Below are 72,089 nucleotides of genomic sequence, written 5' to 3' on the forward strand. Positions count from 1 at the left end.
TCCTAAGTGTGGGGGGTTATTTATTTATTTTATCAGAAAAGTCCTTGATTTCTGTCTTATTCTTATGTGATCTTCTCATATCACTATTAGAATGAATTTTGATTAATTTATGATTTTTATTGATATGTCTTGAATTAAAACATAGGTATTTATGCATTGATTGTTTAAACTTTAAGACATTAGGGAATCAAGCATGATAAGTTGATTTTTGAAGAATTAAAAACTTTTAGGTTGTTTCCCTAAGATTAGGTATTATCTTGAGTTGAACTTCACAAGTTTAAACATCAAAAAGCCATAATTTTTGTGAGATCTTGAGCTTTTAGAGCATATTTTATTCCTTTCATGCTCACTTTCATTATGAGTGCATTAGTTTTGATTTGTTATTCTAGAATTTTCTTGGTTATGCATGTCAAGACCATACCATTTGATTTGATATGTCAAAGTGATAAAGGCACTAAGGTTTAACCCACTCACTCCACAAAAGCCTACCTTCATAATTAACCCTTAGTGAACCCCTTTGAGCCTAACAAACCATTAATTGATTTACCCTCAATATTAACCCATAACCCATTATTGTTGAAATCCCCTAATTTGATCCCTATTTTTGTCGAGATTTGATTTGAACTAATTGCTTAGCTATGTTTTGTTCTTTTATGTATTTGACTTGTTCTTAAAAAGAAAATTACTTCAATACATATTAATAGTAATTCGTCGTTTTTGAGCTCGAGTGTTAATTCCATATTCTGAGAAGAAGCTCACTTGTAGTCAACTGATGACTAGTTATTTTTCTAGCTAGGTAATTTTTCAATTCAATCTCGATTCTAACATCTTCTTTTAGCTTGTGACCACACCCTTAACCAAAGCCACGTTACAACCCTCTAAAAGACCTTTTTTGATTGATGTATCAGCTCAATATATAGTGGTGGAGATTTGATTTTCAAGCAAGCCTATGGTAATAACTTTTCATATTGACTAATGAGTGCTTTTATTGATGTCCTTAAACACCTTGAGTGATTTGAGTGAATCTTTAGTGAGGATGTTAAACTCTATGATATTTTGATCAAAGGTAATCACTTAGATAAGGGGAGACACCTATGTTTTCGTAATAAAATGCTCAACTTGGAATGTTTGAAACTTTGATGTACTTTTAGTTGAATTTTCAATGTATAAGTACTTATGGATTATTTTGAGATATTATTGATAGGGATTATAAATTAACAAGAATTTATTTTGATTATGAGTTGAGGATTTTTGCTTGAGGACAAGCAAATGCTTAAGTGTGGGGGTATTTGATAAACCGTAATTTATACATATTTTTATCCCATTTTTAGCCTATTTATGAATATTTTCTCCTTAGATTTGGTAAATTCAATGCTCCTAATCCTTTAATTTCATGTTTTATACTTAGGAGAGCATATAAGAGTAAAAAGAGCGAGAAATAGGTCGAAAATGGAGAAAATAGACCCGCATGGGAAATCAACACGGCCTGGACTTTCTCACACGGGCATGTCACATGGCCGTGTCCCTTTGGCAGGATTGATGCACGACTTACACGAGTATACTACATGCTTGTGCCTGTTCAACAGCCTTGACCACAGGCTGGAGTAATCGCACACGGGCGTGTCCCTACCGAGCCCAAGTATAACCCTATTCGGAAAAGGCCAATTTTGAGGGCTCTGAGGCATTCTAAAACCTATTTAAACACCTGAGGAGGCACTTAGAAGGGGGACATAGAGTAGGAAGTAAGGAATTACTCAAGGAAAGCTGATTGATCCATCTCAGAAGCCGGATTCATCATCAAGACTGAAGATCTCCCTTCAAGTTCCTTCAGGAGTTTTGGGTTTTCTTATGTTTTGTTATCTTTATGCTTTTGAGATATTTTCTTTCATAAGTATGAACTAAACCCCCTAAATACTTAAAGGGAATGAAACCTAAGACGGATCTTGTTATTATTATCTGAATTGTATGATAAATATTTGACTTGTTCTTAATTATGTGTTCTTAATTCTTGTTTTGATATTTCAGGATATTGATTCAAGTTAAGCTCTTATTCAGAGGAGGAATAGACCTTGTCTAAGAGTAAATTTGTCATAATTAAGCAGAGTTGATTGCACGCCTAAAGATAGGGTGATAAGATTTTGCCAGATTAGGGTGAAACCTAATAAGGGAATCCATAGATCGAGTTAATGCAATTCTAGGGTGTTAATTAGAAAGAGATTTCAATTATTCAACCTAGGGTTACACGTTATTAGTCTCGAGAGAGATAATAATATAACTTAGGGATTTCTACGGATCAAGTTAAATGAATAAATCGTCTAATTCAGCGTCAAATAACAAGTGAAGTCTAGGTGGATTTTTCCTTAGGTATTGTCTTAATCAATCAAATTTTCCCAAAATTATTTTCCCAAATTTTCTTTTTGTGCATTCTTAGTTAATAATTAGTTTAGATAACCAAACCTTTTAATTTTTAGGCTAAATAATAAAAAGGAAGTAAATACTAGTACTCTTAGTTCCTTTGGGTTTGACAATTCGGTCTTGCTGAACTATACTACTGTTCGATAGGTACACTTGCCTTAATGCTGATAATAAGTTAGTTTCAAGAACGATTCTTTCGTAAATCTTTAAAACCTGTCACGAATATCACGTACCAAGTTTGAACCCTATTGCCTCAAGGTGATCAACTTAGCCATTGTATCCCAAAACATGCTAGATCCAAAACACTCATTTAGACTATGAGCATAACATGTCCAGTCTAACATGCGGAGACCCCCGTGTTTCTGTGAATATAAGTTATACTAATGCAGTGCTTGGCCCTCCAAATACAACATCATTATGCTCACATTATCTGTTTTAGGAATACCTTCAGCCAAAAAGTACTGATCCAACTTTGACCACCATCCACGATAATTTAACCCATGGAATCGAGGACACTCGAGCTTGTAGAAACGTTCCTAAACCCATCTAGATCTAAGTATGTGAGGATTGGGTAGTGGAAGAGAAATCTCCATGGAGTCTCTAGGGGGGAACCTAGTAGAGGTAGACCCAACACTTCCTTCCTTTTAAAGGTTGGTCCTGGCTCCAAAGCTGTAGGGTGCCCCAAAAACTACTCTAGCATAGATTGAAGTTCCAAATGCAGATCTTCCTTAAACCTTTGCAACTTGGCATCCCATTTGGTTTCTAGTTGAGCCAACTGTTGAAATATGTATATATTTTAAATTTATTTAGGTAGATAAATCTTATTTGGATAGATAAGTTTTATTCATATTCTAGAAATATTTTATTTTATCTTTTAGTAGTTTACTAGAATAAGGGAACTATTTCTTTTTATGTTTTAGTAGTTTATTAGAATAAGGGAACTATTTTCTTTTTATGTTTTAGTAGTTTATTAGAATAAGGAACTATTTTCCCAATTAGGATTAGGACTTTTTTCTCTATTTAAGTTCAATTCTTTAGTTAATAAGAGAAGTACAATTTTATTCAAAGCTCTCTTGAAATCTTTCATGGCATCTGAGCTAGGTTAAAATCTCTAGTAACATCATGGTTAGAAACGACCTTCTTTGGAGATAAGAGATCCAAGAATCAAACAGAGGAAAAAAGTTCTACAGTTGAAACAACTACCGAGAGTACAATGACTCAAGGGATGAGGCGTCTCACCTTTCTTTTCAACCGACATCTCACAAGTTGAATGGCAAGAATTATCCGGAATGGTCGCAATCAGTAAAATTAGCAATTGATGGGCGCGGCAAGCTAGGTTATTTAAATGGAGAAGTTTAGCAACCAAAGGTGGGTGATCCAAAGATGAGCAAGTAGAGGTCAGAAAATTCTATGGTAATTGCGTGGCTTATTAATTCCATGGAAGCTTTCATAGGTAAACCTTTTCTTTTTCTCCTAACTGCTAAAGATGTTTGGGACTCTGTGAAAGACACCTATTCAGATTTAGAAAACGCTTCACAGATTTTTGAGTTAAAAATAAAACTGTGGAAAGCTAGGCAAGGGGAAAAAGAAGTTACTCTTTATTATAATGAGATGATGTCTCTTTGGCAAGAACTGGATCAGTGTTATAATGATGAATGGAAGTGTCACGGAGATGGTGTAAAAGCTATGAAAAAAGAAGAGAATGAAAGAGTTTATTTGTTTCTGGCTGGTTTAAATAAAGAATTTGATGAAGTGAGATCTCGGATCCTAGGGAAAAAATCGCTTCCAAAACTTCGTGAGATTTCTTCTGAGGTTAGAAGAGAGGAGACAAGGAGAAAAGTAATGTTAAAGCCAGGGTTTGAAGCTAATGATGATAATTATTGTAATATCCTAAATTAGGGCTTAATCGAAATAGTGGTTTCGTGACCACAAATCCAAGATAGAAATAATTATTTTACAATGATTTTGATGTTTATGATATGATTGCATGATTGTGTGAAAATTTCGTGATAAAATTCTATGCCTAAAGTGCTTAAATTGAAAGTAGGGACTAAATCGAATAAGTTGCAAAACTTGCATTCTAGAAGTTTTTAGTATGAAATTGTTTTGGAATATTAATGAGGAGGTCTTAAATAGCAATTTGACCAATTTTAAGTTCATGGACAAAATTAGGACATGGAAGGAATTTTGGAAAGTTTAGTAGTAAGGGTATTTTGGTCATTTAGTTATTAAAATGAATTAAAACAAAATTAAAAGCCAATTTTGTCCATCTTCTTCATTAGGCCGAAATTTCAAGGGTTCTCCATAGTTAAGGTTTGTTTCAAGCTTCCAAGCTCCATAGTAAGTGATTCCAAGCCCGCTTTTAATGTTCTTTACGTTTTTGGAATCCGTTAGCTCGATTAAGCTTATGTTAGCAATAATTCAACCTAGGGTTTATATTTGGAAAAATACCCATAGGTGAAATTTGTGTATTTTGATGTTTTATGATAGAATATGGGGTTTTAAATTATGTTAGACAACTTGTGCTACTCGGTTTTGAGTGAAAACGAGTAAAAGGGCTTAATCGGTAAAAATACCTAATAGTCACAAGTATATGTTAGAGTAAGAATTTGATGTTTCCATAGAAGGGAAAAATGATCAGCATGTTATAAAACATAAGAATAAGGAATAAATTTTAATTCCCGAGCCTAGGGGCAAAAGTATAATTATGCAAAAGTTTAGGGGCAAAAGTGTAATTTTTCCAAAGTTCGTATTAAATGCTGGTTTGATGAATGTATGTATTAAATAAGATTAATTTGCCATTATAGATCAAGAGAAACGAGATTCAAGTAGCGATCGAGGAAAAGAAAAGATTGTGGACTAAATTGCAAAATCCGTACATACAACACGTAGTCCGAGAGCTGACTAAACTTGCTCTGATACCACTAAATGTAACGCCCCCACGCTCGAAACCATCATCGGAGTCGAGCTTGAGGGGTTACCAAACATAATTTATCAAATTAAGAACTTCAAATCATTTGTTTCTACATTCACAGCTTTCTAGCTACCCGCATCACAGTTACAAGAAAAATCATATCTCGAGTTATGAAACTTGAAATCAAGATCCGTAAATTTTCCCTAAATCTAGACTCATATATATATATAATAATTTTTTTCTAGAATTTTTGGTTGGGCCAATTAGTACAGTTTATTAGTTAAAGTCTCCCCTGTTTCAGGGTTTGACTGCTCTGACATCTGTGTATTACGAATCAGATATATCTCTATACAGAATTTCAATGACCATGAGATTTGTTTATCTTAAAAATAGACTCAATAAGGAATCTTTACATATAAATAATGACTTCTAATTATTTTTTTACAATTTATTATGAATTTTTAAAGTCAGAACAGAGGATCCAGAAAGCACTCTGGCCCTGTTTCACAAGGTTTCAAATATCTCATAAAGTATAATTTATATGCCTGTTTTTTTTTATCCATATGAAAATAGACTCATTAAGCTTCAATTTCATAACTTACTCATCATTTATTTATATTTATACTATTTTTAGTGATTTTTGAAATTCATGTCATTGCTGCAGCAATATTCTGTTTTAAGGCAAGTTTCATCTTTCCATGAATTTTTATGAACTAGATAACCTGTTAAACTTCCATGATATCAACCATGATCTAAATTAGCCATCACCATGACTTATCAATATCAAACATTTTCTCAACCAAACATGGCTATATCATAAAATTATTTACACAAAATAGGTATATTGCTATACATGCCATACTTAAGTAGTTGTACAAGCCATTTACCAAGATAAAAGTCCTTTGGATAGTGTGATCGAACTTTCGACCTGTCCCGATTCCTGAGCTGGCTTGTTCAAAACTACAGTGAATGAAAAGGAAGGAGTAAGCATAAATGCTTAGTAAGTTCATATGTAAATAACAAGTAACATAACAATACAAATATACCAAACAACTTTAGCATGGTACCACCAAAACATATATCACATCTTTAAACATCATTCATCATCTTACCACCTTATCGTTGTTGTATCTATTTTCAACCCGAGGGTTAAGATCATACCTGTCCAAAGTGTCCATTTCACAACACTTACCCAAAACGTCACTTATATCTTAAGTGCTCTTCCATTAAACTAGAAATTTCACCCGTTGAACACATCGGAATATAACTCGGATACATGGATAATTTGCACATAAGTGCCACATATGTAATCAAGAAATCATGTAACCCGCCCCTAAGTGAACTCGAACTCAACTCAATGAGCTCAGGCGTTCGCATCCATAAATGAACTCGGACTCAACTCAATGAGTTCGGATGCCTAGTTACATCTCACGAACTCGGACTCAACTCAACGAGTTCGGACATTTGCATCCATAAGTGAACTCGGACTCAACTCAACGAGTTCGGATGCTCAACCATCCTAGTGACATGTCACTTGTATCCTAATCTATTCCTAAGGTTCAAACGGGATTTTCCTCGAACACATATCCTTGCCATCTTCCGTAAAATACCAAAACCAATACTCGGTAGTACTTTATATTTAACAATTAATACACATAATTTGCATTTTATTCGAAAATAACCACAAAGCATATATTTCATAATAAAAATCAGCATATCATATAATTAACATCAATAACTTAAAAATAACAATTATGCTACATTATTTACACATGAACTTACCTTGGTACCAAAATATAAAGATTTTGCAATTTAGTCTACAATCTTTTCTTTTCCTCGATCGCTACTTGAATCTCGTTTCTCTTGATCTATAATGGCAAATTAATCTTATTTAATACATACATTCATCAAAACAGCATTTAATACGAACTTTGGAAAAATTACACTTTTGCCCCTAAACTTTTGCATAATTATACTTTTGCCCCTAGGCTCGGGAATTAAACTTTATTCCTTATTCTTATGTTTTATAACATGCTGATCAATTTTCCCTTCTATGGCAACATCACATTCTTACTCTAACATATACTTGTGACTATTAGGTATTTTTGCCGATTAAGCCCTTTTACTCGTTTTCACTCAAAACCGAGTAGCACAAGTTGTCTAACATAATTTAAAACCCAATATTCTATCATAAAACATCAAAATACACAAATTTCACCTATGGGTATTTTTCCAAATATAAACCCTAGGTTGAATTATTGCTAACATAAGCTTAATCAAGCTACCGGGATTCCAAAAACGTAAAGAACATTAAAAACGGGGCTTGGAATCACTTACTATGGAGCTTGGAAGCTTGAAACAAACCCTAACTATGGAGAACCCTTGAAATTTCGGCCTAATGAAGAAGATGGACAAAAAATTGGCTTTTAATTTTGTTTTTAATTCATTTTAATAACTAAATGACCAAAATACCCTTACAACTAAACTTTCCAAAAATTCCTTCCATGTCCTAATTTTGTCCATGAACTTAAAATTGGTCAAATTGCTATTTAAGACCTCCTCGTTAATATTCCAAAACAATTTCATACTAAAAACTTCTAGAATGCAAGTTTTGCAACTTATTCGATTTAGTCCCTACTTTCAATTTAAGCACTTTAGGCATAGAATTTCATCACGAAATTTTCACACAATCATGCAATCATATCATAAACATCAAAATCATTGTAAAATAATTATTTCTATCTCGGATTTGTGGTCACGAAACCACTATTCCGATTAAGCCCTAATTTAGGATATTACAACTCTCCCCTTTTAAGGATTTTCGTCCTCGAAAATCTTACCCAGATAACAGTGTGGGTATTGGTTTCTCATAGTTTCTTCAGGTTCCCATGTAGTCTCTTCTACCCCATGCTTTTGCCACAACACTTTCACAAGTGCAACACTTTTATTTCTTAGTTGTTTGACTTCTCGAGCTAAAATCTTAATAGGTTCTTCTTCATAAGTCATATCCGGTCGTAGTTCAACTTCTGTTGGTGAAATTATATGTGAAGGATCCGAACGAAACCGATGTAACATAGATACATGAAACACATCATGAATCTTCTCTAATTCAGGTGGTAGTGCTAGCCGATATGCTACCGATCCAACTTTTTCAATTATTTCATACGGTCCAATAAAACGCGGACTTAACTTGCCCTTTTGTCCAAATCTAAGGACTTTCTTCCATGGAGACACTTTCAAAAATACCTTATCACCAACTTGAAACTCCATTTCTTTTCGTTTCAAATCCGCATAAGATTTCATCTATCTCAAGCGACTTTCAAACAATCTCGAATCACTTTCACCTTTTCTTGGTTTCTTTTATTAAATCAACTCCATAAATCTAATTTTCCTTGAGTTCATCCAATACAATGGCGTCCGACATTTACGACCATATAATGCTTCATAAGGTGCCATCTTCAAACTCGTCGATAACTATTATTATAAGCAAATTCTACCAATGGTAAGTACCTTTCCCAACTATCTTGAAATTCCAATACGCAACATCCGAGCATGTCTTCAAGAATCAATTACTCTCTAATTGTCCATCGGTTTGTGGATGAAAGCGATCTTGAAATTTAACTTTGTACCTAATGCCTCTTGCAACTTTTGCCAAAGCGTGAGGTAAACCTCGGATCTCTATCCCAAATGATTGACAAAGGTATCCCATGAAGTCTAACAATCTCGGATATACAATTCACCAACTTATTAAGAGAATAATCAGACGCATAGGAATAAAATGAGCCGATTTAGTCGGATCATCAACTATTGCCCAGATGGCATTTTTCTTCCCTAGAGTTAACGGCAACCCCGATATAAAATCCATAGTAATCCGATCCCATTTCCATTCAGAACCATAATAGGTGGAGTAATCCCGAAGGTACTTGGTGTTCACTTTCACTTGTTGGCAAACTAAGCACTTTGATACAAACTCGAAATATCTCTTTTCATTCCACTCCACCAAGACATTTTCTTCAAGTCATTATACATCTTCGATCGCCGGATGAACTGCTAAACAACCATTATGTGCTTCATGTAAAATCTTTCGAATCAACTCATCATTTTTCTATTTACACAATCCGATTTTAAACATCAAACAACTATCGAACCGATTTCAAATCGATCCCGTGTGACTTCTCACTTTGTTTTCTTTTGGCTAGCAAATCTTGATCATTTTTTGAGCTTCGAAATCTCTTGTAAAAACATCGGTCTTGCTCTTAACTCGCTAGAATCGAACCGTCATCCGAAATTTTCAACCGAGTGTTCATAACTCTCAAAACAAACAACAACTTTCTGCTTAAAGCATCGGCACCCACATTCGCTTTTCCTGGATGATAATCGATAACAAATTCGTAATCTTTCAATAACTCCAACCATCTTCGCTGTCTCAAATTCAAGTCTTTTTGTGACATCAAGTATTTAAGACTTTTGTGATCGGTATATACTCGGCACTTTTCACCATACAAATAATGTCGCCAAATCTTCAAAGCAAATACCACTGCAGACCAATTCCAAATCGTGAGTAGGATAATTCTTCTCATGAGGTTTTAAGCTGTCTCAAGCATAAGCCACCACTTTTCCTTCTTGCATGAGTACACACCCCAAACCATTTAGAGAAGCATCACTATACACCACAAATTCTTTACCGATTCGGGTTGTATCAACACCGGTGCTTGATTAATAACTTTTCAATTCTTCAAACTCGTTGACATTCTTTCGTCCATTCAAATTTAACATCCTTTCAAGTAGTCTAGTCATAGGAGCGACAATTATAGAAAATCCATTTACTGAACCGCCGATAATACCCGCTAGCCCCAAGAAACTTCTAACTTCAATTACGTTTTCGGTGGTTTCCAATCAACAATGGCTGAAATTTTACTAGGATCAACCCGTATACCATCACCGAAACAATATGACCCAAAAATCCAACTTCCTGAGCCAAAATTCATTTTATTAAACTTAGCATACAAATGCTTATCTCTCAAAGTTTGCAAAACTATCCTCAAATGCTCAAGATGCTCGTCTCATCTTTTGAATAAATTAAAATATCATCTATAAACACCACAACAAATCTGTCCAAGTATGGTGAAATATGCGATTCATTAAATCCATAAACACAAGATGAGCATTTGTCAACCCGAATGGCATAACTAAAATTCATAATGACCGTACCTTGTTCTAAAAGCGCTTTTAGGCACATCGACTCTTTTACTAGAATCGATAATACCCAAATCTCAAGTCAATCTTTGAAAACCATGTCGCTCCTTTTAGCTGATCAAACAAATCATCAATTCTCGGCAATGGATACTTGTTTTTGATTGTCACCTTGTTTAACTGCCGATAATCAACACATAATCTCATGGAACCATCCTTCTTTTTCACAAATAACACAGGAGCACCCCAAGGTGAAAAACTTGGTCTCACAAAGCCTTTATCAGACAACTCTTGCAACTGCGACTTTAATTCTTTCAACTCTGTTGGTGCCATTCTATATGGAGCAATCGAGATCGGAGCTGTTCTCGGTATCAAATCTATACCAAATTTTACTTCCCTGACTGGAGGCAAGCCCGACAATTCTTTTGGAAATACATCCGCAAATTCACACACAACCGGCACTGATTCAACTTTCTTTTCAACTTATTTTGTATTAATTACATACGCCAAATAAGCTTCATAACCCTTTCTCAAATATCTCTGAGCCGACATCGAAGAAATCATACTAAATATTGCCTCTGATTTGTCTGGTTCAACCTGCAAGATTTCACCACTTTCACATTTTAATTCTATAACCTTTTCTTTGCAATTTACTATAGCATCATGCAATGTCAACCAATCCATACCCAAAATAACATCAAAATCATTATAAAATAATTATTTCTATCTCGGATTTGTGGTCACGAAACCACTATTCCGATTAAGCCCTAATTTAGGATATTACAATTCTGCTCTTGTAACTATTAAAAATAATGATGATAGTGAAAAAAAGAAAAACCTTAGTGCGATCAACGCAAAAATCTTGGCACACTCGTGAAACGTGTTGGAAGCTCCATGGAAACCGACAAATGGAAGGAAAAAGAATGGCAATGGTCGTGGTTCACAATCGGGGATAGCGAGCTTTCCAAACAACTAATGGAAATTATGAGGGCCAAAGTTCTCTGGAAGGGTCTCCATTCACTAAGGAACAATTAGAGCATCTATACAAGTTTTTTCAATCACCACAATTTCGGATGAATTCTTCTATTCCTAACTCATCCAATAATCCTTCTTCCTCTTTTGCCCAATCAGTAATCGATTTTTCTTTTTTCAGTGTCAAGCCTTGTAAAACAAACATATGGATTGTTGATTCTGGAGCTAATGATCACATGACTAGCAGTCATTTTCTTTTTTCAACTTACTCACCTTGCGCAGGAAACAAAAAGATCAAAGTAGCAGATGAGTCCTTCTCGGCAATAGCCGGAAAAACCGTTAAAATTTCATCTTCCTTGGTTTTACATGATGTTTTACATGTGCCAAATCTAGCTTGTAATCTCATATCGGTTCAAGAATTATCCCATCCTCAAATTGTCATGTTATATTTGACTCCTCTATGTGTAAGTTTCAGGACATGGTCTCGGGAAGATGATTGGCAATGCTAAAGAATTTGGTGGAATTTACTTTCTTGAAGACGACCATCTAAGTCAACCAACAACTACTTTATGATTAAATTCATTTCGATTTTGATAAGGTTATGATTTGGCATTATAGGCTTGGACATCCTAATTTTTATTATTTAAGATATTTGTTACATAATCTATTTAAAAATAAAAGTCCTTCTTCATATCATTGTGAATTTTGTGAATTGGCTAAACATCATCGGTCATTCTTTCCACCTCAAAAATATAAAGCCTCCAAACCTTTTTCGTTAATTCATAGTGATGTTTGGGGACCTTCAAGAGTGTCGACTTTTTCAAGAAAACGTTGGTTTGTCACATTTATTGATGATCATACTCGACTTTGTTGGGTGTTTTTATTAAAAGATAAGTCCGAAGTTAAAAATGTGTTTCAGTCTTTTTATGCTATGGTGAAAACACAATTTGGTGTGAAAATAGAAGTATTTCGAACTGACAATGGTGGGGAATTTTTTAGCGACTAATTAGGTATTTTCTTAACCAAACATGGAATAGTCCACCAAAGTTCTTGTACAAATACACCACAACAAAATGGGATTGCAGAAAGAAAAAACTGACATCTTTTGGAAGTAACTAGAGCCTTGATGTTCACTAGTCAAGTACCACGTTATCTTTGGGACGAAGCCTTGTTAACAGCTACATATCTTATTAATAGAATGCCCAGTAAAATTCTAAATTATAGAACTCCTTTTAGTTTCTTTAAAGATAACTTTCCTAACTTTAAAATGATTACAGATTTATCCCTCCGAGTTTTTGGGTGTAGTGTTTTTGTTCATCTTCACAACCAAGGTAAACTAGATCCTAGAGCAAAAAAATGTGTCTTTGTTGGTTATGCTTCTAATAAAAAGGGTTACAAATGTTATGATCCAATTGATAGGAAGATTATAGTTACCATGGATGTCACATTTGTTGAAACAAAATCTTATTTTCATTCTAATCTTCAGGGAGGGAATTATACTAAAGAAGATTCTATAATTGATCAAGAAGAGACTAGGAATATACAACATAGGGATTCTAATAATGGGGAAGGCGAATTTATAATTAACACAAAAATTAATGATGTTAATGTTAATGAAAAGGAGGATGAAGGTGTAAAGTCGATCATGAAAATAAAGAACAAACAAAGGAGTTAATTGTTTACTCAAGAAGAAATCGAAATCAAGAAAGTGGAATCCACCAGATTCATCACCAAGAATCGACCAAGATCCTGTCAAAAGCCCAGGTAAAGCTCATAATCCAGCCAATGAATTTTCTAATTTAGATATTCCAATTGCCAAAAGAAAATGTGTTAAAAATATTGTCAAATATCCCATGTCTAACTTTGTATCCTATAAAGCCTTATCTTCGACATTCTCAACCTTTGTTTCGTGTCTCGATACTGTCCAAATACCAAAAAATGTGAAAGATGCTTTACTGTGTTCCCGAGTGGAAGGAGGCTATTTTAGAGGAGATCGTGCTCTTGAAAACACAGTACATGGGAAACAATGGAATTACTGTAGGGAAAAAATAGTGGGCTGTAAATGGGTGTTCACAACCAAATTCAAACCAGATGGATCTTTAGATAGATACAAAGCCCGGTTGGTAGCAAAAGGGTACACTCAAACATACGGGATAGATTATCTTGAAACATTTACTCCAAGTGGCCAAATTAAATTCGTCAGAGTTCTTTTATCAATTCTTTGTTAATCTTGATTGGTCTTTACAAAGAACTAGATGTGAAGAATGCTTTCCTAAATGGAAAACTTGAAGAAGAAGTTTACATGGATCCTCTTCCGTGTTTTGAAGAAAATTTGGAACTCGAGTATGTAAACTCAAGAAATCTTTATACTGATCCAAGCAGTCTCCTCGAGCTTGGTTTGAACGATTCACTCAAGTTGTTAAAAACAAGGTTACTCACAAGGGCAAGTGATCATACAATGTTCTATCGACATTCACAAAAAGGTAGAATAGCTGTTATTATAGTTTATGTTGATGATATCATTCTTACAGGAGATGATGTGGATGAAATAAAACGTCTCAAGGAGCATCTAGCATTGGAGTTTGAGATCAAAGACTTGGGTCCTTTGAAATACTTTCTTGGAATAGAAGTTGCTCGATCAAAGAAGGGTCTTATGGTCTCTCAGAAAAAATATGTGATTGATCTTTTAAAAGAGGCTGGGATGAGTGGTTGCAGCCCAGCTGACACACCAATTGATCTAAATGTAAAATTTGAAAATAAAGAAGGTCGATTAGTTGATAAAGGCGTACCAAAGATTAGTTGGTAAGTTAATTTACTTATCACATACAAGGCCGGACATAGCTTTTGCAAGAAGCTTAGTGAGTCAATTTATGCACTCCCAATGGAGGAACATGAAGAAGCGGTGTTTCAATTCTAAGATACTTGAAGAGTTCAAGGAAAGGGCTTATTCTTTAAGAAATCCGAACAAAGAGGAATTGAAGCTTATCTGAGATGCAGATTAATGGCTCAATAATGCATGTGAGATCTACATCGGGATACTGTACATTTTTGGGAAACCTTGTGACTTGGCGAAGCAAAAACAAACTGTTGTAGCAAGAAATAGTGCAGAGGTGAGTTTAGATCAATGGCTCAAGGAATTTGTGAAATGGTTTGGTTAAAAAGAATTATGGAAGAGCCGAGAAACCAATAACTTCACCAATGAAGTTGTCTTGTGATAGCAAAGTCGCCATTAGTATTGCTCACAACCCATCCAACATGATGAACTAAACATGTTGAGATTGATAGATACTTTATCAAGGAAAAGATTGAAGAAGGCCAAGTGTGCATGCCGCTTGTTCCTTCAAAACAATGATTGTTGACATACTCACCAAAGGACTCTCTAAGACAAGCTTTGATTTTCTTGTAAGCAAGTTGGGCATGATTGATATATATGCACCAACTTGAAGGAGGGTGTTTAAATATGTATATATTTTAAATTTATTTAGGTAGATAAATCTTATTTGGATAGATAAGTTTTATTCATATTCTAGAAATATTTTTATTTTATCTTTTAGTAGTTTACTAGAATAAGTGAACTATTTCCTTTTATGTTTTAGTAGTTTATTAGAATAAGGGAACTATTTTCCCAATTAGGATTAGAACTTTTTTTTCTCTATTTAAGTTCAATTCTTTAGTTAATACAATTTTATTCAAAGTTCTCTTGAAATCTTTCACCAACTCCCCTTGCGTTTTGACCATCTCTTGTTGCAGCACTATCATGTCCTTCTGTCCACAAGTGGTAACATTGTCCCCCGTCATAGGAAAGACCACGCTCTGATACCTTTGATAACACCGAAACCAAAAATACAAAAGAAAAGAAGAGAAATAGCAGAAAAATAAAGAGAAGAAGAGATGCAAAATAGAGGAAATGCAACAATTATTGTATTTTCTTTATAATCAGGTCACCTCCTTACATACGGATATATAAGAAATAAATAACAGAAAGAAACAACAAATTGTATGATAAGTTTTCCCATGCATAAACCGCATCGTTTTATTAAACCCATTATGCACCGTTTAACTAATGTCCTTCAGCCCAATCAATTTCTTCAGCCTACTTGTCATTGGAAATGGTCCATAACAGGCACCATCACCAGAGATCTATTGCTAAATCCAAACAATATCAGTTATCACATTGTCGAAAAACATGTCAATAAAAGCTCCTTTTCTCGACACCCAACATTCGAACATCAAATGATCAAAGCTCAAATTCTTGGAATCTGAAAAGAAACGATGAACTTGAAATAGTTTAAAAATAAACCGCATAAAAATACAGAAACATATGGCAATGTACTTTGTTCCTCGATATAATCTCCATCAGAGGTTTCAAAACGGTATGGTTTTGGAATACTGAAGTCGTTAATGTTGGATGGGTTGAGGTGACGAACTTGAAATCAACGTTGACTTCGAAAGCTTTTTTGATGAAACCGACCAAAGAGTCTAATGAGGTGGTATAGATTTTGGTGGTTTTGCCATTGAAGGAGCTAAAAGCGGGGTATTTTTATATATTTTAAATTTATTATATATATTTAAAGTATTTATGTATTTTAATTTTATATATTTGTTAGAATATTTTTGAATTAGAATTAAATTGAGATTATTTGTAAATTTGAGGATTATTTTTTAAAATTATAACTAAATCGATAAAATAGGTAAATGTTGAAGCATAAATTTATTATTAAACTATATCGGTTAGTTGGGTGATCAAATTAAAAAAATTGATAGTTGGGTGATAAAAGGAAAAAGACAATAATTAGGTGATCAAATTAAAAAATTGATAGTTGAATGATTAAAAAGGAAAGGAGCAATAGTTGGGTGACTTGTATTGAAATTTACCCTGTTATTTATTTTTCTTTTCATTTTCGTCAATGATTTTCCCTCTCTAGGGTTTAAATAAAAAAAAGGTTTTCTTCCTCAATCCTCGCCTAAATTAAATAAATTAAATGTCTCTACTCTTAGAACCCTAATTTTTGTTTCCGAAGGAAAACAACAATGTCATCGTTCTTTGCAACTCCACAACCCCAACAATCTCCGCCATTGTTTCAGCCCCAACAACTACAACCTTTCCAGCAAAGCTACAGCCCTTTTTATCAATCCCAGCAGCAGCAGCAGCAGCAGCAGCAGCAACAACAACAACAACAGCAACCACAATTGCAGTTTCCACAACAGCAGCAGCAGCAGCAACAACAACAGCAGCAGCAACAACCCCTTTTTCTTTTTACTAATGACAAGACTCCTGCTAGTTACAGCACCAAATGGGCTGATCTCCATCCTGATTCTCAAAAATTTCTGCTTCAAATTGAGTATGTTCTCAATTCTTTCTTGATGGGTTTTGTTTTACATTCTCAAAAAATACAACTTTTTGGCTGCTATTGAAATTGGTTGATAAAAACTTATTTTTGCATACATTATGATATTTTAATAGTGTTTACCTGGAAAAGTGCGGGGCTTAAGTTCCTCTTCCTGATTTGGTTTATAGATTGAGCTTGGATATTGACATTATTATTGTTATATGGCACTCTGAGTAGTGAGTAGTGAGTAGTGAGTATTGTGATTATCATCTTGGAATGTAGGGAAAGGATATTGGAGTATAGGGATGAAAGCCAAAGGTTAGACCAGTGTACTCGCCTTTATGATTCTTCGGTGTCCAATGAAGGCTTCGAGCTTGATGCCAGCCACATTGTTCAGGTTCAATTTTTGCTTTCTTTTACATACGGACTTGTGCACTTGTGCTTCCTTCAATTTCTGCTTTTTTCTTTCTGTCAAACTTTTCCTGCTTCTTAGACATTGCATTGATAGAGCAGATGAGCCATAATTGTGTAGTTCACTTTCGTTGTCCTTGTTCACGGCACTTGTATCTTATTTTGGTGAATAATCTGGAATGCTTTGTTATTTAACATGAATATATTATATTACGCCCTTATTGTAATCTAAGTAATGAAAAATATTAAGAAACTAAAACTAGTTGCTCTTGTTGTGAATATTTGGACTAGCTCAAACTGTATTCTACTTTCACTTTAGATGTATTGTTGTCTCTTTTGTGGTTAGAAGGGCTTATGTTACGTTGATGCAAATAAGTTACTCAATGTGTTGGACCGCGGTCGTATCTGGTCCATTGTTTCAAACTGTGAGTGGTTCATGAAGTTATTTCCAAACCAATTGATCTGAGAACAACTGGAATTTAGTTAGAGTTAAGTAATTACCTCCATTCCAGTTTTCTTAGCTGTCATCTCTTAGGTTACAATTTTGAATCATTTGGTAGATTTTCTGTGAACTATGAAGCATTTTATGTCTCAATGGTATATATAATCAGCCTTCAGTTTTGGAACATATTCCTTGTCTGTTGCCTGTTCTGCTGCTTAGCATTGGTTGATAAAATGGCATGGTTGCTCCAACAGGAACTTGGAGGAATCAGTACTGCCATGGAGAGGCAGAAAGCTTTGCTGCAGGAATTGATGAGTACTGTGAAAGATATGTTAAGGAACACAGAGGTTGCTGTTCGTTCTTTCATGATGCTTCGGCCACGGTTTGTTCATTCAAACACAGGAGGTGCTTCAAATGCCACTGCACCATCCCAGGTTCCAGGGGCAACAACAACACCAGGTTCTGGGGTTCAACCAACTGCTGCATCCATGGTACCAGTTTTTGATTTTTACCATGGGCTTCCAAAGAAGCCTTCTCCCTTTCTACAGTATACAGTTGCTAGATTTGAGAAGTATTTGGGTGAGTGCCGCCAATGGATTGAAGAGTTGGAACAACTTCTCCTTTTGAATTCTGATAGAAACTCTATCAATCACGCATCCTCTTTATTGCAATCTCTTCCAAAAGTCATGTCCAATGTGCATGACTTTTTTGTTCATGTGGCTGCCAAGGTAAAGAAGCTACCTGTACTTTTATCATTCTGTGTTATGTTTTGTCTGGTTGACAGTACACAAGTTGTCATATGCTAAGGAGCAGATAAATATCTAGTTGTTTGAACATTTATTAATTTTAATGGAGTTGATGTCAGGATATTTTTGTTTTTCTATATAGTCTATGCATTATGTTATAACATGCATCCAAGATATGATCTTAAACTTTACTTTGGCTTGTACTTTAACACCTGTCCATCCCCGCCCCAAACAAAACACTGAAGAAAGAGGATTTGACTTGTCATGTGATGTTGTATTGTGCAGGTGGAAAGCATTCATCAATATATTGAATCAATGAAAACAGCTTATCTTGCTGATCACCGTCACAGAGGAGATGTTAATGATCCTTTTCTTGAGGCTGATAGGAGAGAAACTGCCAAACAAGAAGCTGCTGCTAAGAGGGTACATCCAACCTTGCATTTACCTGCAAATTCACAACCGCCAACTCAAGTTGCTGGCTTGTTTGCCAGCTCAGCAGCTCCTGCTGCAGCCTCTGCCCCACAGACTTCTGCAGCAACATCAGCAGCTTCCTCGGGAGGTGGATTGTCTCTTTTTAGTACACCGTCCTCTACTCCTGCTTCTTCCATGTCATCTTCTCTGTTTGCAACTCCAACTACAGGTGCTTCCATCCAAACATCCCTTTTCAGTTCTTCATCAGGATCTCTCCTAGGATCTGCATCCACTCCCTCTCTTTTTGCTAGTACCGTACCAGCTTTCGGCTCTACTGCATCTGCTGGAGGTTCACTTTTTTCAACACCATTTGCATCTGGTACCTTCTTATGCTATTATGTTCTCTGCAATTGCTTCTTTCTATTTTCACGAAATATCATTTTGAGATCATGCTTGGTATTTTGCTTGAGTAGCTACTGTTTTTTTACATAGGTTGATAGATTTGATCTAATTATTTTGTGGTCTGACTGAGTTCATTTTCAATCCCAGGTGCTCCAACAGGATCTGGTGCTAGCTTTGGGGCTGCATCTGTGAGTATAATGTTACCTTGACTTTCCTTTTATTTCTTTTCCTTTTTCATTATTGATCATAAAGTATAGGCATAGGTTCGAAGAAGACTAATTCCGAGTCTGCATCAGTCGGCATTGTCACATGGATTGATTATATTTCTCTTACTTGACCTCGTTGATGTATGTTCATGCAGAAATCATCAAGGCCGAAATCTCGGACTGCCCGGCGTTAGTCATCATATCTTGAATATGGAAATCCTGAAGCTACTTTCTGTTCACTGCAATGATCATTTGAACATGAAGGGGCCACATATTTCGTTTTGACAGTATCTATACCCAGTATATTCCTTTAAGTGCAATGTCATTAGCTCTTGAGTTGATCTTGTACGCATGTTGTTGATATCCAGGAAAACAAGATGTTAGCTTTGTCGAATATCCTGATCTTATTTTCAGTCATTCCAGCATTGATTTGTTTGCTACAAGATCCTTATTACTGTAATATTGTAGAACACACATTGTAGGATTTTTTTTCTATTTTTTGAGAAGTAATATTTGAAACTATTATTCGTGTGAAGATATAAAACATCATGGGCAAAATCACATTTAGTTCTGAATTTCTGTTGTCAAACTAGAAACATGAAAGGAAATCGTATGTTACTGATCTTTTCATGTTCCCTTGCAACCTATGGAGTTCAGCTTCTGCATCGTAAACCCGGGGATGCAATTGATCTCCAGACGTGAACATGTGAATAATGTTCTTATCTTCAATCCAGCTTAGCCCAGGATCCTTTTCCAACATCAAGCCTCTCATCTTTCTCCTCATTTCTGCAACATCTTGCCATCTCTCTGTTGCAGCATAAAGATTTGAAAGCAAGATATGGGTTCCACTATCTCTTGAATCAACCGTTAAAACCTGATTCGCTGCATGAACTCCTTTTTCCAGGTTTCTAAAAGTGACACAAGAGCTTAGCAATGTTCTCCAGAGTTCCAAATTATCTTCACTATATGGTGATTCTATAATTATCTTCTCTGCCTTGTCTAATAATCCGGCTCGACAAAGCAAACTCACCATGCAAGAATAATGCTTGGGTCCTGCAGTGCAACCACTTTCCTTCATAAAACCCCATAATAACTTTCCTCTCTCAACCAAGCCACTGTGGCTACAAGCAGATAGTAGAGACAAAAATGTTACTTGATCTGGTCTTAGTTCATGTTTTAGAATCTTGTCGAATAGCTTCAGGGCATTTTCTGCCATTCCATGTAGGCTATATGCCCCAAGCATTGCATTCCAACACTTTAAATCAGGGTTAGAAACCAATGAAAATATGGATTGAGCAGCTTTAAGGTTTCCATTTTTGGCATACATGTCAATCAGACTACCACAAACAGACATTTCAACATCATATCCAGATTTTATAGCCTGAGAATGAATCATCTCACCTTGTTTTAGCATTGCAAGGTCAGCACAAGCACTTAATACACCACTGAGAACAAAGCTATCAATTTTGTACCCCATTTGACACATTTCAACCAACAATCTAATAGCACTCTCCCCATCAGCCAATCTAGAATAACCCATAATCATTTCAGTCCAAACCATCACATCTTTCTTCAAGATCATACTAAAAACCTTCTGAGCAGATTCACTACCACCATTTCTAAAATACATGGACACAAGGGCAGTTCCTACAAAAACACTACTTTCCAAACCTGATTTTGTAATTTGACCGTGCAGGGGCTTCCCATAATCAGATGCCAAGAGTGCACTAGTTGCAGAAATGACAGCAGCAAAAGTGTATTCATCAGGCTTAAGAAAATACATTCCCTTCAACTCAACAAACAGCTCCATGGCTCTTATGCCATCTCCATGCTCTGCCAATCCCGCGAGCATTGAATTCCAAGAAACCAAATCAAAGTTTTGAATCCTGCTAAAAACCTTCAACCCCATTTCAATATCACCACAATTGCAATACATGTCAAGCAAGGCATTTTGCAAAGGTAAATCAACTACTATATTAGAAACGACAACTCGGGCATGGATAGTTTTCCCACACTCATAATTTCCCAACTTACCACAAGCATTTAACACCATGGAATAGGTAAATGGAGTTGGAAAAACCTCAAACTTCATCATATCAAAAAAGAGAGCCAGCCCTTCCATTATCTTATCATTCCTCAAGTATCCAAATATTGTAGAATTCCAAGAAACGACATCCTTGCCATCTATGCCAGCAAAAACTTCATTAGCAGATACCAAATCCCCAAAATTCGAGTACATCCCAAGTAACGAAGTTTGAACACAAACATCACCTAGAAATCCAGACTTCAGAAGAAGAGCATGTAGCGACGAACCAATCAATCTATCCTGAACCAATGAAGCAGCTTGTAACAAGCTCGTGAATGTGGCACCATTAGGCCTTAAACACTCAAAACCCATCTGGGAAACCAATCCAAAGGCTAAATTAGCATGGTTTATAGATCGAGAATACGCGGAAATGAGCGCATTGTATGAAACTACATTTCTATGGGGAGTTTTATCGAACACTTTCTTGGCATCTGAAAGGGAGTTGCATCGAGAGTACATAGATACAAGGTTGTTGTGGAGGTAGGGGGACGGGGAGTGGAGGCATGTTGTGGAGGTGGTCAGTAGGAAAGCGTGGAGTTGACGCGCTTTTTTGACTGTTGTTATGGAGCTGCATTTTTGTACGAGGGACGCTAGATAGCAGCTTTCGTATGACGGTAGCATGCACGCGGCCAAGGAGGTTTCTCAGTTCTGCAACTCTATGAACTGAATCAATCCTAAGTACAGTGTTCGGTCCCCCAAACAATTCTGTGTCGTGGATCGATCCTCAAACCCTGTTCTTAGAAATAAATGAATGAGTAAATAAATAACTAAAATAACATTACCGAAGATGAAAAATTGGGTTGGATTTACTGTTTTCCTTTCAATTTGATTCCTAAATTAAAGAAAGACAATGAATTCAATAAAAGTATAAAACTTGCCCAACTTGGTAATTTTACACTTGTATATAAATACAACATTGCGGTTCTTTAAGAAAAATGGGTAAAAAAATGTCTTCACCGTCGCTCACTGAGTCTCAATTTATTCGTATCTGCCGTCTGATCAACGATTCTCTCCATCCTTTCACCGTCCGTTCCATTCTCCTCCAAAATTTCAATTTCCCCTTCATTTTCTCTCTTTAATCTTATTGTTATTACTTTTGCTATGTTAGGTATCAGAGAATTTGTCTTTCAGCAAACAAGAAGAGAAAAACCTTCTTCTCATTCTCTCTCAGGTTCCCCTCTTTTCTTCTTCTCTAAAACTCCTACATTGAACCTCCTTTCATTACTTAACTCTATTGTCTGGTTCTATTTTCAGGTCTCAAATGAAATTCGCCGCTTGATTCCGTCGGCTCACATATCTTCTCCATTAAACCCAAACTCACAAAACCCCCATTGTTTATCCAAATCAATATCTCACCTGGTACTTTCTTTTTCTTTACTATTTTGTTAATTTTTGTAGTCTTTTCTTGAAATCCCAAATCGCCAAATCACATTAATTCTCAAATTTTCCTTTCAGATTCCTTTGTTAACTCTGGAAAGCCTATACGTTCAACATTTAGCTGGCAATGTGCTCGTTACCTTCTCTGAATTTCTAGCCTCATCTGTATGTTAATCAATTTAAAGATTTTATTTATAACTTTGAAGTTTGTTTTTTCCCTCCTTTTTATTAGGTTCTTTTCTTGTTATTGTAGGTAAAAACCTGGGAATTTTTTATCCATTCGCTCTCTATATGCTTAGAATTATCAATCTCGAACATATCTTCGTGTTCTTTTGAACCTTCAATAACTGGAGCTGGAGGTTCTGGTTCTGACTTATTGAATCTTGTAGGTTTATTTAAATCTAAGTTGAAAAATACCAGCTTGTTTACAGTAGCTGGAATTATCCGCACATTAAGAAATATACTGAAGTTTTTGAAGGAAGAGTGTGATGATGAGCTTGTTCTTGTGCTTTTAAATTCGATAAGCTTTTTCATTTCGAATGTGCCTTGGGATTCAATGGACGAGATCTTTGGTGGAAATGGTGGTGAAGATGATGAACGGAATACTTTGTTCTTGGGGAATTTTATTCAGCTACTATCTTCATTTGTTGACCAAATTAGTTTTGTGGAAGGGTTAGACGATTCCCTAGATAAGAATGTGATTCTTTCCAAAATTATCAACCTAGTGCCTAAACTTCTATATTGGTGCCTTCGCAAGGAAGGCAAATGTGTCAACACGTGCATCTCTCGGTACTTCAGCCACAAATTATTGGTATGTGAATGTAGATGTTTTGCTGCTAACCAATCCTGTTTTACTTTCACATACAAGCAGTCTAATTTGATTGACTTAAGCATTTTGCAGGTTTTGATGATCAGACTTAGTTTACAAATACCCCTAGATTTTTTGGTTCTTGTTTCCTGGTTGCAGCTTCTCCATAGATACTTTGAAGACCTTTTGTATCAACCTTTAACTGATGTCATGAATCAGGATGATTCTCTAGAGGACTCTCCTTTTATGTTAAGTAATTTTGATGGAGAGGTGCATAGCATGCACTCTCGCCATTTACAAAGACAGGCCATTTTTCTTTTCTTGAGGTGTTCCTTCAGTTTGATAAATCTTGGAAAAGCCACTAGGAAGCATTATTCTAGTGCAACTGTGAAGTCATCCATAGATGTTGATGCAATTTCAGAGCACAGTTGTTATGGTAGAGAGAAAGGTTTATTAGAGCTTTATGCATGGCTTTCGGGACATGTTCTGGTCGATAAGCTTGTTGCCCATGAAATGTACAGGGAGAAGTCCATAAACTTCTCATTTTCCCTCCTCAAACTGTATACGCATGAGGTCAGTTTGCTGCAGCATTGAAACTTTGTTAAACACTATGTGTTGTTCCTTTGTCTCTTTGCGTGTTCCTTTTCCTGAAAATTAAAGTGCATCATTATCATTATTTTTGTAAGCTTACTGCAATTATTTGTGCATAAAGAGTTTATTAGTTGCTCTAGAACTAGCTATTTGTTTGTTTTTTTCCTCATCTAGGCTTTCTTAGGGTGCCATTTTGTATTTCCTTTTTTGTCTTAGGATGACATATTATTCAAATTTCTCTTGGAATTGCTTTCTCTACAAGCCTGCGAAGAACAACAGTGAGCACAAATATCCTTGTTGTTACCATCATTTTGTTTAATGATTTTTCTTCGGTTATTCTTTGACCTTTTTCTTGGTTTGTCTACAGATTTCACAAAGAAAGGCTGGCACCTCAAGATGAGATGGAAGATGTTCTTTTTCATGTTTCATATATTTTTAATCCCATATGCCTGTTTCATCTCTTCCTTGCAGAGGCAAGTCTTTTATGCCCTAATCTTGCTATAAGCACTCCAGGCTCCAATTTTGTTGTCCAATAAAAAAAATGTCAATGGGAAAAATATGTTTCTATTTCTTTTATTTGAGTAGGTCATAGATAATCCCTGATGTTATGTGTTTCTGTTCATCATCTGTAGTTGCACTATGATCATCAAGTTCTTCTTGATTATCTTATCTCGAAAGACACAGGAATTAGCTGTGCAGAGTATCTCTTAAGGTATTTATTTTAGTTTCCATCTACAACATGCTGTTTCTTAAACTTGTCCACACAAGGTAGCTTGATAAGACAGCTGTTTTGTTCATTTCCTTTTTACATCTGATTCAATATAACTTGTCATACTTTTCTTCTGGGGTGTGGCCTTTTGTTTATTGTGTAGGTGCTTGCGCATCGTTTGTGATTCATGGCAAACATTTATGGAGTTTTCAGTTTACGGGAAACTAAGTAATCAATTATCTAGCAAGAGAAGAAAAATTTTGTCAGAAAGCTCCAATTTTAAGATAGAGCCGTCATCTGGACCTGTGAAAACGATTCCTTTGTCCCTAGAGAAGAAATTTAATGGTAACCTTGAATATAGACACACGAAACAAATGTATGAGCTAGCCAAAGGTTGTTTGCTTTCTCTGAAAAAGTCCGTGGAGAACCTTCACCTGAAGAACTTGTTCCCGTACAACCCAGAAGTTCTTCTTAAACGGTACTTCATTTTCCTATTATGGTATATTCCTTTCATCAATACTGTAAGGCTCTTCATATGTTTATAGAAGTTCTGTCTCTTGCTTCAATTGCAGCCTAGAAAGATTTCAGGAATTGTGCTTTAAACAGTAGGACGAATACATGTTCTGAGGAATGAAAGCCCTAGTCAGGTAACTGAGCTGTCTATAAGGGTTCTTTGTTTCCCTGTTTTCATTTTTTTTGGAAAACATTCTCATCATTTTCTGATGTTTGTCTGAGGAAAAGAAAGTTAGTCAACAAAAACTTTTTTGCAGGTCAATGGAAAATAACACTCATTTTGCATAAATTGACTTACGGGTTGAAAGCTTGTAAGACATTTTACAATTTCTTTCTCACGTCTCTAAAAGCTCTCTCCAGGTACGATTTGCTTCAATATTTGCTTCTCTCTTACAGATTTTCTTCTTATCTAAAAATTTCCTTCATCTTACTAATTTTATCCAAGTTTTGGTCTTAAACCCTAAACCCAAATTCTTTCATCTTTGCCTCTCTTTATGGGTTTGATTTTGTTGTTTGCTTCTTATATATATATATATGCATATGTGTGTGTGTGTATTCCCTTTAATCTCTTTTACTCTCATACTTCTTTGTGTTTCTCTTTTTAAAATTTTTGGTTCTTGCTTGATAATATGATACACTATTTTTTCATAGATTATGAGTTGTTTATATATATATTTTCGCTAGTTATAACTAAAACCCCATGGATCTAACACTCAAAATCCCGTAAAAGCATTTATCTTTTGAATGGATTGTAATTTTAGTCCAAATTGGAGTCCGTTTGATCTACTTTCTCAGTTTACCTTCTTTGCCATAGTTTTGTTTATCTAATTTTGGGTGTTACTAAAGTCAGGATGAAGGGAAAGATTTGAATTTAGAAAATAAGAATGGAGTTGAAAGGCTAATTGGATATAGAAGAGTTATCTAGGTAATTGTTTTCATTTTCAATATAGTCTTAGGGGACATGTTTGTGAAGTTGAATGAAAACAGAAGAAAGTTGGCAGTCAATGCTAATTGTGAGATATCTTGGGAGATAAAATTTTCGCTGAGCGGGAAGAGAGAGCAAGTCGTATACCATTTGAGGCAAGAGTGGAGATAGCTTTGGATACAGGGGTTGCAGGAGTATAGCAAGTGTCTTCAATTGTGAGGTATCCTAGAGATAAAATTTCTGCTACAATCCCATGAATGCTTCTGTATTATTATTATTTGTTTAGTTGGTTTAGCTTTGTGTAAGCATTATGTTTAGGCTTTGCTTGGTACGGTGAAAGAAAATTGGAAAGATGGAAAATTGAAGGGGTGAAAAACTAGAAGGATGAAAAATATAATTTTTCTTTCCATAGGTGTGCTTGGTAGGAGAGATGGAAAAATGAAAAGAAAATTACATTTTCTTTACATCCATTGCTTAGAGTTGAAAAATGTATAGTTTTGAAAAATGTATAGTTTTGAACTAACATACACATCTCTTTCATTTTCTCTCCTCTCATCATTCCGATTTGGAAAGATTGATTTTTATGCATTAGGATGGAAAATGGTCATCCCTCCTATTTTCTTTCCACTTTTCTTTCCAACCAAGCACATTCTATTTTCCACTATTCCACTCCCCCTCCCCCCTTCCTTCACTTATCCACCCTACCAAGTACACCTTTAGGCTTTGCTTTGCTAGAGTGGAAAGAAAATTAAAAGAATAGAAAATTGAAGGGATAGAAAACTTGAAGGATGGAAAACATAATTTTTCTTTCCATAGGTGTGTTTGGTAGGAGAGATGAAAAATGGAAAGAAAGAATTTCTATCCATTTCTTGGTAGAGGTGAAAATGAAAGGAAAGAAAACAAAACATTTGAAAAATGCGTAATTTTGAATTAACATGCACATTTTTCTTATTTTTTCTTCTATCATCATTCTAATTTGGAAGAATTGATTTTTATGCATTAGGGTGGAAAATGATCATCTCTCTTATGTTCTTTCCTCTCACTTTTTTCCCAATCAAGCACACTCAAAATTTATTTTCTTTCCACTTTTTCTTTCCTTTCACACCCTTAGTGAAGAACTGAAGATCCTCCTGGAATAGATTCTCTTAAGATGATTCTTGATGTGGATGATAAAACTGTCTTGTTGTGTAGGTTGTGTACATTATATTGCAAAATGTGAATCAAATTAGGTCCTATAAATTGATAGGCCATCAAGATTTACTATTCTAAAAATCAAGGTATAGAGATATCATATTTCTTAACTGATGTTCTTTGAAAATTCATTTGGTGTTTGGTATTGTAGCTTGCTAAGTGTTTAATCCATATATGAGCTCTTTGTCTTATTCTTTTTCCTTCAAGAGCAACATAAATAGTTGTTCTATCAGCTTTTATTCTCAACTTATTCTTTTACAAATTTCAGGATGGTTTAACCTCGCTTGATTTTTCCTTTACTCAAGTTGAGACATGAGAACATTGAATTGATGAAGCTATTGAAGCAGCTTTCCAAGGCAATATCAGCAACTGCTTTAAATTACAACAAAAGATGATAAATTTTGCAGCTACTTCAAAGCATGACAATACTTTTGTGAAACTAGACGCTGATGGTAAAACCCGCAGTTCACTCATCAAAACAATGTCTTTTGAATCCCATTGCTAAGTTTTGATCAGCTTGTGTAACATGTACTTATGTTATTATATACCTTTGTCATTCTCCGTTGCTTTTCTAAAAGTTAACACTCTTAACAGTTTGGTAACATCAAGGATAGAGTATTTTGAAATCAAGATCTTAGTAATGTACACAACGGTCTGGCTTAGTAATGTGAACCGAAGGCTCACCACTGAAGCAGGGAGTTCTTCTCATAGCTGGTTTGTGAATTGAGTTTGGTCTAGGAATAAAGTATATCAATGGTATTGTACCAGTTTTTCATTTCAGACGTTCTTCATTTGTTGTTGAAGTTCTACGAACTTGGCCATTCAAATGTTAAATTCTGTTGGCAGTAACAAATAAAAAAAAGTTATATATTGGTTGCACTAAAAAAAGAATAAACGAGCAGGACAAAGTCTCGAGAAAATGAGTTTTTGCAAGTATCTATTCCATTTTCCTTCAGTCATAAAGGCACTATTAGACTAGCATAAAAAAAAAAGAAACATTTCGAATTAATGTTATTTATTGATTTAATTAATTTATTTTTAGACAATATTAAATAAAAATCTGTAAAACTTTCCCATAGTATGAGGGCTTGTTTCATTGAAAACAATACTTCATCCAAGCATTAGAAAACATACTTCCCATGGTATGAGGGCTTGTTTCATTGAAAATAATACTTCATCCAAGCATTAGAAAACATACTTTTTCGAAACATCAATTTATTTTTTGAAATCATTTTCAAGTGTTTGGTTCTTGGAAAATATTTTTCATCAATGGAAAGAATTAACTAAAATAAAACTAATATTATATTAAGTATAAGTTTTAATTTTATTTTCTTAAAATATTTAAAATGTTAAAATATTGATCTTAGATATTATAATTTTCGATATTCAATTTAATTATATAATAAATAATTAATATAATTTATAAATTTAATAAAATATTTAAGATTACAATTTTATATTAATATTAACTTTTAAAATTAGAAATAAATTTAAAAATATTATTAATCTTTCATTGAAAAATATTATTATAAAATAAAACATGAATCTTTTAATAATATAAGTATCTCTATTGGACTATTTCTTGAAGAAACAGCACACCATGACAAACACGTTGTGGCTAACAACCATTCTTTTTTTTTCTCTTCAAAACATGTGATACAAAATAGACTAGTATTATTGATGATTCTTGAACTTGGACAAGGAAAGATGCAATGATAGTAGTAGCACTAAAAAGGTGATTTAGTTATAACCTTTCGACTTTAAGCGGAAGAACCTTTAAACTGTGCTTGTTTTGGTTGTGCGGCATGGCAGCACCCTTGTTGTGCCTGTTCATTCAATGAAGCCAAAGGGACACAACCCACCTAATGGGGTGACGCTGCTTCTGGATTTTGATCACATGGTTAGGTCCTGAGGCTTCTGCTCTTGCCTTTAAGAAATTTCAGAGAGATTCCTGCTTGATTCATGGTGAAAGTATACAGTATAAAATACAACTAAATATCAAACTCTAAGCTCTTATGATCTTATCCTTTCCAAGTTTTACTATTAATTAAATTTGATATTTAGTTGCCGACCATACGATGTTCTCCTCGATTCTGTCGTCCGTCTTACTTTAGCTTATATGGACCTATAATAGCCATCCTTTTGATATTACGTTTTTGTTTTATGGTAACTTATAGCTGTTTTGGAGAAGGAAAAAAACAAAGAATATAAATGCAAATACATTGCAATACCAATAAGCTACGCCTTGACTTAAAGGGAATCAATTGATTTAAAGGCCGCACTTATTGAATTATCTCCCATAATTTTGATATAAATTGGTTGCAAGAGACTGAACCAAACAAGTAAAGAGAGCAAGGAAGAGAAAAAGAGATGGAGAAGAAAGAAGGTCATTTTGTGCTAGTTCATGGAGCCTGCCATGGAGCTTGGTGTTGGTATAAAGTGATAACTCAGCTCAAATCAATGGGCCACAAGGTTACAGCAATGGACTTGGCTGGTGCTGGTATTCATCCAAAGGAAGTTCAGGAGGCTCAGTCGTTTCCTGATTACTTTGAACCATTGATGAACTTCATGGCGTCTGCTCAGCCGGAGGAGAAGGTGATTCTAGTGGGTCACAGTCTAGGTGGGTATTCCATATCGGCTGCCATGGAAAGATTTCCTGAAAAAAGTTGCTGTTGCAGTATTTGCCACTGCTTTCATGCCCGGTCCAAATCTCCCTTACCTAACTATTTCTCAACAGGTACATGCTTCTGCAGTTCTTACCATGTATTGAGACAGCTTCTTAACTTCCATCACTGTTTTTTTTCTTTATCGGACAGCTCAATGAAAGGTTGAGTCCTGACAAGACCATGGACATCCAGTTTCTGTTCCAGAATGGACTAGATAAGCCTCCAACTTCAGCACTCTTCGGACATAATTTCTTGGCATCCAAGTTGTACCAGTTATCCCCACCTGAGGCAAGACTTTCTCAAATTCAGTCAGTACCCTTCATCATTTTCATATGCATTAACAGTCTCCATTGAAAGAATATATAGAAAGCAAGAGCTGATATTTGTTGGTTTGGATTGGGGCAGGATTTAACGCTTGCACTGACTTTAATCAGACATGTTGGTGTCTTTAATGACGAAGAATCAATCAAGGCTGTTGCAGTGACCAAGGAGAAATATGGAACAGTTCCTCGAGTTTACGTTGTGTGCGGCAAAGATAATGTCATCAAAGAAGACTTCCAACGGTGGATGATTGAAAATAATCCTTCAGATGAGGTAAAGTCGATTTCAGATTCGGATCATATGGTCATGTTTTCGAAACCCAACCAACTGTGCACTTGCCTTGAAGAAATTGCAGAGAAATATACTTGAGAGTGCCATTGACGACTTTGCTCACTACTACGAATCAAGTTTACTGTTGGTCCTCTTGATTGAAACAGTTTAAATAAAATGAATAAATGTCAAAACTTCAGTCTCGGTTCAATAAGTGAAGAGGTGTGTGGTCCTCAGTCCTACACTAGTTCTTAATCTTCATTGGTTTTTAGTCCTACGTTGTGTCTTCACTCTGGATGTAGGCCCCTCAATTACTGAGAGGGATTAACATTTTCCTAAGCTCTCTCTTTGTTGGATAATTGGACATTCGGCATTGCAGTATATCATATTTATGCAAATGATCTCAACTCTTTTTTTTTTTTTCATTCAACTTGGAATATTATCTTTTAAAAATAGAATTCTTTTTTTTCACATCCTACCATCACAATCACATCATCATGAAGGAGATTGTCTTTTACGTTGTTCTATCGACTCTTCACTATTGGTTTGAACAGAAATGAGATGTAGAAACTATGCCATTATCTTTAAGATTTTATTCGCCCACTTATATTTTAGTATGCAAAGAGTTATTAACAAATTAACCTTAAAGATGTATTGAAACCCAATAATTGTCAGCGTTTTACACTGACCAAAACAATGTATTGAGCATTGAACGGAGTATAGCAAGAATATCAAATTCTATAAAAAACTTCTACAACTATTCTTTATAGGACAGTCTTTAAATATTAATGGATGGAAGAGAATAAAGAAACTTTTGTTTTTGAATTCTTAGTGTTGTTTGGTATTTCTTAGTATATCTGCAAATGGAATTCCTAAGAGTTCTCATGTCTCTCCGTAGAGACATAACTATCTAATAATTACCTATTTGAATAGTCACATCTATTAATAATGAATATTATTATTCATTACATATTACTTGAATAATCTGAACTTTTGTTAATAATCAAGTAACATAAGTTTTAGTATTTGAGAGACATAGCTAATCACTATCAATAGTGACAATTTTTTGTTAACAACCAAGTGATATAACTTTTGAATCACTTGTAACCTTTCAATTATAACTATTAAAGCATTATAAATGTTTTGAAAATATTCCAACGATGATCTCACATTTTCAAAATATTTTAGATTTCGATAATTTTGGAAACCAATTACATAAACGAAGGTGTCTTACGATTGAACCTTTACTTTATGAAAACCTATTAAAGTTAATCAAAATTGCAGGTAGACTATGCTTTAAACAAGCTATTTCATTTGATTAATTGAACACATCTCACACAACGATTTCAACACCAGTTACTTCACAATATCCAAATAAAATATTATGACCATATCTGTAACTTTCTTTCCAAGCTTTACTATTGTAGTTTTGATATTCAATTGCCGACTATATGATTCTCTTTGATTCTTTCGTCTGGGTAAGTGATATGGATAGAACAATGGAGATCAATGGTTTTAATTGCATTACCCATTTACTTTAGCTTATACAGAACTATAATAGTAATCTTTTAGTGATACATTTTTGTTTTATAGTAACTCTTAGCTATTTTTGAAAAGGAAAAAAACAAAGAATATGCAAATGTCACAGGCCTAGAACTTTAGTCTAGCAAATTGTGTGGCCTTAGGTGATTTTTTTTTTGCTTCAAATCCGCCTAAGTCAACCTAATTCTCGAAAGTGAGAATTCTCTTAGAAATTCCCTAAGGCACCAAAGATAAAGTGGAAGCAACTCAAAAACAAAGGAGCAACAAAAAACTTGGAAAGCCACAGGAAAGCAATGCACACCAAGTGTTTGAGTAAATACTCTCAAATATATTCTTTGTTGGTTATATGACATGTATCTAGGTTGAGTCAATTTTAGTATAAGATTATGTTATATTCAATATTGAGAATAAAATTTGGATGTATGGATTTGGTTGTTGGATGAAATAGGCATATGAGTTCAAAGTATAGTTTATGTTAAAAAGCTGCAATTATCTATGGCTTAATGAATAGGCATAAATGTTTAATGTTTGGAATGAAATGTTATTAATTAGTTAACATATAGATAAAATGGCATTAGTGCATAGATGATGAGAAGAGTTTTGTTATGTTAGAATCATAAATATTTCATGCTTTAGTTGGACTTGTGGTTGGTGTATGTATACTTGTTGATTTGAAAATGTATATTGGTGATTCAATTGAAAATTGCCAAAAAAGTATGTGACGTCACGACGTTAAACACATGTCATTGTGATGAGAAATAACCTATAATATCACGATGAGACGAGGAAACTTGTTGTCCCGATGAGCCTTGTTGTCCCAATGAGCCTTGTTGTCCCAATGAGCCCTAAAACAATATATTACGTCGCGATGAGGAACTCCCTCACATTGCAACGTTGATCTTGTAATTTGAATATTTTATAATTCAGTCCTTATTCGATCTCAGGATAGCTTTAAAGCTTTCTTAAGCTTGTATAAGACCCAAGAATGATTAATACTTGTGTTTGAATGTTTAATGATGTGATTAGTATTTATTTTGATCGTAGTTGCTCCAGCAACGAATGTAGCACACTATAGCTCAAACCTGACAATTGGGCCGGGAATAGGATGTTACAGCTAAACCTATGATACTTTTTGTGACAACCCGAATTAGGGCCTAATCGGAATAGTGGTTTCGTGACCACAAATCCGAGATAGAAATAATTGTTTTATAAATATTTTGGGGTTTATGATATGATTGCATGATTGTGTGAAAATTTCGTGATGAAATTCTATGCCTAAAGTGTTTAAATTGAAAGTAGGGACTAAATCGAATAAGTTGCAAAATTTGCATACTAGAAATTTTTAGTATGAAATTGTTTTGAAATATTTATTAGGAGGTCTTAAATAGCAATTCTACCAATTTTAAGTTCATGGACAAATTTAGGACATGGAAGGAATTTTTGGAAAGTTTAGTAGTAAGGGTATTTTAGTCATTTTGATATTAAATGAAATAAAATGGGAAAAATAACACAAAATAGTCATCTTCCCATTTAGTTGCTGCCGAAACTTCACTCTCTCCATAGCTAGGATTCTTCAACTTTCAAGCTCCATAGTAAGTGATTCTAAGCCCGCTTTTAATGTTCTTTACGTTTTTGGAATCCCTAAGCTCGATTAAGCTTATGCTAGTAATAATTTAACCTAGGGTTCATATTTGGAAAAATACCCATAGGTGAAATTTGTGTATTTTGATGTTTTATGATAGAATATGAGGTTTTAAATTGTGTTAAATAATTTGTGCTACTCGGTTTTAAGTGAAAACGAGTAAAAGCAAGATAATCGGTAAAAATACCTAATGTTCATAACTATATGATAGAGTGGGAATTTGATGTTGTTGTAGAAGAGAAAATGTTCAGCATATCATAAAACATAAGAATAAGGGCTGAAATTAAATTCCGAGCCTAGGGGCAAAATTGTAATTTTGTAAAAGTTAGGGGCAAAATGTAATTTTTCTACAATGTGATTTTGGATTGAAATAAATAGTATGAGTATTAAATGAGCTAAATGTGTTATTATAGATCAAGAAAGGCGCTGAACCGACCTCGAGCGGGAAAGAAAAAGTTTTGGACTAAATTGCAAAATTTCCATATTTTGCACCAAGGTAAGTTGTATGTAAATATTACAATAATTTCATGTACATTCTTATATTTCAGCCTATTATATAAATATACTAGCTGATGTTAAAATATAAATTGACTATGGGAAGAATGGAAATAAATAGAGAGAGAGATCCGGTTGAACATTCTGAGAGATCGAATGAAATAGAGGAGCGTAGCTAGGTCACATGTATGATGCTGAGTGCACATCATGTGTACAAGAAAGCTACGAGACACCCTGTAGTAGCTAGGTCACATGCGTGATACGAGATGTATCCCATGTAGACAAGAGAGCTACGTGAAAGATAAATGTAGCTAGGTCGCATGCGTGATTCCAAGTGAAGGACACCATGTAGACAAGAGAGCTACGTGAAAGATAAATGTAGCTAGGTCGCATGCGTGATTCCAAGTGAAGGACACCATGTAGACAAGAGAGCTACGAGACAAATCGGCTAGGTCGCATGAGTGGTACTAAGTGTTCCCCATGTGTACAAGAGAGCCGAACTAAATGAAGTATGATGGTGGGGTGTGTCAAACCGTTAAATATCGAGGATTGATCCAATTGTTCAACGGGATGGTTTTGTGGTGACATTGTGGTTTGGACCTACACTTATAGTGAATGAAATGTGGTGAAAATGAATTGTGGCATATACATATATACGATAAAATGAGGTTAGCATAAAGAATGTGTGAAAGAGTGAAATTAGTATTAAAACTGTTTTAGATGGCAGCAGTGACGTGATTTTGAAAAATCACCAAAAATAGGAGGAATATAATTAGAGGTTGAATGAGATGTGAAATTAAAGCTTAATGAGTCTACTTTCATATAAAAGAAGCAGGGCAAGCAAAGGAATTCTATATTTTGAGATATTTACAATTGTAACTGACTTGCTCAGGATGAATACGTGATCCCCTGTTTCCACTTTGAAAAATCATTAAAAATTGTACAAAGCAAACTAAGAAATATAGTTTATATGCCTAAATTCCTTAGTGAGACTAGTTTTAAATACAACAGACTTCAGGGTTGTTTGAGTTATGTACTGAGAGAAATTCAATTCGTAGTGGACAGAGGTCAGGCCAGTCGAGCTGTGTAACAGGGAAACTTTAACTAATAAACTGTACTAATATGCTGAACCAAAATTATAAAAAAATTTAGCAAGAAGCTTTATGAGTCTAGATTCAGGAAATTTTATGGATATGAATTTCGAGTTTTGTAACTCGAGTTATGATTTATTTAGTGAATATGACACAGCAGAGACAGCTTAATCAAGTGGAATAAGTAGTGAAGTTAAAGTAGACATACTTGAATTGTTGTGTAAACATGTTAGATTCTTAAATTAGTATTTACATACTACTTACTAAGCTATAAGCTTACTTCGTTTTCTCTCTTTTGTCTTATAGTGTTCTCCAGCTTGCTCAGGAGTCAAGGATCGTGAAGATCTACCCGCACTATCATACTTTGGGTATTTGAACTAAATGTTTTGAATTATGGCATGTATAGTAGGCAAAAATTATTTTGTTATGTGTCATATTTGTCTAGGTTTAAAATATTAGTTACAGTACTCGACCAGTTACTTTGTACAAGCCATAAAAGTTGGCTAATATTGTTCAAGATATATGTTATACGATGCATTATCAAATGGGATGACATATTTCTATCTTGGTATATGTTATGTTCTGGTAATACCTTGTATCCTGTTCCGGCGACGGTAACGGGTAAGGGGTGTTACACTTTTAACTCAAGAACATGCAAAAAATGCTAATCTTATAATAACATGTAAATCCATGATCAAATACATGTATAACTCTAATATCATGCCATACTTATCCTAGCATTTTACTAAATTCACTCGGGTATTACTTTTGTATAAATTTTGATATCAAATATTGTACATATTTCATTTTTCATTTACAAGGCATATAACCAATCAATAATCATATTGACACCTTGTATTATTTCCATACAACCAATATTCACATGAATTTACAATCCAGTCTAGTATAAGACATTTGTGCCAAATTCCTTAATTCTATTCAATTTTAACAATTATATATATTTAATTAAAGTATAATTCATGAATAATTAAAATAGAATAGTAAGTCCCGTATGAACTTACTTGGTCAAAACACCAAACAAGTTGAATTTTCATGGATTAATCGACAATTTTAGCTTTTTCTCGATTATCTCCCATTAATTCAATTCTTGATCTATACAATTATTCCATTCAATTCATCAATACCAAACATTGACCAAATTATGAAATGAAATAAATGAACCTAAAAAATCTCATTTTTGATACCTCTAAGGTTTTACATTTTATTCAATTTAGTCCCTAAATTCAAAATAGCCATATCTTTCAATTTTGAGATTCGGTTTAAAAACTAACTGCAATTACATCCCTTACGAACCCCTTACTTTCTATTTATAACAAATTTTATAACAATTTTACATTTCATTCAATTTAGTCCCTATATGCAAAACTAACAATTAAACTTTAAAATCTAGTCCTTTTTCATAATTTAAGTTTAAAATCTATCAATTTAACCTAAAAATCTTCAAGATATCAGTAATGATAACTTTTAAAAACTTTAACAGTTTTGCAAATTGGTACATAGGCTAAATCAAGCTCTCATGACCTTAAAAACATAAAAATTACAAGAAAATAGCTTGGAAATGCTTACCAATTAAGGACCAAATAACTTGAGCTTCAAAAATGGTTTTTCTTAGGTTTTCAAAGCATGGCTGGTTAGGTGAAATGAAGAAGATGAAAAAATCCCACTAAAATTTGCCTTATTTACTTTAATTAAATATTTAATTACTTAATTAACTTAATTAAGACTTAATTAATTAAAATTTAATCACAATTAATCAAAATTAGTAGAAGTTAACATCATCATCCACTATTTAATGTAAAAAAAACTGGTTTATTTACCATTTTGAACATTTAGCTAATTAAATATCTATAGTGATTAAACTTTTACAATTTAGACCCTGCACCTAAATTAACTATTAGTTGAACAAATTACTAGACCAAACTTTAATATACTTTTATAATAAATCCATAAATATTCATATTTAATATTTATGGACCCAATTTACAAAAATGGGGTTTCAAAATCGCCTTTTTCGGCATCACTAAAAATCAAGTTGTTACAACTCTCCCCCATTAAGAAATTACGTTATCAAAATTTACCTGAGAAAATATGAGAGTATTGATATTTAATAGTTTCTTTCGGCTCTCATATAGCGTCTTTTGTACCATGATGGTGCCACATTTACTTTCATTAATGTCAAATGTTTAATTCTCAACTCTTTTACTTCTAGAGCTAAAATCTTAACTTATTTTTCACCATATGTCAGATTAGGTTGCAACTCGATTTCATTAAGAGTTAACACATGAGAGGGATCAGATCTATACTTTCTTAGCATTGATACATGAAAAACATTATAAATCTTATTCAATTCTGGAGGTATAGCTAGCCGGTAAGCTACAGGTCCAATTCTCTCGAGAATTTTGTACAGTCCAATAAACCTCAAACCGAGTTTCCCTTTCCTGCCCCAATGTAAAAATTTTAAGAAGACTGTCACTAATCTTGAATTCAATGTCTTAACTTTTCAAGTCAGCATAGGACTTTTGTCAGTTTGAAGTAACTTTCAAGCAATCTTGAATAACATGGACTTTCTCTTCTGTCTTACTCAACAAATCTGTTCCCACTAACTTTCTTTTACTCAACTCTGACTAGAAAAGTGGATTTCGACATTTACACTTATACAAATTTTTGTAAGGTTCCATTTTAATGATCAATTGATAAATTTTTTTGTAAGCAAACTTAGCTAACGTTAGGAATCTTTTCCAGTTGCATTCAAATTCAATCACACAACAACGCAACATATCTTCGAGTATTTGAATTACTCGCTTCAGTTGTCCATCGGTCTGAGGGTGAAACATTGTACTGAAATTTAATTTAATACCCAAAACTTCATTTAGTTTACTCCAAAATTTGGAGGTAAATCTCGGATCTTGATTTGAAACTATAGATAAAGGTAAATTGTGGAAATTCAAAATATCAGGGATATAAATTTTAGCCAATTTCTTTAGGGAATAGTTAGTTTTTATAGGAATGAAATGAGCATATTTAGTTTACTTGTCAACTATCACCCAAACTGGAATTAAATGATCATGAGTAACTTAGATCACTTTAGATAGTCTCGCATCCTATGCGAACTACAACATAAGAAACCCTTCACCAGCTTTTTTTCATTTTGCTTGACCCTCTTGACTTCGATAGAATCAAGATCGAACCAAGCCTTATCGATGCTTTGTTGGCCCATCGTCCCCTTTAAAGGTAGAAAATATGGATCATTTCAGACAATCCCTTACCATATGCGAATTGTCACAAAGAAAACATTCCATTGGCCCTTTTGGTTTGTTATTCGGCTTCCACTTTCCTTTATGTGGTTTCTCATTACCACTATTGCCACCACTGTTATTTTTAACCTTTCCTTCTTCATCTCCCCCACCATTGCCCTTCTCCTTAAGCTTGGAAGACTCAAACTTGTTTTCTTTTGGAACAAAAGATCGATTAAGGACTCTGTTATGGTCATGGCTTTGGTAAGTTCTTTGACCCCTCAACATTGTAACTCTTGATTTGTTCATAGTTTCAAGCCATGCATGAAAGAGAAGAAGACATCTTTCTGACCCAAGTTGGAAATTTGGAGCATTAACTCCTTGAACTACTGCACATACTCCCTAATTGTGCTTTGTTGCGTAAGCCAGCGTAACTTAGCCTGAGCCTTATCCTCCGCATACTCCTATAAAACTACCCATTGAATTCACTTTGGAGCTCTAGAACTCCTCCCAAGTCTCAATGACTGTACCACATCGTAACACCCCTAACCCATCTTCGTCGCTGGATTAGGGTTACGAAGCATTACAATAAAAATCAGAACAATTTACTTCAAAATAGATCAATAATACCATTTGTTATTAATTATCAGAACTCATCACAATATTAGTAAACATACACATTTGGGCCTTAAATCGAGCCTTCGAGGCCTTAAAAATAGTTCAAGAACAAATCGAAACTAATTTGAAATAAATAAGAAATTTTAGGAAAAAATTGAAAATTTTGAAAATAGAGGTCACATGGCCATGTAACATAGCCCAGACTACATTCAAAGTTAGGACACACGGCCGTATCCCAGCTCGTGTGTGGAAACAAAGTTGGGCTACACGACCATGTCCCCAGACCGTGTAACTCTTTGAGTTCATGTGGTTCACCCTGCACCTAAATTTAAATGACACACGGTTGTGTGGGGTGACCGTGTGTGGCACACGACCATGTGATAGCTTGTGCTTTAGACTATGTGTAGCAAAAGTTGCCCCTAAATCAAGTCATTTCAAGCCCAAAAATTTCACACAAAGATTCACCAATTCTGTAACACCCCTTGCCCGAGTCTAAGGCCGGGACAGGGTATAAGGCATTACCGGACTAAAACGTACACATACATGTAAAACTGGGTCATAACATTTCATTCAAAATAAAAACATTCATTCATGTTCATAATGTCCCTTATATGGGCTCACGAGGTCCAAAACATATATCGGGGGTGGTTCGAGACTAAATCGAGAACTTATGAACCTTTTACAACACTTAGGAAATTTTCCATGTTTGGAGAGTCACACGTCTGTGTGGGTTAGGCCATGTGGTCACACACACCCGTATGGCTTGGGACACGCTCGTGTTCTCATCCCATGTAACTCTCTGTTTATGATGTCAGCAATGAAATAGGGTCACACGGCTAAGTCACACGCCCGTGTGCTAGACCGTGTCCTCCACACGGATGAGACACATGACTGTGTCTCTGCCCGTGTGGCCCAGAAAATGGCTATTTACCAAGCCATTTGGCACCCTCTTTAGCACTTACTTAAACATAAATTCAATGACACTTTTCGTGGCAATTTCATATCAATTTATTCATGAAAAAGGCATCGCAATTTTCCTAGTTTGAACTTATCAACTTCATGCCATGATTATCGTCAACACATTCTTACACTTCATACTTATGCTAAAGTCTATCCATAAGCCAATTTAGTCACTTTAAAATCATCAAGTATTCTAGGGCACATTCATAATTCATCCATACTAAACACACATGACCACACCATATGAAACCTTTAGCACATAAATGCATATATGAATAGGTTTACACCTAATAACCAATATGAGCCATATCACACGGCCTTATACAAAATGAATCATATTCCCATTATGAGCCAATACATTTGGCCAAATAAAATGAAACATACCCAATTGACTAAGTCCCTATACATGCCATAGACTTAAAGTGCTTGAAATCATTTATACCCTTCAATAGCTGGATAGTGTGATAGAATCTCTGACGATCTCCAACCCGAGCTAGCTTAGTGACCTTATAAAATGAGGAAAAAGGAAGTGGTAAGCTATATAGCTTAGTAAGTCCATATGAAAATAATAAGAGATTTATTGACATGTTTTTTCCATATTCTCACAACATGTTTTCAAGGTAACACAATCATAATTGCACATAATTCCACTATTTATTCATATTCTAGCCAAGCTGTCTACGCAACTCATAGTCACTAAATTATTGATAACTTGAGCTAAAAAATTATAAATTAAGATCCGTTAAAATAATTTGAAACTAGAATCATATAAATTTATACCATAAAATTTTCAGAATTTATGGATTAGCAAATAAGTACAGTTTATTCTTCAAATTTACCCTTATTCTGCTATTTGACAGCTTCAACCTTTCTTTACTAAAAATTAATTACCTCACAGTATGAGATTCAGATAATGTTTCTGTCTATTTATCTTGAAAATAAACTCATTAAGGATTTATTCATATAAATTCTATCCCATAATTATTTTCATATAATTTTTAATGATTTTCCAGAGTTAAGACAAGGGGACCCGAAATCACTCTAACCCTATCTCATAGAAATCCAAATATCTCATAAAATGAAATTCTTTTGCTTGCACCATTTCTTCTATGTGAAAATAGACTCAATAAGATTTAATTTTACATTTTATTCAACCTCTAACTCAATTTACACAATTTTTGGTGGATTTTCAAAGTCAGACTACTGCTGCTGTCCAAAACTGTTTTAGTGTAAAATAATGATAACTAAGTTTATAACACCTTTACAAATCATTTCAACCATTATGGTAAAAATACATATTTATACATCATAAGCATAGACCTATAATCACAAGGTCATCACAAAATCATTCTTATGGGCATGACTTACTTATTTGCATCTTTACCAAAGGTGCATCTTAAACCGAAATCATTTCTCATGAGTTCTGCACACATACTTGTACCACTTGCAACATAATCATAACTTTTCTCAATCATGACACAATATTTAAATCACCCGTTGAACCATTTAGAATACTAAAGGGTACCCAATAAGCCTCATACAAAAGGGTAAAATGCCGATGCCATGTCCTGGACATGGTCTTACACTGGCTCTCATACAACGGTGCCGATGCCATGTCCCAGACATGGTCTTACACTAACACATATAACAATGCCGATGTCATGTTCCAAACATGGTCTTACACTGGCTCGCATATTGAGGCTGATGCCATGTCCCAGACATGGTTTTACACTGGCTCGCATATTGAGGCCGATGCCATGTCCCAGACATGGTCTTACACTGGCTCACATAATAATGCCGATGCCATGTTCCAAACATGGTCTTACACTGGCTCGAATATACCAGTGCCAATACCATGTCCTAGACATGGTCTTACATTGACATATATCGAGGCTGATGCGATGTCCCAGACATGGTCTTACACTAGCTCTCATATTGCCATGGTCCAACCATGGTCTTTTCCGTCAATTCATCACGAGTCTTAGTCCGATTGTACTCGACCCTGTATTTTTCTTAGATTGATCTTTCAGTTCAATCTCATATTATCATGATTCGATAACAATTGTACGTAATAATAATACATTATATCATTTCTAATTTAATAATTGATCACTGTCAACTAGTTATATGAACTTACCTCGTTCGCTAAAACAAAGAATTAAGTCGACTAACCCAATGCTTTGTTTTCCCTCATTCTTTGTCTAGATCTCGTCTCCCCCAATCTATATAATAACAAATTTTACTTATTTAGTTATCAATTTATACAATTTAGTCCAAAAATTCACATTAGGACAACTTTACCCTTTTGCCCCTAATGTTTCACATTCTTGCAATTTAGTCACTATCACATAAAAGTGCAAATTCATGAAATTAAACACAACCTAAGCTTAGCCGAATTTTTATAATTATTACCAGCTGCCCATAAAACATACTTTGGAAAATTTACAATTTTGCCCCTAAGCTTTAACAAAATTACGATTTTGCCTCTAAGCCCGTGAAATGATTTTCATTGAATTTCCTCATTAACCAAGCCTAGCCGAAACTGATTTAAGCTTATAGCAACTCTCAATTTCAATTATTCCACACATTTATCACCTATTTATAACCTTTACAAAAAGGTCCATTTTAGGTGGTTTCATGAAAAATCCTTTCACAAAAGTTGTTAATTAAACAACCAAGATTCATTTTCTTTCATAAAAATTCAGCAAACAACATGAGTATTCACATGGAAAACTCCTAGACTCTCAACCATTTTGTAAACTAGTCCTTCCATTAGTTAGCTTAAGTTACAAGGGTCACAAAGATACAAAAGAAAGACCTTCAAAAACACTTACTTGTAAGAGAACTAAGTGGCTGAAAGTTTGGGCTCTCAAAACCCCCATGTTTGATGCCATTTTTGGTGGATGAAGAAGAAAGATGAAAAGATGACAACCTTTTTCCTTTTTGTTTTATTTTATCACTAAATAAGTCACCTAATGCCCACAAACTTTGACTTTTCAATTTCTTTGTCTCCATATTCAGCCACTAATTTTTATTTGTCTATTTGCTCACTAAGGACCTCTAATTTAGTATTCCATAGCTATTTAGCAACATTATCTTGTAGAACAAATCTTTCACACTTTATGTGATTTAGTCCTTTTTTGCAATTAAGCACGAAATTGCTAAAATTAATTCACCAAAATTTTCATACACTCATATAATCATGCTATAACACATAAAATAATAAAAAAAATAATTTCTCCGACCTCAGATTAATGGTTCCGAATAGGCCCAAAATCAAGGTGTTACGAATTCAACCATCATTAGCATATATAAAGCATACCTCAAAACATCTATAAACATGCCAAAATCACATTTATGCTATTCAAATGGCACCTCAATCATCATTCTATTTAATTCAATCAAACATGCATTATAACCTAAACATATTTTCCTATGCTCACACCATCATTATACCATTTCTATCACATATGAATGAACACAAATCACATATTTACAAGGCATCTTAAGATGGTCCAAAGTCACAAACATATACATACATTTACATAGCCATATTAACATATGCATAATTTGGTAGCAATCCAAACATACCAACTCAAACATCAAAATACCAAGTGGTAACTAGCCTATACATGTTAAATAACCATATCACAACATATCACACAATCATCTTCTTTCTACTCACATGAGGAAATGCATAGTTACTATCACCTCATATGAATACGCATTCATCGAAAAATATGAAAATAAATGAACTTGGCACCATTTAAAAACAAACCAATTACCAAGACTACACTTATAATCCTATTATATGTCATTTATAACCATTTGCCAAAATAACCAAAATTTACCAATATCGATCGTTAGATAGTGTGATCGTGCTCCAACACAATTTCCAGTCGATCGAGCTTTCCGATGACCTATAAAAATAGGGAAAATCAAATGGGTAAACAACTAATACTTATAAAGTTCATATAACAGAACTTAAACTTACCAAATGCATTAATTAAACAACCATAAATGATTCCATTTAACCATAGTCCAAATTTCCTTTTTCCTATACACAACACCTCACAAGATTAGTCGATGAAGCAATGCACATATAAATTTAACCAAATAAGGCATATAACATCTCAAGCTTTTCAAATTCATCAATCACTTTCATCATATACTGTGTACTTTCATTTTCATTACCTTCTACACCTCAAACTTCATATATCATACATACTATAGCATAGTAAATCATGGCATATACCTAATAAGCATTAAGGTTTTTATATCAACCATTACATATATATATATATATATATATCCATTTCACATTCTATTCATTTGAGTCCATATAGTTAATAGATAATAAGTAAACATAACATATATTAAGAAATAAATTCCATGCATATTTCATCTATCACATAAAAAATTATCATCCTTTTAATGGCATATATGCATATCCATCTTTTCATTTCATATGAACATTAGTACATTAAGTTTTTATACATGTCTTTCCATTAACCTTTACTTACCCGTTGAACCATCTAGAATTACATCGGAGACTTGGGAATGCTCACACAAAGTGTGCCTGTTCATGTAACTGTAACCTTTCCAATAGTGCTCACATGAGCTATAGAATGGGCCTGCTCACATGAGCTGTGGGTCAAGATGTTAGCTAAGCGATGTTGCTCATACGAGCTATCGAGAATCTACAAAAAATGCATGACCTCAGCCATCATAGGCCATCAGGACCAGCACCCAAAACCATATAATCCCTAATGACATGTCATTTCTATCCTAAATATTCACAAGGTTCGAACAAGACCTTTGCACATATCCAATTCTTTACAATTCATTATATTATACTATTTCACACATGCTTAATAAAATACACATTTCTCAATTTATGTATCCAAATTATTTCATTTCATTCCATTATACCATTCGATTACACAATAAGTGAAGTTCATATTGTCATATATAGACTTTAATTTAATTAGCTCCACAACTTAATCCATTATACCAAATTAATACACAAATATCAATCCAATTATGCATATCACAAATATTAATTAACATTCCATCAAAACAACAATAAAAAATTTAATCCTTATACGAACTTACCTCGACCAGAATGATTGCTAAAATGGAGTCGACAACTAATCCAGAACCTTAGCTTTTTCCTTGATTTAAATCCAACTGTAGCGTTCCTTAATCAAAATAATAATTTTCATTCAATTAATACAATTCCAGCACTTAAATAATCACTTTTATTTAATTAAGTCCTTCCATCATCATTTTACAAAATTACCCCAACATTTTTCCTTTTATGCAATTTAATCCTAAATCCCGATATTCATGAATTATCCACATTTAATCAAAATAAAAGTTAGCCCAATTTCATTTGATTTATAAAAGGGTCAAATTTGTGAGTCTTTTTGAAGCAATTAAGCCAATTTTTCAAAATCAACTTAATAAACCCCCATTCCCAATTTTATTTCACGAAAGCTTTTCTTCTCATTTGCTTATGTCGTTTCTTGCTCTCTTGAATTCCCCCCACTTACTTTTTATCTTCAATTTACAATTATCTTTGAATTGTATCACCCTTGAGCCTTAAACCTCCATTTAAACCAAGAAAATCACCCAAGAATTCTACCATCTTCATCATCTTCTCCAAAATGTGAGTTTTTTTGGGTTTGATTCAAAGCTTAATTTTCATGAATTCAAGGTAACCAATCATTTTACTATTAGATTTAAGTGTTATTTGGTTATTTAAACTAAATTTTTAGCTATTAAAATCCATGTTTTAGAAGAAAGTCGAAAATAGGGTCTTTAATGATGAATTTCAAGTTTGTTGATAAAAACTTGGTTTTAAAGTGTTTTTCAATTAGTTTTAATCTAATTAGAATATTTATAAAGTAAATTTCAAGTTTCATCAAGGATTTCTCAGGTTTTAATGAATTTTCGTTGTAATGGGAAAAAACTTGTCGAAAAATTTCTATACATTAAAACGTGTAGTTTTGTGTGGTTTAAAGGTTGAGAATTAGTTATAGATAAATATGTAGATAAGTGGAATTTTTTTAGTGCAAAAAGATTAAGGACAGACCGAGTTATTCAAATTTTAAGTTTGTCATGCTAAATAATTTGGTTAGAAAAGAGTGTAGCTTAGGCTTGTGTTTATGGCTGTTTAAGGTGAGTTATTGATTGATTGTTGACTGAATATATGTGTGGTTTTTCTTGTTGAAGTTTCAGAGTTGATAGGACCTATAACGAGTAGGGATAAGGGCAAAGAGAAGCTTATCTAAGCTTTTGATTTTTCGGTAAAAGCAAATATTTTGGTGAGTGTTATAGAATCACTACTCGTAGATGATTCATTGTGTATTTTGGAATTTAGAGGTAGCCTAAACTCCTACTCTAAATTCTGAGTGTAAGTGTTCTCGTACCTATGATTAAATGGGTGATATGTTTGTTTGTGTATTTGTGAAATCATGAACATATGAGATGCTATGATATGTGCTATGAGTTTATGTTGACTGTTGTGGAAGTGAGTAGACGAGTAAATTATTCGTGCCATGTGGCAGTAAATACGAGGATATGTTCTCATGCCTTATGATAGAGATTACATTGTGTTAATAATGTGAATATACAACGAATATGTGTGAAAAATTGGTAAGTAAATATGTGTAATGTGACCGTAGGATATAATTGGCATGCCGTAGGATTGTGAGTACTCACCTATGTGTGTAATGATATATGGGGCGCTGAGGCCTAGGGACAATGTTTGAGAGATAAGAGAATGTGAGCCGTGTTCTAGTCATCAAGATATGTATGTGTAATATGTTGGAGAGCGTTAGTATACGCTTCACTTACGGGATATGATTGACTCTACGAGTCTATGTTTGGTGTGATGGAGATCCATGTATCCATTGAGTGGTGATAGAGTCCACTTTACGTTTCATAATCTCAAGAGCCAAATTATCATGCAATGTGACTAAATATGATTGTATGTAATTATACGTGCTCATATGTGATTGATATGTGTCAGAATATAAATGCCTAAACATTCGTATAAATAATGTGTAAAAGAATGCACAAAATATGACTAAATATATGAATTATGTCACTTAATTAATGACATTTTGGGAATATGTTGTATGTTGTTTGGTTGATGCATGATGACTTGTTTGCGTAGTGGTTGTTCTAAGCATTCACTGAGCTTGTTAAGCTCACCCACTCTATTTTAACCTTGCAAAGTGGTTGCATTCTCGATGTGAGTGGTGTGGCCATTGAGGGATTGATCCAAGCCATTCTTTATTCATTATAGTAGGTGTTTTGCTTATTCTAGTTCTAGGAAATAAAAGGCAATGTGGTAGACATTTATATCAATCAAATTGTTAAGACGTATTTGGGATTATTTGCATATTATGTATTTTTGGAAGCATGTGGACTTGGATATGGTATTTGGACTATTGTTTTAGACATTTTGATGCTTATATGACTAGGTGAATGAAGCATGATGTTTAGAGACTAAGTTTGAATGATTTAAATGCTCTTATATCCTGGATTTTTGTAACATAAAGCAGAGGTATCAATATTAGGGCTTTTAAAATGATACATTTGTATTTTCAAAAGTGTAGAGAGCTAGAATACCAATTTGGTATCGATACCTTGGTCCAAGTATCGATACTCAGGGTGTAATTGTCGATACCTTGGAAAGGTACCAATATTTTTTAATGTTTTGAAATTTGGCGAGAAACAGAATGCTAGTTTGGTATCGATTTTCCAGGTGGTATCGATACCACTTAAAGGAAATATCGATAGCATAGAGGTAGTATTGATACCTACGTAACATTCTGGGAAATTTTGATAAGTGATCCTAATGTATGATTAATACCTATGTTATGCTATTTTATGAATTCTTGGTGTAACAACCCTATTTCAGTTGTGTCAGAAATAGTGGTTTCGAGACCACGAATCCGACAAGTGAGTTATTATTTTAACTTTTTTTGAAAAAAAAACCCAAAAAGGTCAAGAACTCTTTTAATAGAACCACCTAGTATAATATCATGGATTTCCTTACGGTAATCCATATCGAAAACCAAATTACAATTATTTATAATAGCGTTTTTGCAAATGAGATCCACAACCTTATTTCAACTATGGTTGGCCCATTTAATATCAGTAGTAGTATTAAATATTATTTTAATATTTATTTAATGTTTATAGGGCTAATTTAAGGTAGTATTAAATTTCGTAAATAAATTTTGAAGATTAAATGGTTAATTAGGTAAAAAGAACCAAATTGTAAAAGGTGAAAAAGTAGATTACTATTAGTTAAAAGAGCCAATTGGTTATAGAATGTTATACTAAGGGATTTAAATTGTAAATATATGAATTGATTTTTATAGTGGACGGTTTTGATGATTAAAATCATGAAATTTGGTTAATTTTTAAAGGAAAAATTGGCAATTTAGTAAATTAATAACATAAACTAATAGAAAGCAAATATGGTCATCTTCTTGCTTGACTAATTGAGAGCTTAAAATTCCATAGGAGAGCATTGAAGGTTTGACCAAACATATTCCTTGCATGCTTGTGTTTTTTAGGTTAGTTTTTAGTGATTTTTATGTTTTTGAGCTCGTTTTAGCTTAAACAACTTAGCTCGAGCGTTAAATTACAAAAATGTTTAAGGTTGAGGGTTGTGCCATGAATGGATTTGATGTTTTAGTGAAGTTATTTGTTAGATACTTGAACTTGGTTATTATATGGACATGTTTTGTTAAGTGAATTTTAGTAAATTTAAGGTTTAAGCACTAATTTGTTTAAGTGGAAAATTCCATGTATATTGTATGAAATAATGGAAAAAATTAGATTATTTAAGCTTAGGGAAGAATTAGTTATCATGGGTTTAAGTTAAAATGGTTAAATTTCAAGTTATGAGCTTAAGGACTAAGTTGTGAAAAAGTTAAAATAGGAGGGGTATTTTTGTAACTTCATGAAAATATGAGTTATAGATTGAATTGAATACTTGAGGTTATTTGAAGTACTTAATTGAATGAAATTATTTATTTAGATCAAGATAAGCAACAACCAGACTTAAATTGGGGAAAAACAAAAGCTTTGGATTAGTCTCCAACTCTATCTTTGCAACTATAATTATCGAGGTAAGTTCATATGAATTATAATATTATTAATGATAGTTTAAAAGATTATCTATTATATTATGTTAGTTATAAACTAGCTTGAATATATATATCAATTTTTGAATAATCGATGGTTAAATAATCTCGTTTGAACATTAAGAATTCTTAGGATATGAATGACATGTCATTAGGGATTTCATGTTTCGGGTGCTGGTCTTGAATGTCCTACCAATGGTTGAGGTCCCACATTTGTTGCGAATTCTTCATAGCTCGTGTGAGAAGCACCGTGTAGCTAACATTCTGATGCACAGCTCATGTGAGCAGGCCATTTTACAGCTCGTGTGAGCATTATTGAAAAGGAAAGGTTACAGTTATATGTAAAGGCACACTATGTGTGAGCATTCCCGAGTATCCAACGAAATTCTAGACGGCTCAACTGGTATGCTAATGTTAAGGGATAGACATGTATACTAATTGATAGTTGTTCATGACCTTATAAAAAGGTAAAGTTGATGAATGAAAATGAATTGAAATGGGACTAATTAAGTATGTGATGAATGATATGCACATGAAAATTCATTATAATATGGTTGAACTTATATGTATTATGTATGAACTTACTGACTTGTGAGTTTGGTGATGTATATAGGATTTTATTAAGCTTTTGAGCATGGTAATGATGTTATGAATAAATTTAAGAAGGGTAAGCTTCTGTTTGAGTTAATACGAACTTACTAAGCACTAGTTGCTTACGTAGTTATTTTCCTTTGTTTCATAGAGTATCAGAATCTTGATCGGTTGGAAGCTTGTTGGAGATGTATCACACTATCTAGCAATCACTTCAGTAGTTTTTGAGTTATTTTAGCCAAGGTTTTAACACCCCTTACCCAAGTCCGAGGCTGGGACTGAGTACGAGGTATTACTAAACTTAAACACATGCATTCCAACATTTACAAATCATAAAAACTTGATCAAACTTAAAACTTTTCAAACATTGTCTAGAATTCCTTATTATGGGCCTACGAGGCCCAGAATAAGCTTTAAGGACAATTCAGAACCAAACCGTGTCCTTTGAAGAACTCTAGAAAATGACTCTTGAAACAGGGGCACACGCCCGTGTGGAAGGGGCGACACGCCCGTGTGGCCTTCTTGATATGGCCGTGTTGAAGGCCTGTATAGTTCACATGGCCTAAACACATTGGGCCATGCTCGTGTCCCTAACCCATGTGGAATTAATTCCTAATTTAAACCTAAAGGGTTTTTCACACGGCCTGGCACACGCCCGTGTCCATGGCTCGTGTTCCTTACACGGCCATGACACTTCCGTGTCTCAGCCCGTGCCCTACAACCTTGACATTCTATTTCCAACGTCAGCAAACATTTAGGGGCACATGGCTAAGGCACACGCCTATGTGCTAGGTCGTGTGGTGAATTTAATTCCACATTTAAGGTGCACACTTCACGCGGCCTGGGCACACGCCTATGCCCAGAGGCCATGTCTTCCACACAACTAAGACACATGGCCGTGTCTTTACCCGTGTGTTTACTACTGTGCTTACTGACTTGAAATTTTAAGGTGCAGGGGACACACGACTGGACCACATGCCCATAGGGCTGACCGTGTGTCGCACACAACCTAGACACACGCTTGTGTGTTTACCCGTGTGGACAAATACTAGGCTATCTACTAAGCCTTTTTGCCACCCTTACTTGCACCAACCTACACAACAACAAATATCTCAAATCCACACAAAAATATAAGGCTAAAACAACTTCAACATGACATTCTAACAAACCAAACATGCATTTGATCATTCATACATTTTGTTCATCCATGGAAGCACCATCATTTACAATTATCAATAATGAATATTAGCCATCAACCCTGGCCTAAAAAAAAAGGAAAAGGTTTTCGTCCCAAGCCAAACAATTGGCTAACTTAACAATATGACACATAACAAAAAGACTCAATCCCTATACATGCCATACTCAAGATAATAAAGCTAACTATACCAAAAGCTTCGGGTGATAGTGTGAGTGATGCCTCTGACGTTCTTTGAGCCACAGGCTAATTTGTCTGCACTACAAGAAAATGGAAAGGAAAAGGGTAAGCACAAAGCTTAGTAAGTTGCATGTAAAATATTGAATAACAACCATGTTACCTCATGTGATCATACCCTCAATATATCATAACTCGCATAAAGAGTAAATGTTCATAACAAAACTTACTCATGTTCATTCCTCGCTATTCATACAACAAGAATAGAGTTCACATATCATCAATTTCATATAAATACCTGTACCACTCACAATATGGTCATAAGCACTATCATGTTGACATAAACCATAAATTTCCCATTGAACCATTTGGAATACTACAGGATAATCACTAAGTCTCAAACATAGGGTACGATGCCGACGCCATGTTCCAAACATGGTCTTACACTGGCTCTCACATCTAAGTCGATGCCATGTCCCAGACAAGTCTTACACTAGCTCTCACTTATCTATGTCGATGCCATGTCCCAGACAGGTCTTACACTGGCACACACATCACCCAAATGTCATGGCATGGATATCAAATTATTCCTAAGGTTCAACCAGGAGTCTCTACTACATCAATTCTCATCATGCACATTCATAGTAATAGTCCACAATTTATGCCATATTAATTATACAATACATAAATACAAATAAGTTACATTATTTACGTACAACTTACCTCGGTACACAAAATGTAGACGACTAATTGTATTTAATCTGCTTGCTTGGATTTTCCCCGGTCTAGGTCTAGATTGCGTATTTCTTGATCTATAATAATAAAATTTCACTCATTTAATTGTCACATTAACAAAAGCATACTACAATTCACAATTCGACAAAATGACCGTTTTGCCTTTAGACTTTACAAAAATTATGATTTTGCCCTTAGGCTAGTAAATCAATTTTTATCATGTTTCTTCATTAACCAAGCCTAGCCGAACTCTTTTTATACATATAGAAACTCACAATTTCAAACATTTCACACAATTACCACCTATTTTACAAGCTTTATAAAATAGCCCATTTAGGTGTTTTCATAAAACCCCTTTCACAAAAGTTGTTTATTTAACAACCAAGATTCATTTTATTCCATAAATTTCAGCTAAAAACATAAATTATTTCATGGAAAAACCCTAGACTTTCATCCATTTTGAAAAATAGTCCCCTTATTAGAAAGCTCATGCTATAAGGGGTCCAAAAATACAAAAATCATCAAGAATAGCCTTCTAAATGACTTACTTGCAAGAGATAAAAATGGATGATATTTTTAGCTCTCTAAACCCCCTTAGTTTTTGAATAGTTTCTAAAAAAAATTGGTGGAGAAGATGGAACTATAGCCCCTCTTTTTTTATTTTTATTTTAGTCAAATAAGTCACCAAATGTCCACCTAACCTAGTCAACATGACTCTCTTTGTCCCCTATGACCTACCACTTCTTTTAAAAGAGTCTAATTGCACTTTAAAGACCCAAAATTATGGTTCTCTAGCTACTTAACACATCTACCTAGTAAAACAAAACTTTTTCCCTTTATGTGATTTAGTCCTTTTTCGTAATTGAGCTCACAATCGCTGAAATTAATTCACCAAAATTTTCATGCAATCATATAATCATTCTATAACACCAAAATAATAATAAAAATATTTCTTTGACTCTGGATTTGTGGTTCCAAAATCACTATTCTGAGTAGGCTCAAAATTGGGCTGTTATAAAGGTTATAAATGGCATGTATATGACCTTTTTATAATGAATGTCTTTGAGTATGTTAATGAATATTTTGGTATGAGTATGTCTTTTATGTATTCACTTTGTTTGTATGGACTTATAATGTTTTAGCAAAGTTTATGCCCTTGAGTTAAGTTCTAGGTATTTTGTAATATATGGTTTGGTTGGTTGTTTATATATTAAAGCCATGTGATTATGGTCATTTTAGTATGTTTTAATGAAAGGTTAATGGTTTGACAATTGATGTCATTAGGTAGCTTATTTGACTATATTTTTGTGTTTGAGATGTGGCATTATAGCCTTGTTTTGATTGAAGTTGTTTTGGTATAAATGAGGTGTCTTTGAATGGCATATTGTTTAGGTGAAATAGGTTGATTGAATTGGTATGTTTATGTGTATTTGAAAGGTGTTTTGGTCTATTGAATGTATGCATAAATGGAGTGGATGATGGGTAAATTTTGGTCTTAAAATGGCTTGTTTAGGGTCAAATTATGGAGCACATGGCCTGGGACACGAGCTGTAACATGGCCGTGTGTGTCACACGGCCATGGCTATACGACCGTGTGTCACTTATTATTTCAAGTTAGTGAGTTACATGATCTAGCACACGGCCTGCAACATGGTTGTGTGTCACAAGTCAAAGAGTTACACGACTTGACACACGACCTATGACACGACTGTGTCACCTAACTCAGAGAGTTATATGGTCAGACACATAGCCTGGGACACAGTCAGACTGGGTGAGTAATTCAAATTCTCGAGGATATGTTGCGGTGTTGTGTTCTTGAGTTCCAAGGTAACTAGGAAAAGTATTTACCGTTGGTAGAATTTGCCTACAACAACAGTTTTCAGTCGAGCTTAAAAATGACGCCTTATGAGGCGTTGTATGGGCGTAAGTGCCGAACACCTTTGTATTGGACCGAACTCAGAGAGAATCAGATTCATAGAGTTGATTTAGTCAGAGAAACTGAAGAAAAGTAAAGATAATACGTGATTGCTTAAAAGCCGCTTCGGATAGACAAAAATCTTATGCAGATTTGAAACAAAAAGAGATTGAGTTTGAGGTCGGTGATAAGGTATTTTTGAATGTGTCTCCATGGAAAAAGGTTTAAGATTTGGTAGGAAAGGCAAATTAAGTCCACGCTTTATTGGACCGTATGAAATCACCGAGAGAGTAGGGCTAGTTGCCTATCAGTTAGCCTTACCAGCAGAATTGGAAACGATTCATGATGTGTTTCATGTGTCTATGTTGCACTGATACCGATCTGATCCTTCGCATGTGATTTCACCGATAGATGTCGAGATCTGACCGGATATAACTTATGGCAAAGAGCCGATTAAGATTTTGGCTCGAAAAGTCAAGCAATTGGGAAACAAAAGTGTTGCTCTGGTAAAGGTTTTATGGCAAAGACATGGAGTTGAAGAGGCTACATGGGAGACTGAGGAAAACAAAAGAAACGAATACCCAAACCTTTTCACCGGTAAGATTTTCAGGGATGAAAATCTCTAAGGGGGAGAATTGTAACATCTCGAATTGGGGCCTAGTCAGAACAGTGGTTTTGAGACCAAAAATTTGAAATAGAAATAATTATTTCACAATTATTTGATGGTCCATGATATGATTGCATATTTGTGTGAAATTTCCATGAAGAAATTCTATGCCTAAAATGTCCAATTTGACTTTAGGGACTATAAATTGAATAAATTGTAAAACTTGTGTTCTAGAAGATTCAAGCATGAAATTGCATTGAATAATTAATTAGAGGTCCTTAAATAGCAATTTGACCATGTTCTAAAATTTTGGACAAAAATGGGCATGAATAGGAAAAATTTGAAAGAAAGGCTTAAAGGGTATTTTTGTTTTTTGGTAAATAAAAGAATAAAAAGGGAAAAAGAAAGCAAAATTGTGTCCATATTCTCCAATGGGTGTCGAAATTCCAAGGGTCACCATAGCTAGGGTTTTCAACTTTTCAAGCTTGATTATAAGTACTCCCTAGCCCTGTTTTTGATGTTCTTTGCATTTTTAAAGTCATTGAAGCATGATCTATCCATTTCTAGCCATATTTTGAGCTAGGGTTCATGCTCAAAAACTTTCCCATGTGTGACATGTTTGTATTGTGATATTTAATGGAAGAATATGAAAGTTTGATATGTGTTTACATCTTTTACTAAGTGATTTTTGATAGAAATGCATGGAAAAGACTTGTTTGTAAAAGGTGTAAAAATGAGTAGTAGAATGTGAAATAAAGGAAAATGTGAGCTGATATAAACATAGATTAGGGTCAGCTAGGCTTGGGTAATAAAGAAAATGAACACATTTCATTTTACGAGCCTAGGGACTAGTTTGTAAATATGTGAAAGTTTAGGGGAAAAATCATAATTTTGCCTAAATATAATGTTTGGACTAATTTGATTAATGTGATGATTAAATGAGCTAAATTTGCTATTATAGATTAAGAAAAGCAGAATCCGGACCTAGACCGGGGAAATAACAAGATTTTGGACTAAATCGAATTAATTGTCCATATTTTGTACCAAGGTAAGTTCATGTGTAAATAATGCAATGTTGTATCATGTTTTAATGCTTAATTAATGTATGACTTTCTATGTTTAATTGTTACAATGAGTGTATGAATGATACTATGGTAAATGAGAATGACATTGTGAACGAGTTCGACAAAGATGTGACATTGAGAAAATCCTGTTTGAACCTTAGGAATAATTCAGGATATAATGTGACATGTCACTAAGAACCATGTGATTATGAGCTCATGAAATTATGTGCATAAATGATTATGTGAATCCAGGTGCTAGTCTTATATGTTCTACCGGTGGCTGGGTAGCCCGCGGCATGTGTTGCGGGTACCTGTCAGGTTGTGTGAGCAGTCCGAATAGCTACGTCCTGACTGCCAGCTTGTGTTAGCAGACCCATGATTAGCTCGAGAGTGAGCAATGTGTGATATGTGATATGAGGTAGCAAGTGGCTATGTATGAGGCACTATGTGCAAGCTTTCCATGTATCCGATAGTATTCCTAGTGTTCAACGGGTAAATCAGTGAATTAGGTGACAAGTAAGGAAATGCTGAAGAAATGTGACAATGTGTTACGAGTTGGTACAGGTATGCATGAAAAACTTATATGAATGAGCTCGGTATATGATAAACTTTTGGTAAGATTGAATTGTGTAAGTTAAGCCTATGAGTTTATGACAACACATAAGTAAACTATGTTATGTCATTGGTATTTATATATATGTGATAATGTTGCTATTTATTTGCCTGTGAGCTTACTACGCTTTAAGCTTACTCCCCTCTCTTTTCTATTTCCTTATAGTACTGCCAAGCTAGCTCGGGAATCGAAGGACGTCGGAGGCTCGATCACACTATCAACTGGATATTTGGGTGTAGTTATCTCATCATTTTGAGTATGACATGTATAAAGACTTGGTCCTTTTGTTATATGTCATATTGATTAGCCAAAAGTGTTGGCTCATGAAATTATTATGATTATTTTGTATATGGCCATGAGAGGTGGCTCATATTAAGTATTTGGGTTGTAACCCTATTTATTGGTGCATGCATGCAAATGTGCTTTGGCTTTAATGTGGTTATGGTTGCTTATGGCTAATGAGTATGTGATGGATGGCATGTATGTTTGGTGTAAGAAATATGAATTAATGTGCATGACAATAAAGGTGATGTAAGTGTGTAACCTAAAAATAGGTTAGTAAAGATGATAGACAAATATGAAATTGGTGTGGAATGCCATATGGAAGCATGATAGCTTGAATAGGTGATATGTGAACATTACGAAGTCATAATTTAACCATGAATGTGGATGCTTGAGTATTCAAATGTGCCATGTTGCATGCCATGAAGTGAGTGTAAGCATGTGAGAGTTTAACGGTGGCAAATGGTTTGGAAAATAGCCTAGAAATTGTCCACACGGTTAGACACATGAGCATGTCTAGGCTGTGTGTGACACACAGTCCGCCCCATAGGCGTGTGATCTGGCTGTGTGTCCCTTGCACTCTAATTAATGTAAATAGAATGCCCAGTAGTAACCACACGGGTAGAGAAATGGTCGTGTGTCTCAGCCTTATGGAGGACACGACCTCAGGACATGGACGTGTGCCCAAGCCGTGTGAAGTCTGCACTTAATTTCGAGAATTTAATTCGCCACACGACCTAAGCACACGGGCGTGTAACTTGGCCGTGTGACTTTATTTTGTAGATGATGTCATAGTCAGAGAGTTATATGGACTGAAGACATGAGCGTGTCCTAAGCCACACGGGCGTGTGTGACCACACGGCCTACCCACACAGGCATGTGACTCTCCAAACTATGAAAAATTTTCTAAGTGTAGTAGAAGTTCTGATAGCTTTCAGTTTAGTCTCGAACCACTCCCAATGTATGTTTTGGGCCTAGTAGGCCTTTAAGGGACAATTTGCATGTGATTGAAATGTTTTAAATTTGGATGAAATTTTATGGCTTGGCATTGTATGTTAGTTTATGTTTAAGTTCGGTAATGCCTCGAACCCTATCCCGGTGTCGGATACGGGTAAGGGGTGTTACAGAAGGGTTTTCTCTCATTGTTGCACCCTTAACGAAACTACTTTAGAAGAGTGTGGTGTTCAAATAGGCTGATGGAAGGTAAAAGAGTGTTGTTCAGCTTAAGACAGTGTTGACGAAGGCACCAGTGTTGATTCAAACGGAACATAGAAAAGATTTTATGGTTTATAGTGACGCTTCATATACAGGGCTCAATTGTGTGTTGGTGCAATAGGGTAAAGTTGTGGCTTATGCTTCAAGGCAGTTGAAGAAGCATGAACGGAACTATCCTACTCATGATTTGGATTAGCTGCAGTGGTGTTTACACTTAAGATTTGTTGCCATTATCTTTGTGGAGATAAGTGTGTGATTTACATTGATCATAAGAGCCTTAAGTACCTCCTCTCCCAAAAGGAGTTGAATTTAAGGCAAAGGCGTTGGATTGAACTATTGAAGGACTATGATTGTGTGATTGAGTATCATCCTGGCAAGGCGAATGTTGTCGCTAACACTTTGAGTAGGAAGTTGATGACGGAATTGAGAGTTATGTTTGCGCGCTTGAGTTTAGCTAGTGATAGTGGTTTGTGTGCTAAACTTCAAGTGAGGCTGACTTTGTCGCAACAGATTAAGGGAAAATAACCCTTAGATGAGGATTTACTATAGAGGATTCAATAGGTTTAGCAAGGAATTAAGGGGGATTTTCATGTAGATGGTGATTGTATCTTGAATTTTTGAGGTAGATTGTGTGTGTCGCAAGATGTGGATTTAAGGTAAGCAATCCTTACCAAGACGTATAGTAGCCCTTATGCTATGCATCCTGGTAGTGGGAAGATGTATCATGATCTTCGTGAAATTTATTGGTGGACTAGGTTGAAGCGTGAGGTTAAGGATTTTGTGGCTCGATGTTTGATTTGTCAAAAGGTGAAAGTTGAACATCAATTTCCTTCGGGGTTGTTGCAACCTTTTTCGATTCCTGAATAGAAGTAGGAAAGGATTACCATGAATTTTTTTTTGGTTTGTCATTCACACCATCGAAGAAGGATTCAGTTTAGGTTATAGTGAATTGGTTTTCGAAGAATACAAATTTCCTAGTAGTGTGTACCAATTATTTGTTGTAGAAGTATGTAGGGTGGTATATTGCTGAGATTTTTCGTCTTCATGAGATCCCAATTTTGATTATTTCTGATAGGGATTTGAGGTTTACTTTAAGGTTTTGGAAGCGTTTGCAAGTGGCTTTGGGGTTGAAGCTTACTTTCAGTATGACTTATCATCCTTAAACTGATGGTCAATCGGAGATGGTAATTCAAGTGTTACAAGATATGTTGCAAAGTTGTGTGATTGAGTTTAGTGGTAGTTGGGAGCGATATCTGCCCTTAGCAAAGTTTGCTTACAATAATAGTTTCCAAGCGAGTATTTGTATGGCACCGTTTGAGGCGTTGTATGATAGGAAGTGTAGAACTTCTTTGTGTTGGACAAAGTTGGATGAAAAGCGTGTTGTTGGACCAGAATTAGTTTGTGAGATTGAAGAGAAAGTAATATAAATATGTGAAAGGTTGAAAGCAACAACAGATAGGAAGAAATCTCACGCGAATTTGAAGCGTTGAGTTAATGAGTTTAAAGTTGGCGATAAGGTGTTTTTGAAGGTTTCTCCATGGAAAATGTTTTTAAGATTTGGAAGAAAGGGTAAATTAAGTCCAAGGTATGTTGGACCTTATGAAGTTGTTGAGAGGATTGCACTGGTAGCTTATCAACTCAAGTTGCTACTAGAACTTGAGCAAATTCACATGATTTCCATGTATCTATGCTACAGAAGTATCACTTGTATCTGTTGCATGTTGTGTAAGTTGAAGAGATCGAGGTTCGACTTGGTTACTTACGAGGAAGAACCAATTGAGATTCTAGCGTGTGAAGAGAGTTTTGCAAGATAAGAGAGTTTCGTTGGTTAAGGTTTTATGACACAATCACAAAACGAAAGAGGCTACATGGGAAACTGAGGAAGTGATGAGATGTCAATATCCTTACTTGTTTAGCTAAGGTAATTTCGAGGATGGAATTATTTTTAGTAGGGGAGAGTTATCACACCCCAAAATGAGGCCTAGGAGTTTTTGCGGTATTTTAGGAATTTTGGCCAATATGAGCTCAAAATTTCGTAAGGGTGGTACTCAATAATCTTTTCGACAATGGTTTTCATAAAGTTAAGTCAATTTCTGGAAACGAGTTTTAAATGTCATTAATTTTAAAAATGGGACTGATTTGTAAAAGGGGTCAATGTTGTGAGTCTTTATGAAGAAATTAAACCAATTTTTCAAAATCAACCTAATATATCCCCAATTCCTAGTTTTATTTCACAAAAGCTTTTCTTCTCATTTGCTAGTGTCGTTTCTTGCTCTCCCAAACTCCTCCCACTTGCTTTTGATCTTCAATTCATAATTCTCTTTGAATTCTATCACCTTGGAGCCTTAAACCTCCATTAAAACCCTGAAAATCACCTAAGGATTCCACCATTTTCATCATCTTCTCCAAAACGTGAGTATTTTCAGGTTTGAGTCAAACCTTAATTTTCTTGCATTCAAGGTAACCTATCGTTTTCCTATTAGATTTAAACGTTATTTGGTTCTTTAAATTGAATTTTTAGCCATTAAAATGCATGTTTTAGGTGAAAGTCAAAAATCGGGTCTTTCATGGTAAATTTTGAGTTTGTGGATAAAAACTTGGTTTGAAAGTGTTTTTCAATTAGTTTTAATCTAATTAGAAGCTTTCTAAAGTAACTTTGAAGTTTCGTCAATGATTTCTCGGGTTTTAATGAATTTTCGTTGTAATGGCCAAAAACTAGTCAAAATGTTTTAATACCTTAAAACATATAGTTTTGTGTGGTTTAAAGGTTGGGAATTAGTCGTAGATGAATATGTAGATGAATGGAATTTGTTTCATGCGAAAATATTAAGCGTAGATTGAGTTATTCAAATTTTAACTTTGTCGTGCTAAAGGATTTGGTTAGAAAAGAGTGTAGCTTAGGCTTGTGTTTGTGGCTATTTGAGGTGAGTTATTGACTGCTTGTTGACTGAATATATGTGTGGTTTGTCTTGTTGAAGTGTCAGAGTTGATAGGACCTTTAACGAGTAGAGACAAGGCCAAAGGGAAGCTTGTCTAAACTTTTAGTTTTTTGGCAAAAGTGAATATTTTTGGTGAGTGTTAAAGAATCACTGCTCATGTAAGTGTTTTTAGGAATGTAGAGGTAGCCTAAACCCCTACTCGAAATTTCGAGTGTAAGTTTTCTCACTCCTATGATTAAATGTGTGATATGTTTGTTTCTGAATTTGTGAAATTGTGAAATCATGAACATATAAGATGATATGATATATCCTATAAGTGTATGTTGATTGTTGTGGAAGTGAGTAGGACAGTAAATTATTTGTGTCATGAGGTGGTAAATACAAGGGTATGCTCTCATGCCTTATGACATAGATTACATTGTGTTAATAATGTGAATATGCAGCGAATATGTGAAGAAAGTCAGTAAGTAAATATGTGGCATTAATACAAATATTTTGGCCTTGTGACTTAATGAGACTGTTGGATATAGATGGCATGCCTTTGGATTGTGAGTACTCACCTATGTGTGTTGTGATATGTGGGGCGCTAAGGCCTAGGGACAGGTTATATGAGTCAAGCTCTATTCATCAGGATATGCATGTGTGGTGTGTTGGAGAGCGTTAGTTATACGCTTCGTTTAAGGGATATGATTTAATCTACGAGTCTATATGTGGTGTGATGGAGATCCCTGTATCTGATGAGTGGTGATAGAATCCACTTTACGTTTCATAATCTCAAAAGCCAAATTATCATACGTTGTTATTAAATGTGATTGTATGTAATTATACGTGTTTATATGTGATTGATATATGTTGGAATATATATATCCCTAAACATTCGTATAAATAATGTGTAAAATAATGCATGGAATATGACTAAATATGTGAATTATGACATCTATTAAATGACGTTTTGGGGATATGTTCTATGTTGTTTGGTTGATGCTTGATAACTTGTTTGCATAGTGGTTATTCTAGGCATTCACTAAGCTTGTTAAGCTCAACCACTCCACTTTACCCTTGTAGAATGGGTTCCTAGTGTGAGTGGTGTGGCCGTCGAGGGATTGATCCAAGCCATTCTTTATTCATTATAGTAGGTGTTTTGCTTATTCTAGTTCTAGGGAATAAAATGGCTATATGGAAGACATTTATATCTGATTGTTAAGACGTATTTGGGATTATTGCCATATTATGTATGTTTGGAAGCATGTGGACTTGGATACGGTATTTGGACTATTGTTTTAGACATTTTGATGCTTATATGACTAGGTGAATGAAGCGGGATTTTTAGGGATTAAATTGAATGATTTAAATGCTCTTATATGATGGATTTTTGTGACCTAAAGGAGAGGTATTTATATTAGGGCTTTTAAAATGATACTCTATATTTTCGAAAGTGCAGGGAGTCAGAATACCAATTTGGTATCGATACCTTGGCCCAAGTATCAATACTAAGGGTGTAATTATCGATAACTTGCGAAAGGTACCGATATTTTCTGATGTTTTAAAATTTGGCGAGAAACAAAATGCTAGTTTGGTATTGATTTTCCAGGTGATATTCATACCACTTGAAGGAAATATCGATACCATAGAGGCAATATCGGTACCTACATAACATTTTTGGGAAAATTTGATAAGTGGTCCTAATGCATGATTAATACCTATGTTATGCTATTTTATGAATTCTTAGCATGGTTTATCATCAAAAAGTGAATGTATGGTCTATAATTCATGATAATGCTATGTTATTATTAAAAAAATGCATGAGAAATGACATGTCGTTTTAGATGAACAAGTAGTGAGACGGTGGTGTGGCATCTCGATATTAGACTTGGCATCCAAGCCGGGTATGGGGTCTTACACCATTGTACCATTCGATTACACATTAAGTGAAGTTCATATTTTCATATATAAACTTTAATTTAATTAACTTCACAACTTAATCCATTATACCAACTTAATCCATTGTACCAATTATGCATATCACAAATATTAATTAACATTCCATCAAAAATAGCAATAACAAATTTAATCTTTATACGAACTTACCTCGATTAGAATGACTGCTAAAATAAAGTCGATAACTAGTCCCAAACCTTAGCGTTTTCCTTGGTTTAAATCTAATTGTAGCATTTCTTGATCAAAATAATAATTTTCATTCAATTAATACAATTTCAACACTTAAATAATCACTTTTATTCAATTGAATCATTCCATCATCATTTTACAAAATTACCTCAATATTTTACCTTTTACGCAATTTAGTCCTAAATCCTGATATTCATGAATTATCAACATTTAATCAAAATAACAACTAGCCTGGCTTCATATGATTTATAATCAGCACATGTCCATTATCAATTCCTAATATTTTCATGAAGTTTTAATATTTTAACAAATTAATCCCTAAACATTAAAATCATTAGAAATCACTTAACAAAATAAGTTTATTATCAACCAAGCTGAATATTCTATCAAATAAATTCAAAATCACTCAAAAATTATTCATTGAAAGCCCCTAAACTTGTCCTTTCAAATAACTTAAATTACCATATCAAAATCAAATATAATACAATATTTGACTCGCAAATATTGAATAATAATATTTACCAAATCACTCATCGGATTTGTGGCCTCGAAACTACTATTTCCAACACTACTGAGAAACGAGCTATTACACTTTGTCTCTCATTTGTGGACCTGTAATGCCACCATAGTAAAGCGACATCAGTAAAATATATGGTAGTAATATTGACCTTAGTGGTGTCATCGTGGATGCATTTGGCATGAAATATTGCTCTATTCCCCACAAGAAGTTGTCCACATCCTTTGCGAACCTCATCCCACTAAACTCTTTCACCTTCGGGACTTCTACCTTTGGCTTGGGTGTTGTAGCCAACACCCCATTACCCGAAGAAATTTTGTAGATATTGAGCTCCCCCTTGAGCTCCTCATTCTGTTCCTTCAAAGTCGACACCATAGCCTCGAGAGCATTTTTCCTCTCAGTTAGCTTAGCCACAATGGTATTGAGGACCCCTTGCATCAAATCCACATTAGCACTAACGACCTCTGCCACTTGTTCCTTAAGTTGATCTTGCCTTGATTCCAGCTTTGTGGTATGCCCATCAACTTCCTCAAGGGTCTCCCTCACATTACCCAAGAGCCCTAAAGTTTGGCAACCTTACCTTCCAAAGCTGACAACATATCCCTCAAGCTACTAGCTTTCTTGCCCCTCCCACGAGTCTCCATATTCTCAACATGATTGTCTACTCCTTTCGAGATTTCAACTACCAACTTTGAACATTGGCTTGGATACCAACTATCACGAGCCTAGAATTTTAGTCTGGCAAACCGTGTGACTTTAGGTGATGTCTTTGCTTCAAATCTACCTAAGTCAGCCTAACTCTCGAAAAGTGAGAATTCTCTTAGAAATTCTCTAAGGCACTGAAGATAAAGTGAAAGCAACTAAAAAATGGTGTAACAAAAAATTGGAAAGTCACAATAAAGAAATACACATAAAGTGTTTGACTAAATGCTCTCAAATATATTCTTTAACTCAAGAATGAAATACAATGGGATGATTACAAATAAGGGGGAAGGCCTCTATTTATAGTTAAGCTCCCCTAGATCCAATAATACATATTGAATTACATTAATGGCTGAGATTAGTACTTATCTACAAGATAAGAGTCCTAAGGGATTTAAAATCTTTACATGTTTATCCCTTAAGATTTATAATAGTTACCCTAGTAACTCTAGATTTACTAGAGTGTTTCACTGGGTTACCAAGGCTTCAAGTAGATGAGCTTCTCCATGTGTTCCACGAATCGAGCCAGTTCAAGTGGGTCAAATGAGCCCCATTTAATTAGTTGACCTCCATGGGACGTTCTGTGCACAATGATCATGGGCTTTGATACGTGACACATACATGTTGTCCTAACTTGAAGAGAGCGAATAAGTGGTACCTTGTACATTTTTAAGGGCCTAACATATTGGATTATCTCCCATCATTTAGAGATAAATTGGTTGTAAGAGATTGAACCAAAAAAATTAGAACTAATAAAATATCCACCAAACTATCATGATGTAGATATCAAAAGTAACTCCCCTTTAACATTATTCTCAGAATAATCCAAAGCAACCATGTAATAAAGAACATTTAAGTTGTGACCCCACAATTTGATCGTATGCCATAGTAAAAATGCATATCATATATTATAGGACGATTCCTTGTGTGGCCTTTTTTTTTTCCTTGGGTGCTTATGTCACGAGGCTAAAATTTTAATCTTGCAACCCATTCAGCCTTAAGCAATTTATTGGTTTCAAATTCGGCTAAGTCATCTTAACTCTCACAAACTAAGAATTCTCGATAGAAATTCTCTAAGGCGCGAAAATAAAGTGTAAGCAACTCAAGACGAAAAAGTAACGAAAGAACAGAAAATGCCACAAGAAAGAAACAAATACAAGGTATTTGAGTACATGTTTTCAAAACATATTTGAAGGATTCAATTAAGTGATACTGTAACACCCCTAACCCGTATCCATCGCCGGACTAGGGTTAAGAGGAATTACTGGACATATTAGAACATTTCGCAATTATTTCACAATCAAAAGTCATACATCGTCATATCATAGTCAAATATCAATGTAACATCCTGATTTTTGGGTTTTTCCCCGATTCTCGATATTTTGGTAAAGTTTTTAAAATTTGGTATTTGGTTGTGAAATTCATAATTTGAGTATGTAAATGGGCTTATGGAAGGCCCATGTGTTGGCCAAAACCCGGTAGAATTTTTGAATTTTGGACTTAAGAAGTTAGAGGCCTTGGATAGGTGGTCTTATTAAAATTTGTGGGTAAAATGTATCACAGAAGAGCCTCTAGTAAAGTGGCTAAGTGACGCCACTAAGGGGCTAGAAAAGTGGCATGTAAGTGGTTGAGGGAAGACCTGGGTTCGATTCCCTGTGATGGCAAAGGTAATGTTATTTTTATGCTTGTGCATGCTAGAGTTTAAAGCTGGATGGAACTCTGTGGGAGAGAGTTTGAATCAGTCAAATGCATGGATTAAGGAGGGATAAGGGGAGAGATTTTAGGGATTTGAGAGGGGATAGAGTTAGCCGATTTGAAGGGATTAGAGAGGGATTTGCAGAGGGTTTTAGTTGGGGATTTTCGGCATTAGGGTCTAGGTTGTGCCGTTTTTTTCCTTTTGTTTAGTCTTTTCTCTCTTTTTCTTTTTCAGCTGAATCTACCATCTCTTCTTTCATCTTTTCTTCCTTTTCCTTCTTCCAAACCAGCCCACTACTTCCCTCCATTCATCTATTGTTTCTTTCCCCTACCTCCACTTCTGCCGAAATACCGCAAAAGCCGAAATCTATGAAGGTAGGTGGTGCCGATTCTTTGTTGACCAGCAACCCTCTTTTTCTTTTCACTTTTTAGTGTCAATTCTCTTATCTTCTGGGCATAGACGGATTCAAGAAGAGAGACTATGGTAAGTGCTCGAACTCTAAATGATTCCTATAATAACTGTTGACAAAAGCTGAAACCTCTATAGTTTAGGGAGGTGGCCGAATGTGGGTATAGGCCTTATTGGGTTCTTCTTTTAATCTTTTTATGGTTTGTATAGTGGAGGAGCAGCAAGGCATAGTGTCGACTTGGATTAGCTCGAATCATCAAAGTGACTAGATCTAGTCATCAACTTCGGCAAAGGTATGGATTCTAAGGCCATTATGGATGGTGGCCGAATGTGTAAGTGTTGATAATAGATGGTTCTCGTTTTGGTTTAATTATTATGAGCTGATCTATAAGTGGTTGATTATAGCAGAAATCGTATAGGAGATCTCGTTGAGGAATATCGCAATCAGGTGTGTAACGAACCTTCTTTCGTAGCTTAAATCAATAAATGCCAAAAAGCCGAAATACCGAAATTCTGGCATTTCGAGGACTTGTGAGCAAGCGAACGCTCATTTGTTAGTTAGATTCTCTAAGTTGATGATCAGGAATGGTGGAAAAGGCAAGAGCATAAATTTTGGCATTCACGGTAAGTTGGGCCTTGAGGGGCTAAAATCGGGCCCAATGGGCTTCCGGGCCCATTTGGGTAAATTTTGGTAGAAAATGAAATCCTGTTAAATTGCGCATTAAGACTGTTAATACCATTATGGAATATAGGCTAAATGGGCCTAGATGACTAAATCGGCTATGTAGGGCCCATTAGGGGTTTTTGGCCCAATAACTCGGTTTCGCTAAGAATGGGCCAGAATCGCTGCATAAAGCATATGAATTGTTAGTAACTGTTAATGAACATGGAAAACCCTAATATTTGGTAAAATTATGAAATTACCTTTATAGTATGAAAATGACTGTTTTGCCCCTAGGCAAAAATGACCATTATACCCCTAGGGTTTACTTATAAATTTGATACATGGGATATGATATACGTGATTGGTATGATATGCACATGATATGTATGATATGCACATGATATGTATGAAAAGCACGTGATGTATTCATAAATGCATTGGGTTGGGTTTTTATATGGATGGAGGAAGTGCAAAAGGGCTTATGCCCCAGTTTACCGAAAAGGGCTTATGCCCTAGTTTACCCAAAAGGTCTTATGCCCCAGTTTCCCGAAAGGGCTTTTGCCCCAGTTATTAAAAGAGGCTAGGTCTCCAGTTATATGATAAAGCAGCTATGCTGCCAGTGGAGAGTTTTGGTTGGGTGGGTTGAGTTATTCCCCACATAGAGAGCTTGGTTGGTACGGGTGGAGAGTAGCGGATGGTGGGTCGAGTAGTCTCCCCAAATGGGCTTGCATTCTTTCATTGACATTACATGTGATATTGAAATGGGCCTATGGGCCATACCGTTTACAATAAAGGCTTCGGCCCAGTGATATGAAATATGAAAAGGCTTCGGCCTAGTATTATGAGAAAAAGAAATATAAAAAGGCTTCGGCCCAGTATATGTTGAGATTGGACTAGGGCTTAGGCCCAGCAGGCTGATATTGTTTTGGGCTCTGAAAGGGGCTTGTTGCACATTGAGTTTCCAAACTCACCCCCTTTCCTTAACCTTGCAGGTGGGCCTTGATTTGACTTGGAGCCGGAGGGGATTCAGAGTGGCCACGGTGATTGCCTTTGGGCTTTTGAATAAGTGATGGTTTTCATTAAGTTTGCTTTATTTATTATTTATTTTTGGGTTGTAATAAGACCATTTTAACTATTATTCTCTTTTTTTCGGGATTATTTTATTTTTAATAACTTTAAACTGGTTGATAATAAATGGGCTAGACTTAGGACGCGTTTTCAAAACGATACTTGTTTTCCAAATAACACAACGTCACGATTATCCGATTTCTCAAAGATATCCACTTAAATAAATCTCACATCGATATAACCAAGTGTGGCAATGGTTGTGGGCATGTCTAGGATTGGATCCGTTCGAAGAGCTTGGTACTTAAGCAGCCTTCATGGCTCACCTCCTCTGTTATGGATACCTACCTAGTGCCCAGCTTCCATTCACTTTGTTAGCTTAACAAAAGTCAGTTTTTAAAACACTAAAATGAAACATGGGTTTTTCCTTCAATGTGGCACGTCAGATTCGGCCATAACGTCTGGGCCGGGTTTGGGGAGTTACAATCAACATAAAGTCCATTTCTTAGGTCAATGAGACCATAAACATGCATTAGGAAGAGGTCGGGACTTAACATTTTTTCGAACACATAGCCAAATAAAGTAATAACATTTTTTTTCCGAAACTTAACATTTTTTTCTGAAATAAAGTAATAACCAACCTCTTTTTCATACAAGTAAAATTCTTATATTTGAATCACATAGCCAACCACACAAATCATGCTTTATTGAACATTCTCTTATACTAACTATATTTCAATATTTAACCATTTCAATTCCGTTTGCCTATTCAAAAATTTTGAACCAAGCTATCAAATATCAAAACCAATTTGTACATGTTTCATAATTACAAAATTTGAACCATATGGCCACCGTTTCCATAACATTCGAATACCCAAGTCATAATCAACCATAATTCACTACATATACCGAGCATATAACAAGGCATCCATCGATATACATCTATTTCATAAGAAATTACTGATCATTCCATTTTATAAACCTATATGCAATACATACTAAACTATTTCAACCCATATCCTTAGCTAAATAAAAACCATAACATTTTATAATCTTTATACATGCGCATGTTAAACCAATTTGGCCATATCTCACGGCTTAATATTCATTTGCACATAAAACATTAGGTAACTATATAACATAACCAAACTATATAATATAACTAGCTATACTTTTAACATTATCAAACCATTTCTAAATACAATTACCAAATCATAGCATTTTAAACATTATAACATTATGCGCATTTTACCAAATCAAATTGAACCATTTTTGAACACAATGTCATGTCATACCATACCTAATTTGCAAGCCAAATACTATAATCAATCACACACATGAACCACATACTGAAGCTGAATTTACTACTACATATATACATCACATTTTATGATCACTCATTGAACCAATAATTTGACTTTTTTAAATCGAACCACAAGAAAACATGTCATAGGAATATGTATTTATAACTCATATGTCTAACAATTCAAATAGACAACCATTCAGTTATCAAATTTAGCCTCAATAAATCTAACATTTTCTCCATTCAAATTTTAAGCTAAACATGCTATTTCATAACTTAACATCTAAAAAAATAGGTCACTTATAGTTATTCAAATGACCATCGAGCATACCCATAATATAATCATCATATTACCTTATTACCAAGCCAAATTATACCATTTCTCATGCTTCCAAAATGAGCTAACTAATAAGCCGAATAAACATCCTACTTACCATTCCTCATTGTCGAATCTTATAACCAACATCACAACATATTTACCATGAAACGTAGCTCCCAATTTAAGCTTATAACATGATCGAATATATATACTAACATTAGCATCATAATCAATCCATTTTCGCATGGTTATATATATATATACACAAATTTAAACCAAATATATTGAAAGTAGCCTATAAATGCCACATAACTGTAATCTCAAAGCATTTATTTACTGAAGCGAAAACTGGATAGTGTCATAAGGTCTCCTACGACTTCCAACTAGAGCAAGTCTTCGAAACTCTATAAACATAGGAAAAACACATAGAGTAAGCTTTATAAGCTTAGTAAACCATAAGTAAATAAATGAACTTAATGATTTATATAATTCAATTTAACTAGGCTGAATTTAACAAATCTTAACCACATATACCTTCATTATACTCATAAATTCATATGAATACATTAAGTAACCCCACTTACCTCATTTCTCAATGAACATATCAATCTCATACATACTTGATTCATCTAGCTCATTTGTTCATACTTACTTGCACAAAAGCACATCCCAATCTCATACATTACATATATTTTACTTACTCATAATTCATTTGCATACAATCATCATTCATTGTCATGTATTTCACATATAGTCAATTAAAACATACTCACTTTTCAATTCTGAATTACATAAACAAATCACACGTACCTAAATTGGATACATTTTTACATAATCATTCATTTCTTGATATTGCCCGTCGAACCGTTCAAAATTAATAAGGATACTAGGATAACTCAGAAAGCTCGTGTAACACACTAAATTTCTGGGCCTAGAAGTATTGGGCCTTGTACGTGGGAGCCACTAGGAGACTGCACATAAATGTTTATGTGTGGAAGAAATATCACAATTGATTGTCTGTTACAGTGGTTAAGCGATTAAGAGTGTTTGGGAGTGTTGGAGAAGTCTTGGGTTCGAACCTGGTCTTTAGCAAAAATTTATGTTTTTCTCTTAAAGGAGCTTTGATGTTAGTGGGTAGGCTTTAAGAATATTTTTGATGAATTTATATCACAATTAGCAATGTGGTCTAGTGGAAGTGGCGTTAGAAGTGGGCTAGTTGTCTGATGTTTGAATCCCTGCTTGTGCAAATATAGATTATTTTTACTGATGGCCATGGAAGGAGGTGGAGTTGGACTAAGACTCTGTGGATGACTTGGTCATGAGTGCTTCAAGGAAATTTGAATTGAAGGTTGAGTGATTTAGGGGAGTGTTTCAAGGGAAGAAGATTTGGATGAAGGAGTTTGTTTGTAGTTCAAACTCGATTGGTGGCTTAATTCAAGGAGAAAATCAAGGAATTTGAAACGGGAATGGTTGGTTGTTGAAATTTGAACTCCCCATTGTGCAAATTCGGTCATAGGACTTTTTTTTCCCAGAGTGCCGAATTCTTTTGTCCCATTTCGGGTTTTCTTTGTTTTCAGTTTTTTTCCTCTTTTTTCTATATTGCTGTGCATATTTTGGAATTTTACCGTACAACCTTTCTACCTCTTTTCTGTTTTAGTATGGAATTGAAAGGTCGAATATAGGAGTTGTTCTTACGTGTTTGTGGCTATTCTTTTCTTTTGTTTCTGAACCGAACTTCTCCACCCTCTCCCTCTTTCATCTGTTTTGCATGACCGAATAGCTTTTGGTCTCTTCTCCTATTTTCTTCCTTCTCTCAATTGCATTTTCCTTCTTTGTGGTTTAGTCGAATAGCACTTGGCTCCTCTCCCTCGCCACTCATTCGGTTTTTCTTGGCTAGCCGATTGTCTTTTTGTTTAGAGCCGAATCCCTCTACACTTGAGTAAGGTAATTGATTTTGTTTGGGTTCACAGCTACTCTTCTCCCTCTTTCTCTCTTAGTCAATATAAGTTTCCTCAACACTATCTTCATCCACCGTTTTCGATAGGAGTGTGACTATTTTTCGTGGGACTCAAATCGTAGAGTGTACCTTAGGAAGTCGAATACTCCTAAGTAGTGGTAAGTTGTTGTTCTTTTGTTTCTAATCTTTGTCATTCACAGTCTTAGTTAACAAGGTGGTAATGCTATACAGATTTTGTCAAGTTTTGGAAGGCGGCTGTGATAAGTGGTTAAAGAGAGGAACCAGTTGCTATTCAAGGTAGGCGGTCAGTACCATTTTGGAATCAGG

At 34.7% G+C, this 72,089-nt stretch overlaps 4 protein-coding genes across 7 annotated transcripts; 3 read left to right on the plus strand and 1 right to left on the minus strand.

Annotated features, from left to right (window-relative positions):
* Positions 1 to 16,390: 16,390 nt before the first annotated feature.
* On the plus strand, positions 16,391 to 19,986 carry LOC108479795 (nuclear pore complex protein NUP58). Its single transcript, XM_017782588.2, has 6 exons — positions 16,391 to 16,836; positions 17,107 to 17,221; positions 17,932 to 18,405; positions 18,709 to 19,213; positions 19,384 to 19,424; positions 19,598 to 19,986. The coding sequence occupies exons 1-6, from the start codon at positions 16,526 to 16,528 to the stop codon at positions 19,634 to 19,636; spliced, it is 1,485 nt and encodes a 494-aa protein (XP_017638077.1). The 5' UTR covers positions 16,391 to 16,525; the 3' UTR covers positions 19,637 to 19,986.
* LOC108479794 (pentatricopeptide repeat-containing protein At3g50420) lies at positions 19,808 to 22,213 on the minus strand. Its single transcript, XM_017782585.2, has one exon. It carries the CDS (start codon positions 22,147 to 22,149, stop codon positions 20,032 to 20,034), a length of 2,118 nt encoding a protein of 705 aa, XP_017638074.1. The 5' UTR covers positions 22,150 to 22,213; the 3' UTR covers positions 19,808 to 20,031.
* A 215-nt stretch (positions 22,214 to 22,428) lies between these two features.
* Positions 22,429 to 28,476, plus strand: LOC108476553 (uncharacterized). Of its 4 annotated transcripts, XM_017778785.2 has the most exons (14): positions 22,429 to 22,553; positions 22,637 to 22,699; positions 22,783 to 22,887; positions 22,984 to 23,070; positions 23,159 to 23,716; positions 23,807 to 24,286; positions 24,521 to 24,582; positions 24,672 to 24,777; positions 24,937 to 25,016; positions 25,177 to 25,491; positions 25,586 to 25,660; positions 25,784 to 25,886; positions 26,477 to 26,671; positions 27,911 to 28,476. In XM_017778785.2, exons 1-11 carry the CDS (start codon positions 22,464 to 22,466, stop codon positions 25,620 to 25,622), a joined length of 1,983 nt encoding a protein of 660 aa, XP_017634274.2. In that variant the 5' UTR covers positions 22,429 to 22,463; the 3' UTR covers positions 25,623 to 25,660; positions 25,784 to 25,886; positions 26,477 to 26,671; positions 27,911 to 28,476. The 4 variants fall into 4 exon arrangements, with proteins under 4 accessions (XP_017634274.2, XP_052878717.1, XP_017634273.2 ...); XM_053022757.1 differs by having other exon boundaries at positions 25,784 to 26,671; XM_017778784.2 differs by lacking the exon at positions 26,477 to 26,671.
* An 827-nt stretch (positions 28,477 to 29,303) lies between these two features.
* On the plus strand, positions 29,304 to 31,487 carry LOC108478947 (methyl jasmonate esterase 1-like). The gene is given in 4 exon segments (XM_053023365.1): positions 29,304 to 30,303; positions 30,305 to 30,379; positions 30,459 to 30,596; positions 30,714 to 31,487. Coding segments are annotated over 4 exon segments (789 nt in total). The 5' UTR covers positions 29,304 to 30,012; the 3' UTR covers positions 30,999 to 31,487.
* The last annotated feature ends 40,602 nt before the right edge of the window (positions 31,488 to 72,089 follow it).

The sequence above is a fragment of the Gossypium arboreum genome, chromosome 12 (assembly GCF_025698485.1).
Source record: "Gossypium arboreum isolate Shixiya-1 chromosome 12, ASM2569848v2, whole genome shotgun sequence".
Taxonomy (NCBI): Eukaryota; Viridiplantae; Streptophyta; class Magnoliopsida; order Malvales; family Malvaceae; genus Gossypium; species Gossypium arboreum.

What these genes read in the sequence shown, in the direction of transcription:
- LOC108479795 (XM_017782588.2), top strand. Translation starts at nt 16,526, where the DNA reads ATGTCATCGTTCTTTGCAACTCCACAACCCCAACAATCTCCGCCATTG. An exon ending in AAATTTCTGCTTCAAATTGA is followed by an intron (nt 16,837 to 17,106) that starts GTATGTTCTCAA and finishes CTTGGAATGTAG; the next exon opens with GGAAAGGATATTGGAGTATA. An exon ending in ATGCCAGCCACATTGTTCAG is followed by an intron (nt 17,222 to 17,931) that starts GTTCAATTTTTG and finishes TTGCTCCAACAG; the next exon opens with GAACTTGGAGGAATCAGTAC.
- LOC108479794 (XM_017782585.2), bottom strand. Translation starts at nt 22,149, where the DNA reads ATGCTACCGTCATACGAAAGCTGCTATCTAGCGTCCCTCGTACAAAAA.
- LOC108476553 (XM_053022756.1), top strand. Translation starts at nt 22,464, where the DNA reads ATGGGTAAAAAAATGTCTTCACCGTCGCTCACTGAGTCTCAATTTATT. An exon ending in ATTCTCTCCATCCTTTCACC is followed by an intron (nt 22,554 to 22,636) that starts GTCCGTTCCATT and finishes TTGCTATGTTAG; the next exon opens with GTATCAGAGAATTTGTCTTT. An exon ending in CAAGCCTGCGAAGAACAACA is followed by an intron (nt 24,583 to 24,671) that starts GTGAGCACAAAT and finishes GTTTGTCTACAG; the next exon opens with ATTTCACAAAGAAAGGCTGG.